At 41.6% G+C, this 72,089-nt stretch overlaps 1 protein-coding gene across 4 annotated transcripts; it reads left to right on the top strand.

Moving 5' to 3' along the window:
- The first annotated feature begins 9,388 nt into the window (after positions 1-9,388).
- On the top strand, positions 9,389-18,358 carry TLR4 (toll like receptor 4). 4 transcript variants are annotated; one of them, XM_010998333.3, is made up of 4 exons: positions 9,389-9,723; positions 12,018-12,184; positions 14,506-14,743; positions 15,887-18,358. In XM_010998333.3, exons 1-4 carry the CDS (start codon positions 9,631-9,633, stop codon positions 16,769-16,771), a joined length of 1,383 nt encoding a protein of 460 aa, XP_010996635.2. In that variant the 5' UTR covers positions 9,389-9,630; the 3' UTR covers positions 16,772-18,358. The 4 variants fall into 4 exon arrangements, with proteins under 4 accessions (XP_010996635.2, XP_010996611.2, XP_031306180.1 ...); XM_010998309.3 differs by having other exon boundaries at positions 14,506-18,358; XM_010998325.3 differs by lacking the exons at positions 9,389-9,723; positions 12,018-12,184 and adding exons at positions 12,203-12,624; positions 13,852-14,048 and having other exon boundaries at positions 14,506-18,358.
- Positions 18,359-72,089: the final 53,731 nt, after the last annotated feature.

Raw genomic sequence — 72,089 nt, forward strand, 5'->3', positions numbered from 1 at the left:
GGTGATGATCTTAAGAATCTCACTGTCTTGTATTTCAGAGTTCTAAAACACTTTCTCTCTCATGTTTCTTTCTTCCCCAGGGTATTCTGTGTTGGTTCTCCCTTTTTCCATATTAAAGGATTTTCCCATTGTCTACTTGTTTGTTGGTTTATTTGTTTGATAACATAGTGTAATTATGCAGCTAGAGTTAAAGAAAATCTGGTTTTGAATTCCAGCTCTGCCAGATTTAATGATATGAAAAAATGCAGTTGTATAATTAAGTTTTAGTTTTCACAAAGAAAAAAAAAATGTACTTACTCATGGAAACAAAAGCTTTCCTTCTTGAAAACTTGACTCCATAAAATTTTTGTTGGGGCACGGCCAAACCACTACCAGTTGGCTCAGTCAACTTTCTGGAATTTGACTCAATTATGATAGTATTCTTTGTCTTTGTAATAATGATGGTATTGGTTGTGAAGTGAGGTGAGGAAGACATGCTGTGGCCCAGCATTTTCAGAGACAGACCCTGAATTATTTACTTCCTTATGCATGCTTATTCTATCTCTTTAATTCCTAGAAGTTGACTCCCCACTTTTCTTTTGTACCTCCTTCTTATCAGGTCTTTCAGCTTGTTAAAAAAAAACAGCTTCCCAACTTGGGCCACAGAACTTCTCTCTCCACTTGTCAACTCACTGTGATAACCAGGTAGCATTATGCTCCCTGTTTCCATGGGACTTATTTGTCCCCGTCTACAGTTTATGTTGGCATGACCTAACTCTGCAGGGGAGACTTAGTTAAACTGGCTTAAAGTCACATTTCCAAGGGACAGACCATAGCTCAAGTTCACAGATTGCATCTCTACTCCTAACAGTTTATGTCTCATTGATCACAAGTTGGAATACAGACATTTTGCTTACTTTACCTCCAGCATGACCAAGAAACTAAAACAAATTTTACCATAGATGTTGTATTATGAATCTCATTTTCCCACCTGAAGAACAGAGCAATTCGAAGTACAGAACTCCAACCCTATCACTGCCTTCTGTGTAAAGAGAGACGGAAGGTGAGCTTAAAGATGCTATAGATCAGCACTGAGCAATCTGCCACCATATGCTGCCCCTCAGCTTTGCCATATGGCTCTGAGTCTAATTTCAAGCTCCTTTTCAGCACATTTAAAGGTGAAGGAGTTAACACAGGACTGAGGGACCTCCATGGAAACCACCTACCAAGAGTAGAAGAGAGATTTTAGAATGGTCCATCCTCTGGCATGTGCTGTCCAGCTGCACTGGGACAGAGGTAGAAGCAAAGGCTTGTGGTCAGTGGAAGCAAAGCGGATGTCTGTTGAGAGGCCCTGAGGCAGGTGGGCAGCCCTGACTGAGGAGTCCCAGAGCACCTTACTAGAGCTCCTCTGCCACAAAAGGAAGGAAATGGGGAGAAGATTCCCTTCAGTCCTTAGAAAATGAGAACAACGAGAACTCTTTTTTTTTTTTTTTTTTTTTTTTAGGTTTCTTACTTTTGAGCTTCACATTGTGCTTTATTTAGTGTCAAATAATTTTATTTAGTTTGGGGAGTCATGTTATAGAGAGTTTAACAATCTTTAGTTCTTACAATTTATTTTGTTATCAAGTTTATTTATTATTTGTCTCCCTTTCTTCCTCTTTCTCTTCCTTCTTTTGTTTCTTTCTTCCTTCCATTAGTTGATTTTTGCTACAGGGTAAAGTGCCATGCAAAATATATATATGTGCAAAGTATGTTTCTGGTTTTGAGATGGTATGAGCTAGAATAAAATGCCTTTCAAAACAGATTAAGTCTGCATAAGGGCCTGGGCAATATTTCTAAAAAGATTCAGAGGGAACTGAGGTCACTGTGACCGCAATGTATGAATGTGTAGGGCTGGGAGTAGAGGAAGCTGAAGAAGGAACCAGAAAACCACACGGACAACAGCTCTGAACTGAGTTCTAAAGCCTTAGAAAACACGTTTTTCCCCTCATGAACCCTGAGTCACTACTTCCCTTTCACACTCAATCCCAGTAGCTCTGGCAAAGGTGACATGTGCTCTTCTAGTGAAGGAAACACTATGGGAATTAAACCCCAGCATACAAAGTAACAGGGGCTCTGTCAGCCATTCACTTCCCACCTTCTCACCTGGTGGAAAACTCTTAACTCAAAGATGTAAGATATTTAGAAATCAACCTGGAGTAAGCTGTCTGTGATCCTAAAGGTGCGCTGGGTGCCCCTCTTCCACAAGCAGTGAGAAATCTCCATCAAGTACTAACATCAATAAAAATAATAAACCATCATTTGTCATGGTCTTAGCCTACATCATCTCATTGTCTCTTCACAGGAAACATTCTACAGGGAAGGAAACTAAGGCTTATCAAAGTTAAATAACCTGGTGGATGTCACACAGCTAAGAAGAGATGAAGTGTTAGAAGCAAAGACTCCCAATCAAATGCACAGTCCATGCATTTCAGTTATTATTCCATGCCAAGTCACTGAGACCTTTTTCCCTTTGTTGAGTCATTCAGGACACATTCGATGGGTATTTCCTCTGAGCAGGTCCCTGTGCTGAACTTTAGAGGAGTCAAAGATGAAAAAGGCATGATCTTTTTGGATCAAAAGGGCAGAGTCCAAATAGAAACATATTTATGTTTAGTACTCAAAGCATATTTGTATGCTACCCCAAGCACAATCCCTTTCCACAATGTCACATCAAACCTTTTACTTTCTCCTTTTCTCTTCATCTTCCTGCTCCCTAGATCCTCGACCTTCTAAGACCAAGGCACTAGGAAAGATTTTCCCTTTTTTTTTTTTTTTTTAATTTCCTGTTTTAACTCAAAGCAGGAAAAGAGGCAAGTACTTATATAAGCATAAAATATAAAATAATTGATTGAAAAGAGTTTTACTTTATCCATGTAACTATCCATCCTTTGGGTTTCTTTTTATTTTATTTTATTTTTCCTCCTACTTGGTGGTCAATCCACAAGGGCCTTAATGGCCCATGCTCTTCTCCTTAGGACCTGTAGATTTCCCCTTTTCCCTACTCAACAACAACACCAAACCAAACAGGGAAAACTAACAACTCATATTGAAGTCTGTAGCTAACGCAATGCTTGGACTTTGGAAGGAAGTGAAGCATCAGGGACCAAGAGTCTGCTGGGGTCTGGGAGCGCACATGAGGAATAGGGTTTGGGGATGATACTTTTTGCAGTGGGAGGGATAGTTTCTAAGCAGGATTTTCTCAAAGGCGAGGGATAAAGCTGAGGTAGTAGGAACACCCCTCTGAATCCTGCACCACACTTTCCACTCTGTATGGGTTGAACTATATCTCTTGAACCTCAGGGAAGGCATTTGCTGGATACTTTTTGGTGCTTCATATGTATTTGTTTGCCCAGGCTGCATATTTGTTCATCCTATTCCCATATGATCATCTCCAGATTCCTGAGTTCCTCTAGTGTGGGAGATAGGAGACAAGGGGAGCTACTTGTGGAATCAACCAGCTAGTTGACAAATAATATTTATTTATTCATGTCCTTACCCTTTTCCTTCCAAAGATACATAACCCACGCATAACCCTGGGTTATGCAAGCATGTGTTGTCTACAATGACGTGTTACAATGTGACCTGCATGCGTAGCACATCCTTGCATCAGCCACCAGCTCAGATTTGTCACAGGCTATCTTCTAGAAAAAAGGGCAGATATTCCTTTGCAATTTCTCCTTCCTCTTTTTTTTAAGAGAAGTTGCTGAGAAGAGAAATCTGCCTGACCAGAAATCAAGGAAAGTGCTAATCATATATAATCTACTCCTTCTTGTATTCCGTCAATGTTTATTGAGCACTTATTATGTACCTGGTACCGACTAGGCCTTAGGGTGACAGATATGAATGTCACAGACACATCTGCCTTCTCATGGATCTTATTAGCCTGTGTATGAAATGAAACTCAAATCAATCAAATAGAAAGTTATTATCATAATCATTGGTGCAAGTAACATGCACTGAACTCCTACTGGGTATTAAGCACTGGGACAGGCCCAGGGTATACCAGATGGGCCCGGTCTGACTGCCATCATCGAGGAGGTGAAAGCCTAGTGAGAGAGGCAGAAGATAAGAGAGTCACCAGGAGCATGACAGCTGGTTGCTGTGGGAGGACTGAGGAGAGTGACAGTGCCTGTCTGGGGCGGCTGAGGCAGGTATCAAGAAGATGCAAAGTCTTTACATGCCCTCTATGATCTAGGTGGTCACCTGTGCCTGTCTATACTGGCTTCCTTGTTGGTTCTGGCAATTTCCTGTCCCTAGACCTTGGCCCTGGCTTAGCCCTCTAATTTAAGGTTTCCTAACCTTGTCACTGTTGATATTTTGGATTAGGGGCCTGTCCTGTGCATTGTGTGATGTATAGCAGCATCTCTGTCCTTTACTTACTGGATGCCAGTAGCAACACTCACTGCTCCCAAGTTGTGACACCAGAAATGTCTCCAGACATGGTCAAATGTCCCCAGGGCCACTACTCTAACTGGAATGTTCTCCTAGATACCTGCATGGCTCGCAACTCCTTCAGGAATTTGCTCAAAATGTCATTTTCTCAGTGAGGCCCATACTGACTGCCCTATTTAAAACTTCAGAACCACCTACCATTCCCCCTTGAATTATACTACTTACTCTCTTTTAATTTTCCACTCATAGGCCTCAGCATCTTCTAACATACCATGTGATGTACCTATTTACAGCTGTCATTGGCTCTCTTCATATTGGTAGATGAGCTCCATGCAAGCAGAGCTGCCTGTTTTGTTCACTGCTGTATTCGTAGCCTGGCAGATGGTAAAGCACTTAGCACATATTTGGTGAATGATCGAATGAGTGAATGGCAGTCAACATTTTTGTGAAACTGTAACATTTACCAGTACAACCACATACATTATCTCATTTAACCCTCAAATAATATTAATTAGGTCACAGTGCTATTTTCATTATACAGTTAAGGAAACTCAGTGACATTAAAGATAAGTCACATGCCAGGAAATGATGATGCCAAAAAATAAGTATGATAATTAAGTATTCTTAAATACAGCCTTCTATGCCAACTTTCCCAGGATCTGAATAGACAAGCAGAGATTTGCTGAGCAATTTGGGGGAGTAGAGAGACAGAACAAAGAAGGAAGACCCTCTTGGCCATAATGAAATAGTCTCTGCCTCAGGTTCATGACCAACAGAGACAAAAGAGGATTTTCCCACCCTAGGACAAGGCATGGTGTTTACTGCAATAAGGACTTTTATCCCAGTCCACTTGCTGTGACTCTGTTATTCTCTGTGTTGCCTAAACTAGGGCACATGCACCCTCAGGAGGTAGAAAAGCATAACAATAATAAAGTATAAAGAACAAGTATTCAAAAGTATAAGAATAGAAAGAAAGAAAGCCCCAGAATAATCACTGAACATTATAAGAGAGTCACATTACTCAGTATGGAAAGGTGACAAATGCTCTAAAATACTAGCTACATATTGAAAACAAATTCAGATACATTGTTCCCTGATTCATTCATTAATTACTTTCTGAATATTGACCCATGCACTCAGTCTGTGAGTACACTGGACAAAACCTCTACCCTCGTGGAGTCTGCACTCTACTAGTAGAGACAAACCAAACAGAGTTAGGAAATTCAAAGCAATTTTTAAAATAACACAGGAAATGCCATAGACATTTCAGGCTGGGGAGGAGTAGGGAGTACTTGGGCTATTTGCCTTAATAAAGCCCCTGTGGACTGCACTTACCTGCCCCTGGTAGGAAGGGCATTTGAGAGAAAAATACGGAGACATATAGGGCAGTTCTTAATGTCAGGACCTAGCCCTAGAGGCAGGAATTGGGTTACTGGGTGCCCGGAGAATGTCCTTCACGCTTCTGCCTTAGAGCCACTTTTTCTGTGCTATAGATCACAGGAACATGCGTCCACAGCACTAATGGATACATGACATGTAATAGGTATCCAAGGATGAAAGAGAGTCACCATGAGTCAGAAAGGTTAGGAAACACAGAGTACTCTATTTTCCTTTGCAGATGCAAAATACTCAACAGTCTAGCACATGTTCTAAAAGTACTTAAGAAACAAGTCTGTTTATTCTCTAACCATTTGTTTTATTTGTTTACTTGGAAAGAGCCCTGTTTTTGTTTTGTTTGGTTTTGTTTTTGGTCTTCTTATTGACAAACTGGTCCTCACTGAATATGAGGTATTAGTGTTAGATGTACCATCACCTTATTTGCCACTAGGAAAAAAAAAAAGCTCTGCCAATAATAATTGTAATGTATCGTGAGACACATTCTGATTTGAAACACATTCTGATTGGAAACACATTCTGATTTGACAGGTGTTAACATATGAAAAAAATGTGAACCTTAGAATTGTTGGATGGAATCAGATTTGGTTCTTAGATTAGGCCAAACTGTGGGGGCTTTTTTCTCTGAGCCAGGCTATGTTGTGATGTTCACTCTTGTTACTTTCTTTTAATCATCATGAAATTACAGGATGCTAAGGTGTGGCACAGATAACCCACTGATCAACAGAAATGTGTGTTTCCTTTTCATAGTGCAGAACAGAATCAGTGCTGTGGAGCAGAAAACATCAGTGACTTTGTGTGTGGGGGTGTGAAGGAAAAACCGGGCTGGTCTAGCAAGATAACTCACAAATCTAAGTATTGGAATACTGATCTGAGTTCTGCTGGACTAACTTGTAAATCTAAGTTAATTAGTGTTGGTTTGCTGTTTATGTTTTTTTTTTTTTTTTGCTAGCCAGCTGGATTTTCAAAGATACATATCTGGCTTTGGAATGTTGGTTTGCTGCCTCCCCACCTCCACTTTTGTGATGATAATGCTGCTAAAGCTGTTCCATGCCTATTGGTGGAATACCCCAAGCTTGTACTTTACCCTATAAAACCTCATGCGCACGTCTTGGAGGTGCTCAGAGCTTCGGAGCAGAAGCCCTTCTGAGACCGCCAGCGTAATACATCTGAGTACTCCAACCCTCCGAGTGGTGCTTGTTTCTTGACTGGCCTGTCGTTTCCATAACGGGGGTGTGTAGGGGGCAGACCAAGAGGCTTGACGCCTAGGCAGTACATAGCATCAGAATACTATCGATGTGGAATGAGATAGTTTTATTTGCGTTTTAGGAAGATTGCTTTGGTTTTGGGATAAAGGATGGATTGGAAGCTTTGAGACTTCGGAAGAACTGAGTCTGGACCCCAGGGGGGAACATTTAACAGTGCATTGCAGTAACCTAGTTCAAGGGATGTGTTCAGTGGGCATTGCAAATAGAAATGAAGACTGACATTTTAGAATTATTTTATGGCTAAAACCTCTAGGACTTGGTAAAAGGTTTTGTTTTAAAATGTTGATTTTTAGTATTACTCAGGTATTGTGAGACCAAAAGATCAGAAGACAATTGCCTTTGAAAAGGTAGTTTGCTACTCACAGTTCCCAAGAGCAAGGGGCACAGGTCACGCTGCAGGGCCACTTGGGGAAGCACCAGGGTCTTTCGGGTGGCAGAAGGAGCCAGGAGAAGGCACGGACAGGGGCCCTTATTGTGGCTTCTGGGGGAAAGGAAAGAAAAGGCAGGGTTAACAAGCTTAAGATTTGCTAGTGTGAATAATTTCAGCAGTCTCTGGAGTACAGGGGCTTTCTCTAGTTGTCTGGTGCCTGGCCCTGTGATGATTAGGACAGAAGAGGATAAAAGCCAGTTAGAAGAGGTGGTGCAGAGTACACCTGGTTTGGTTAGTTTGCATATGAAAGGTGTGCTCCAGGCAAATCATTTGCTATCTCTAAGAACTGGTTAGCCCTGGGAGGGGCAGTCTAGTCCCCAACAGTAAAGCCCCCAATGCCAGAGCATCAAAGAATACAGAAAATAAGAAAATATAGTTAATACACATTTGATGAGAGAAATGAGGAACTCAAAGATACTTCCATCTTAGATGACTATGGAAGTGAAATGCTGTTAACTTTCAAGGGAACTAAACTTTACTGAGCCCCTCTTGTGTGCCAGGCACTGCTTTAAGACCTTTCCAGAGTCTCAATTAATCCTCAAAGCAAGGTTTTGACAGGGGGACTATTTTTAGCTTAATTTTACAGCAGTGTTGAAGAAGTCTGCAAGAGTTTGTTCTCGGTCCCCTATGACATGCTCCCTCACAGCTTGTTTGAGACGTGTTGGATTTGAGGTGCCTGGAGGATATTTTGGTAGAACTATTTAGGACACGATACCAGTAATATCCCCATTTTAAACTATATTTTTATTTAACAGACACTTATGTTGCACTTTCTATACTCTAGACACTGTCTGTCCTGAAAGCTTTACAGATTCCATCTTATTTAGTCCTAAAACAATACTTTCAGCTATGTATTATTATCTTCATTTTATTCATATTTTAATCATCTTAATAGCTACCAATTTATGGAATATCCTGATGAACCATTCACTGGACTAGGCATTTTATGGAAACTAACTTAATTCAATCACTCAAGACAAATGTGATTAGCATCATTTTAAACGCCATAAAACTAGGCTTAGTGGCTTGCATCATTTGACTACTATCACATCTTTATTTTCAAGAATTTCATAAATATGAGCTTCTGTTGCAACTAAAACTATTATCCCATTTTACAGACTAGAAATTAAGTCTCAGTAGCTTAAGTGACTTGACTAATACTACAAGGCCTTAAATCACCCAGCTTGGATTTGAATTTCAGTATATTTGATTTTTCATCCCAATCTTTTCCCAGTATTCCTGTACTTTTCAAACTGTGTTTCACTGGAGCTTTATTTTCAATGTTTCATAAATGTGGGTTTCTTCACAAGATTTCATAAAATTGGACAGTGCTATGGGCTGAATTGCATCCCCTGCCAAAGTTCAGATGTCAGAGTGTTTACCTCAGGACCTCAGGATGTGACTGTATTTTGCAGTTGGGTCTTTAAAAAGGTAGCTGAGGTAAAATGAGGTCATGAGGTCAGATGGGTGGGCCCTAATCCAGTATGACTGGTGTTCTTATAAGAAGAGGAAATTATGACACACACACACACAGAGGAAAGACCGGGAGACAGCAGCCATCTACAAGCCAAGGAGAGAGCCTGAACAGAAATCAACCCAGCTGACACCATGATCTCAGATTTCTAGCCTCCGGGCCTTCATGAGGAAATAACTGTCTGTTGTTCTGGTGTTCTGTTATGGCACCTGAGGAAACTAATGCAGTCAGTCTGCACTATAAACACAAAAGTGTAATGCCACTGTCCTATGTAGTTAGTCACACAGATTGTTTGACCAGTCTGATTACTTTCCTAAGCTCACCAACCCGGAGGTCAGATGACTGCCTGGGATAAAAGCCAGCTTCCTCTTGCTGTTACTTAAGCCACTGGTCTGCAGGCATTTTTTTCTTCTTCTAACTTCCCCTGCGGTGGCAGAGGAGATAAATATTAGCGAAACAAAAGTCCAGAATGCTAAGGTTTCCACTCTCACTTCCTCTCTCCCATTAACCCAGTACTACTTTGAATAGGGTAAGTGCCCTGGGGCACCGAGCTGGGGAGAGAAGACAACAGTGCCTTGGAGGCTGCCCTGACGGCAGACACAGAGGGCCATGCTTTCACAGGGCCACTTCTGGTCACAGAAAATGCCAGGATGATGCCTCACACCCACCTAGCTGTGGCTCTGATGACAGCCATGGCCTTTCTCTCCTGTCTGAGATCCGAGAGCTGGGAACCCTGTGTGCAGGTATGTGGTGGGAGTCAGCTCAACTTCTCTGAGCTTTGCTTTGCTTTTGAAAAACTGCTCTCTGCCCAGAGTTTCCCACAGTGGGCCCTGGTTAGTTTCATTAGCAAAAAGAAGTCAGATTACCTTAAAGATTTGAGAAACCACAGGGACCAAATAATTCATGGTTACAGGGCACTAACGGGTAGCCCCTGGGGCCATGTCCCGTTTAGAATTTAAAGTGCTACTAGCAGTTTAATAGGGACTTTGGGTCAGATAAACCTGCTTAAAATCACTGTTCTACTTCTGGGCTGTGCAACCTTGAATAAGTTAATAACCCTCTCTGAGACTAGTTTTTGCACTGATAAAAGAATTATAGACTTCTGTAGAGAGTTGTAAGAAGCCAGCGCCCTGTCATTCCTTTCCACTGGTGGTTTGTACACTTTGCTTCAAGCCCTTGCTTTGTCTCTTTCAGTCTCAGGAAGATGTTATTTTGTCTCTTAACAGAAGAAACTTTCTAAGGGGATTTCAGACTTCTGAATCTAGTCATAGTTCTGTCCAAGGGATGAAAAGAAAACAAGTTGGAAAAAAAAAAGAGAGAGAGAGACAGAGACAGAGAAATAGAAAACAAGATAGAGCAATAAAGAGAGAAGAAAGAAAAAAAGAGAGGGCAAGATGTAAACTATCAGGTGTGCCATACTTGCTTGCTTTGTGAAACACCAACCAGCGGGCTCATGACCTCATTCCTAATAGGTCTCTTGTTTTTCCCCTGTGTGGACTTCACAGTTGCTTTGGAAGCCCACAGCAGAACCAAACAGCAACATCCGGGATTTAGGATGTGGCAGGGTCAGAAACTCAAGAAAAGCCTAACTAGCCAGAGTCCTGACATTGAGGATGGGGAAATAGGGTACTTGAATAGGTAACAAAGACAAACTTGTTATCTCCAAGTCCTCTGCTCCCCCAGCTCCCTGCCCACACCCTGCTCACAGCACTTAGCATAAAATGCCTTCAACTGGGACTTGAATAAACCTCCACTTAATCAGTTATCCTTTATTTTATTCAACAAATACTTATTAAGCATTAACCATTTTCCAGGCACCATTCTGAGTGTTGGAGACACAGTAGAGAGTAAGACTCAGAGCTTACAATCTAGAAAGGAAAACAGACAGTACATATGGAACAACCACACAGAGGACATGTAAGATAGTGATATATCCTGTGAAGGATGATGAAGGAGGGTGAGGGAAGAGTGGCCGGCACCATCCCTTATTAGACAGGATGGTCTGTGAGGAACATATGAGGATCAGCATTGCAGGAGACATGGGGATGAAGCAAAGAGCTGCACTGTGAGGCCTTACACATATGATTTCATATCTCTGAATTCTTCTTTAAAAGGTTTATCTGAAGATTAAAGTATGGAACATATAAGAAATGAGCCTGCATATAGTGGGGAATTAATAACAGCCCATAATAATACATGTTAACCTTTATTGATCATTTATGCTGCAATAAGCTTTGAGATAATCTCTTTAAATGCCTTATCTCGTTAATCCTTTTAACAGATGCTATTGGTTTTCAACTGAAAACCAAAATTAGCTGGCTTAAGCAAGGATTTTTGTTGAAGAAATCAGAGAATTAGGAAATTAAATGGGAGGTCAGAGAACAGGACTTAACAAAGAATTTGGGGAACTATGACAGGAACGACCCCAGGAACCACGGCAGGTTCAAGCACTTGACCTTATTTACTAGGTTCCTTGACTGGCGTCCTTGCACTTGAAAGATTTGTCCCCATTTCTGTCTCATCTGCTCAAAGGTCAACGATCCAAGGGAGAGAATACAATCAGCAAAAATTGGGCTACGACTGAGGGAGCTCCGGATGCCCGACTGGCAGTCTCCACAAGCTTGTACACAGTGAAGGGTGTATTCAGAAAAACAACAAAATCCCTCACCTCCAATCACAGGGAAGAGCAAGGGTGACACCCAGAGCTTTCTAGACTCTAAAGCCTCAGTTCTTCACCACCTGACTCCATTGCTTCTTGCTAAATGCTGCCCTTGTGATAGCAGACGTTAAACATTGGGTACATAGTAGGAGCTCTTCCCTTCCTATCTACAGAAAGACATTTCATAAGAAAGAAGTGAGTGGATGGATGTGTGGATGGATGAATGGATGACTGGATGGACGGATGAATGAAGAAAGGTTGACTGGCCCATGTGCTTGTACCAGTGGCCTCCCAGGCTCTGGCTAGGAGAGGGCACTGCAGGGCAGTGTGTTAAGGTGCATGCAGGAAGACACTGCATCTAATGTCTGATCATTTCAGGTGGTTCCTAACATTAGTTACCAATGCATGGAGCTGAATCTCTACAAAGTCCCAGACAACATCCCCACATCGACCAAGATACTGGATCTCAGCTTTAACCACCTGAATCATTTAGGCAGCCATAGCTTCTCCAGCTTCCCAGAACTGCAGGTGCTGGATTTATCCAGGTAACGCACGAGCTTTCACCACTGCACAAGGTGAAATGTTCACTGTTCTTTGATCTCATGCTAACATTGGGGTTTCATTTTCATTCACCTATTCACTCATTCAACAGATGTCTCACTTGCTATATAACTTAGGGCAAGCCACTTGAAACTAGCAGTTAAATGAGACAGTTTCCGAGGACAACTCTATCTTTGGTTTTCTTTTACTTCAGGGAAGTAAATGGACTCTTTCATCAGCAGATATTTTTTGGCCACTTGCTGTGTGTTGTACACTCTGCTAGGAAACAAGAGTATGTGGATACAGAACATACAACCCCAGCTATTAAGAAGGGCCTATCCACTTGAAAGAATTAATGGGTTAAAATCCTGAGCATGGTGCTGGGCACACAGTAGAAATTCAAGAATGTTACTTGAGTCTGATTTTGGATTTTGAACCTCATGAGGTAAGGATAGTAATATATAATAGTTGTTGTTAAGCTATTTGCAAACTAGAGGCAATACATTATGTTATTCAGAAGAGGGACCTTTTATGCAGTGAATAATCAAGACAGATTTCATGAACTGAGTGGGAATCATATAATACCAAGAATATTGAAAGTGGGTTAGAGGATGGGAAATTAGGAAGATAGAAGTGACCCGAGGAGAAAGATGACAATATCAGAGGAAAGCATTTGCTGTGAGAAAGAACAGTGGCTAATATTTTCTTTTCTGATGCAGAGAAATATATTATTTATTAGGACAGGTAAAGTTATTATCATCATTTTAAGCGGAATTGAATCCTAAAATTATTTTCATCATCAGGGGCCCTATTTAGAAATGTACTAGATAATGGATGACAATCTCTATAAGAGTTTGTGAAAAATGGAGAAACTTCGTACTCATGACATTTTATCATAGAAACTCTTAATAAGGGCTAAGAGGATAGTAGGTATTTCTGTAGAAGAGTGAGCATTTGGTATTTTATGCTATATCTTGGGTATTGATAGAGTTTAACATAGGGGGAATAGAGCATTTTAAAGGCAGTGGCACAGAACCCTATGGAGGTCAAAAGACTTGAGCCAGGTCTTCCTCTAACACTTACTGCCATGTGACCTAAAGCATGTCACCTCATCTCCCTGAGTCTCCATTTTCATATCTATAAAACAGAAATTGTGAACCTTACCCCACAGGGTTACTGATGTTGAACGCTAACATGCTATATATATTAAAAACCTTATAAAGTAGACTTTATATAAAAATACTATTATAACATTTCATTAGTTTCTAAATTTCAGTTTTCTGAGTAAGAGTTTTGTCATGAGCTATACTGGATTGAGGTAGACAGATCAGCACCCCCCACCATTTTTTTTTTAACAAGATGTGGTTTCTCATCAAACAATGTCCCTTATTATTCATTTTTGATCTACCACATACTCAAGGAACTACCCTCAGAGGCTTCAAACATGTGCTCAGAGAGAGGCCAGCTTCCCCTCTGGTTAGCCAGGAGGAATTTCTGGATTAGGGCAAGGAAAGATAATAGTGCGATAGACAAACTCTACCTTTGCATGTTGCTTCATTGTGTTCACGTACAGTAAAAACATTTGTCCTCTAAGGATGCTTTTTGATAGACCAGGCAGCCTTTTTTTTTTCCCTATGGAAATCTATTGATATATATTTTTTTCTTTTTGTAGATGAGGAAACAGGTGTGGAGAGTTTAAGGGATTCATACACATTCATATGACTTGCTGACAGCAGACTGGAGATGCATGTTCACATCTCCTGCTTCCAAGTTAAATGTTCTTTTCATCTTAATACTCTGCTTCTCTAAAGATGCGCCCCCTTATGTGGACAAGTTTTCATAAACATTAAGGATATCTGTGACACTTAGGTATAATTTTTTTATATCTTTGAAATTGACATTCACCAGTCATTTCTCATGCCTAACAACTAACAACTATCAGTATCATCTGTACCAATTGGATATACAATCACAATTGTGTGTGGCGGAGAATGGCTAAAGTTGATCCAAGGTTGTTACATACTCTCTCAGCCATTTGGCCTTCATGTGCCCTAATTATTGATCTTTAACTGACTTCCCTCTGATGGATGGGCTGCCTTTGCTTAGCATGTGTGCCTAGTGTGATAAAAAGAGATTATCATGGTGGCCAGTGGAATACCAAATCTGTGGGGCTTCTTTACTTCATCTGCCTTGCCTGATATTCTTGCCTATGCACAATCACATGGCATGACCAATCTGTGTGAAGACCTAGATGACTGGCTGGCATTTCATTTGGGGTTTTTATTCAGCAGAAATATTATGTAATCTGTATCTCTTTTCCCTGTAGATGTGAAATTCAGATGATTGACGATAATGCGTATCAGGGGCTAAACCACCTTGCCACCTTGATATTGACGGGAAACCCTATCCAGAGTTTAGCCCTGAGAGCCTTTTCTGGAATACCGAGTTTACAGAAGCTGGTTGCTGTGGAGACAAACCTAGCATCTCTAGAGGACTTCCCCATTGGACATCTCAAAACTTTGAAGGAGCTTAATGTGGCTCACAATCTTATCCATTCCTTTAAGGTACCTAAATATTTCTCTAACCTGCCTAACCTGGAGTATTTGGATCTTTCTAATAACAAAATCCAAAATATTTATCATGGAGACTTGCAGGTTCTACATCAAATGCCCCTACTCAACCTCTCTTTGGACTTGTCCCTGAACCCTTTAGACTTCATCGAACCAGGTGCCTTTAAAGAAATTAAGCTCAATAAACTGACTATGAGAAGTAATTTTAATAGTATAGATGCAATGAAAACTTGTATTCAAGGTCTGGCTGGTTTAAAAATCAATAGGTTGGTTTTGGGAGAATTTAAAAATGAAAGGAACTTGGAAAGTTTTGACAAATCTGTCATGGAAGGACTGTGCAATTTGACCATTGAACAATTCCGGATAGCAAACATCAGAGAATTCCCAGAGGATGTTACTGACTCATTTAACTGCTTGGCAAATGTTTCTATGATTTCTCTGTTGAGTCTGTATTTAGATAATCTAGAAGCCATTCCTGAAGATTTCAGATGGCAACACTTAGAATTAGTTAACTGTAAATTCAAACGATTTCCCACACTGAAGCTCAACTCTCTCAAAAAGTTTGTTTTCATACACAACACAGGCATGAGCACTTTTGTTGAAACTGAGCTACCGAACCTTCAGTTTCTAGCTCTCAAGGGAAATGATTTGAGTTTCAAGGGTTGCTGTTCTCACACTGATTTTGGGACAACCAAACTGAAGTATTTAGATCTGAGCTTCAATGGTATCATTACCATGAATTCAAACTTCATGGGCTTAGAGCAACTAGAACATCTGGATCTCCAGCATTCCGCTTTGAAACAGGCCAATGATTTTTCTATCTTCCTATCACTCAGAAACCTTCATTACCTTGATATTTCTTATACCCAGACCCGAATTGTCTTCCATGGCATCTTTCATGGCCTGGTCAGTCTCCAAACCTTAAAAATGGCTGGCAATTCTTTTCAGAACAACTTGCTGCCTGATATTTTCACAGAGGTGACTAACTTAACCGTCCTGGACCTCTCTAAGTGCCAACTGGAACGGCTATCCCAGCGGGCATTTGACCCCCTCACTAAACTGCAGGTGCTAAATATGAGTCACAACAAACTCTTGTCATTGGATGTACTTCCTTATGAACCTCTCCGCTCCCTCCAGATTCTAGACTGCAGTTTCAACCGTATTGTGGCCTCCAAGGAGCAAGAACTACAGCATTTGCCAAGGAGCCTTGCTTTTTTAAACCTTACTCAGAATGACTTTGCTTGTGTTTGTGAACACCAGCATTTCCTGCAGTGGCTCAAGGACCAGAGGCAGCTTCTGGTAGAAGCTGAACAAATGGTGTGTACACAACCTTTAGACATGCAGGACATGCCCGTGCTGAGTTTCAGGAATGCCACCTGTCAGATAAGCAAGATGACCATTAGTGTGTCGGTCCTCACTGTACTTCTGGTATCTGTGGCAGGAGTCCTGGTCTACAAGTTCTATTTCCACCTGATGCTTCTTGCTGGCTGCAAAAAGTATGGCAAAGGTGAAAACACCTATGATGCCTTTGTTATCTACTCCAGCCAGGACGAAGACTGGGTGAGGAATGAACTTGTAAAAAACTTGGAAGAGGGGGTGCCGCCCTTTCAGCTCTGCCTTCACTACAGAGACTTTATTCCTGGTGTGGCCATTGCTGCCAACATCATCCAGGAAGGTTTCCATAAAAGCCGGAAGGTTATTGTCGTGGTGTCCCAGCACTTCATCCAGAGCCGCTGGTGTATCTTTGAGTATGAGATTGCCCAGACCTGGCAGTTTTTGAGCAGTCGTGCCGGCATCATCTTTATCGTCCTGCAGAAGTTGGAGAAGTCCCTGCTGCGGCAGCAGGTGGAGCTGTATCGTCTTCTCAGCAGGAACACCTACCTGGAGTGGGAGGACACTGTCCTGGGGCGGCACATCTTCTGGAGACGGCTCAGAAAAGCCTTGCTGGAGGGTAAAGCATGGAGTCCAGAAGGAACAGAGGATGCGGAGAGCAGCCAGCATGAAGCGACAACCTCCACCTGAGGAGGAGAAACTCCTGACGTGCTTCTTGCCCAGCTAGACCCAGAGCTTGTTCAGCTAACAAGTATTAAATGCTGCAACATAGCAGGCCTTGTGCTAAGGGCCAGTGGTTCAGTGTGCACAAGATATACAGGACTGCTAATTCCATGGAGTTTACAATGTAGAGGGAGTAAACACTGTACTGAAATACAGAACTTCCAGGAGGCTGTTGAAACCAATTCAACTAAGTGGTCCAGGACAGGGAAAGTCAACTCAACTCTTACCCAACAACACCGAATTAGAACTCAGTGAGATCAGAACAGAACAGAGTTCTCCAGAGTCTTTTCAGCGGAAATCACCTCATGTTATAGGTTTCAGCCTTGTTAAAAGACAATCGTTTTTGTAGTTTCAACTGAACTGGGTCTTTGCTTGCTTTTCCCTTTTCTATTGAATACAGTGTAAATTCTACTTGCTGACTCAGAAGGTTCCTGATTCAGATACCCCCTCCACTTTAAGTCAGTTCACAAACATGCCAGTCATTCCTTAGCATGTTCTATTTATTAACTAATAGTCCCTGATATATTTTTGCTTTTATAAATCCAGTTCTCATTTTTCATGTCTTCTCTATAAACCCGTATCACAAATAAGGCTGTTAGAGACATGCTGGAAATATCCATATTTAACCACTATCTTTTGAGCAAATACATAAAATACACTGTCACTTTGTCACTTGATGTCATTCTGAAGTTAATACCTACTAAGTTATGACTGTCATGAAGGTAGAATTAAAATAATTTGGTTAAAAGTGGCACTTATTGTAATAGAGGGAGACAAGTCCAACTTCCTGGTCTCATAATGAGCAATTTGGCCTAGAGGTGGGGCAAGAGGTGGGATGCCCTCAGGAGGTCAGCTCTTCTGGATGACGCCAGGAACATGTGGGCTGATATAGCTGGGGTGACCACACGATGAGAGTTGCAGCAAAGGTTTCTTCTGCAGCAAATGAATTTTGTTGGATGGACCATCGAATCCTTCAGGGGACTGTGAAATGGTTTCAGGTAGGGAGCACACATTGTTCCCTCCTGTTGGGTGTCACTCCATGACCACATTTAGGAAAGAGTAAATGTTATCATTGTGAAAATAGTATCTCTGAGGTTACTTTGGGCCATGTTAAGGGGGATTCTTAGAAAAGCACACTTACCCAGCTTCCCCAGAATCATGCATTCAAAGAAAGAGCAATGAGGACATTTAGAAAATACAGTTGTCAAAAACTGGAACTATGGCCACACTCAGGAGTGTGTTTGTGACTGAGTGTTCCAGAGTGTGTTTTGGTTGGAGCATAGCTGGAGTTGCTGAGCACGCCCAGGTGTGTTTGTAGGTCTTACATGGTAGAGAAAGGGGATGCATGTATGTGTGCATGTGCCTCTATGTGTTCCTATTCATGTTTGTGTGATCCTGGCTGCACAGAAGAAAATGTGATTATATTACAAGGGGAATATGTGCATGTGATGTAAAGATCTCCAGCTGTTTGAGACAGGTCCTCACTCTTGTGTTTGTATGTGATTGCTTATATACAAATGTCTACACTGAATTTCAAGTATACTTGAAGGCATGTGTTTTTGTGTGAGTGTGTTTGTGTTCATATTTAAGTATGCATTCTGCACCTGTGTGTTAGTTAGTACAAGCAAATATACAAGACTCCAAGAGGGAACATCAAAATACAACTAGAATATTTCATGTTCCCAGGTATGCAAGGCTGTCACCAGCCTACTTCCCATCAGTCCCCTCTCCTAGCTGGGAATTCTACAGGTGAGGTGGACAAGAAAGGAAAGAAATGATATGGCAGAAACATAAGGGGGAGAAGAGGACAGTTAGGCCTGGGACAGGTTCTCTGCAGCTATTTAAAGTCTCTGGATTTAAAGAGAGATGAAGTGTGGAATAAAGAGATATGAAAAATTAATACTAATTAGAATGCCTTAAGTTTGTGTAATACCCTACAAGTTGGAACATATTCACACAATTATAAACACATCTGAATCTCTCATTTTCCAGGTAGGGTAGCAGATTAAGAATTAGTTTCACTATTTTACTGGCATAAAACCTGAAGTTCAAGGAAGTAAATTTATTAGGCCACAGAACAAAGTGGCAGGGCCAGAACTCAAGTCTCCAGCGTACACCGGGCATCTCACTTTCCACTGCACCCCGTTGCTTCATGCTTCAAGATCACAAAATGGGAAGTGAAATTCCTGAGCTTCTCTGTGTGGTTCACAGCAGTCAAGGGCTTTTCACTGAAACCATGAATCATTAGGCAAATACATGTGCATATATATATATATTATATATACTGAGTGATTCATTTATAAAACATTTCTTTCCATAAAAGACATGAGGGAGATTTAAACAAACTATACACAGACAAGTTTTGTTAATTAGGATTGGAAAATCTGGAGAAAGAACCTAAAAGAGGAAAAGAAGACACTAAGAAGAAGATTTAGCATAGTATTTTCCTGTCCTAACTTCAGAGAAATACCCTGGCATTTTGGATAGTGTGGCTTTTGGAGAAAGCCAAAACTCATATCCACCTCTCACCATGTGTTCCCCGGCTTCCCTCCTCTGAGAGTCTAGTCAACTCAAATGTAAAAGGAGGGTAGATTATTACTTTGCAAAACTGTTGTAAGCATTAAAAATAATACATGTTCAATATAAGGGACATTGTTTTCATAGGAAAGTAATCCTCTAGGAATTTATGAGGGGGCCACAGGTAGAAATACTGAGTGGTCTTCTCAATAATACCATTTTAGCAATTGCTGTTGTCCAACCTGGGAGACCACAGGGGGACTGTGGGTGTGATGCAGTTTCTTTCTGACTCAGCCTCTGCCCACAAGATCGTCATAACCCCAGCTTCCTTCTGGACTCTCTCACCTGTCTAGAAAACACCAGCAGGTTCCTGGAAGGCCTTCTGTGAACTCACAGGAGTCCTCACAAGAATGACTGAGAGGTCCACGAGAGCAGAGAGTACATCTGTTCACCCTTTGCTTCCCCAGCCCTGAGCTCCATGGAGTGCACACAGCAGACAAAACACACCTAGTTATTTGAAGAATTGATGGGGCGAGTGAAGAACCATCTCCACAGGGGATGCTGTTCTCCATTTTTCCCAGTCAAGGCCCTCAAGTCCCAGACCACAGTTCTTTGTTGCCCACGGAGTTTCCGAGGTCTAGACTTTCACATCGGCCCCCTGTTTCTCTTTTGCCTGCATGGATATTCTCAGCCACTTCCTCTACTTGGTTCCTTAACTCCAAGTGTTCCCAAAGACTTTGCAGAAGGGGAGAAGAGGACTTCTCTAATAATAATTATTCTTAATGGCTACTTTAAGGTCCCATTCTACTGCTTTAGGTGTGATATCTAATTTAAATTCCCACACCATGCCTATGAGATGGGCACTAGTAATATCAGCATTATTACCCATTGGAAAATGAAGGCTCTGAGACCATAGGTAACCTATCCCAAGTCCCACAGGTAGAAAATGGCAGAGCTTGGCTTTAAACGCAGTCTCTTCAAAAAGACTTCTCACTCATTCTTACAAGGACTCTTGTGAGTTCATATAAGACCCTCCAGGAACCTGCTAGTGATTTACAGATAAGTTATAGAGTCCAGAAGGAAGGTGGTGTTCTGACAATCCCGTGGGTGGAGAGGCAGAGTCAGAAAGAAACTCCCTAATTACTATCAGGACTCCTGTGGTTCCCCTGGTTGACCAGGGCCCAACCCCAGAATCCAGATATGAAAATCAAACCAAAAGATGTGTGTTTGGCTGAAAGATGAGCTGTGTAAGAGACACAAGGCAGTACTCGAAATCAACCATTTCCTCCAACAATGATGCACTAAGCCTCTCTCACTTTAACTCTTTTCTGATGGAGTAAATTCTTTTCCATGAGGCTCCCAGGACTTCCATGCAAATACGTCTATTCAAATGGCCTTCCAGATAGGCTCAGCTGCTTCTGTATTTATAGCGATTACCCACCAACCTGCACTCAGAGATCCTTTCTGCCAAATGATTTTAAATAAGGCTGCTCTTTTCAATGCCTTTATTAAATGGCAGGGATGCGTCATTGGAAATCAACACAATAAGGAGGTTAGGTGATAGTCTGTGTACATCAACTTTAGCAATGCACCTTGATACAGGATTTAAGTCGCACTGTCTGGAGAATGAGCACCAAAGCATGCCCCTTGGACTGGATTTCCCACTGGCACCATTGTTCTCACTTCTTTTAGCTGGGCAAAATGAGAGGACCCAAATAACTGAGATTTGGACTTCGAATTTTAGCCTTGTACTTAGAATGCTAATCATCTATTTTGCTAATTGAAGAAGAATACAAATGCTTTGAAAATCAGGAGTGGCTGGAAAATTTGACTTTCGTTTTCTTCCCATGGAATATTCTAGCCATTGTTGCTAAATATAGGGAAAACAGGTTCTTAAAAATCCTATATGGACTTGTTTACGTGGGTACTAGTCTAGCAGATGCACATAGTGGACTTGGGTTTGACTACTAGTCCTGCCACACCTTCACAATATAATTTTGGACACGTTTCTTAATCTCTCTAATTTCACTTTGTTTTCTTGAATAGGAAGAGTAAGTCTCTCCTATACTACAGGTCTAATGTAAAGCTAAAATAGAGAATGGGAGAAAGAGCATAGTTCTAGATTTATCTGCTTTATGGGGCTGCCTTAAAAGTGAGAAAGATCCCAAGTTGAGGTATGAAGTTGACACAGAAACCTGGAATCCTGAAAGCCTCAAAGGCAGGAGGGCTCACACCCATAGTCAAACTTAGGGATTCAATTCTCCAGGAGGGAGAACAGAAAGAGGGTCCCAGCTCTGAAATACACACTGAATTACCAGACGCTGCTGCTAGGATTTAAAAAGAGGCAAAAGCCAGACCCTGTTCATTTATAATGGAGCATAATCCCGATGCTGTGGACAGTGAACTGCCTGGGAGGGTAGAAACCGGGAGTGGTCCAGACTCTCTATTTACTTGGCTCATGGGCAAGTCATTCAAGTGCTCTGAGGCTCAGATTTCAACACATAAAACAGGAATAATACTACCTTCTTGGCAGACCTCATGGGGCTATAATAATAATGCTGTAATAATAACAAAAGAGTGATCTTCAATTGAACAATCACTCTGTGCAAGGGCCTTATATTTACTATCATGTTTACTTTGTCATGTCAATGAGTTAGGAAAATACTAATTATTCCCAAGTAACTTATAACAAAAAGAGATGAGGAGACTGACCTTTGGAGTCAGTCTATAATGTGTCCCTGGTCACATGTTAATGAATGGCAGCTCTGAGGTTAGGATGTAAGTCCACTTCACTCCATAGCCAGGACTTTTAAACCCCGTTAAGAGCACCCTCTTCCTGCAAAAAATGCATAAAACCTCCTATCTCACCATCATAATTTTGATTGATATGGAACAAAGAGAATTAGTATTATTATTTTTACCTATTGATATTACTATTATGGCCATAAGAGCCTGGGGAAAAATAAATCAAAGATACACAAGTGGAAAGATTTTTAACAATGAACAAATCAGGCCGACCAGATGATGCTCTTCCTGTAAATAACATGTGCAGGCTGCTACGTCATGTCTCTTGTCAGTCTGATTTCCTGATGGAAATCACAGACCTGCGACTGAACACAGAAGTTATGGGGGAAATTCCAAGAGCTGAGGACTTTTCAGTGGCTGGAGTAAGATCGCACACTCTGGGTTCTGTTATGGAGCTCAATAAGTTTTTCAACTCATAGTGAAGCCTGTGGAATCAGTGGATGGTCAAAAGGAGCCAAACATACTGAGCATCATGTGCACTTATCTGATTGTTGCCACTACCCTGTGAGTTAGGTACCAGTCTCCTCATTTTAACAAAGAGGAAATGGATGCCCAGAGAGAATGAGTAACTTGTTCAAAGTCACACAGCTTCTATGTATTAATCACAACTATAACTAATATTTACTAAGCTTTTGGTACATGCCTGGGGCTATTCTAATCTGTATCTGAATCAATTTCATTTAATTGTTAAAATTAAATGGGCAAGTATTAGTAGCTCTGTCATTCCTCAGATGAAGAAACTGAGGTGCAAAAGTGAATTGTTCAATTGGAAGGAGAACTAGGATGTGAACCCAAGTTAGCCTGATTCCCAGGGCTGCATTTTTTCTATCGTGTAACAACTATTCTTTCAGGGGTATTCAGAGGACGGGCTGGAGAATAATTTAGACAAGGTCAGTACCTCCCACACCATCTAGAAATGGTAAGTTTATAAGACAGTGTCTGCTACTCTCCTTGATTTCTACAGAAATAGAGATGATACCCCCTTGCGACAGTGCTAAGTGACAATTCTGACTGTAAATGTGCTTTTTGGCACAAATTGTCCTGTCCTAATAGTCTTGATTATAATTATAAAATAATGGGTTTCTGAAAGGCTGCAAGCAGTTCTGGGAATGGCAATAAGGGTTTAGAAATGACATGTTGTTTATGTGAGGAGTGTTTTGTTGAAAATTAAACCCATGTTTAGGAGAAAAGATTGTGTTGTATGCTCTTAAGAAACTATCTCGCTATGTAATTAAATCAAAACCAGTCAGTCGCCAATTTGAGCTCCTGTCTCACACTAACAACACCCAGGAGCCATGCAAGACAGGACTGGACAAAAATAACCCAGCCTGGTGTTTAATCCACTGCTCCCCAGAATCGTGTCCCTCCATCTTCCCAAAGCCCCCATGTGAGATGTGGCTGTGCGGCCCATCTTCTTTCTGGGGCAGATCTTATGTTTCTCTTTGGACTCTTTCTTGGTGGTCTTCCCACCTCCACAGAAAGGAAGGAACACTCTTCCTGTTTAACGAATTCCCTGGGAGGCATTAAATAGAAATAGGAAGTTAAAAAAAAAAAAAGATTATGTGAAAATAATCTGAGGTTCTAAACTTCTCACAAAGATCCCCAATGTCTTTGACTTGATTTCTTAGGTGGGTAACTGAAGTCTTTCTCCAAAGGTTAGAGACACCTTCTCTGTTCCAAGATACTAAATTGAGAGTAAGTTACTTCCCCAGCATGTTTTCTCTTCTCTCTCTCTCTCTCCTGTTCTGTCTTCTTCTAGCCTCTTTCCTCACCCTTAACTGCACTCAGCCTATTTTCCCCAAGGACTTCAGGCAGCTGACAACTGAGATGGTTTCAACAGAACTATTAAAAATGGAAATAATGCATCAAGGTGATAAAGCTTACCGGCTCAAGTCTGACTTTTTAAAAAAGTGCCTGGCTTAAGAATCACTTGAGGTCTTTAATTATATATTTCTATCTATTTTTCTAGATTTGTTTATCATCCTAATTGCTGGAAATTCTGATTTAGTGTCAGAGGTTGAGCCTAAGGAATCTGTATTTTTAAATATTCACCAAGTGATTTTAATGCACAGACAGATCTGAGAATAACAGTCATAACAGAAAATGGAGGATAATACCCCACATTTAATATGATTACTGTTTTTTTTCCTTGAGATTTATCGCAAAGGTTCATAACAGGCAAGACAAGGTCAACAGAATGAAATATATGGCCCTTCTTGTTAAAGAAAGAAAACAAAACACCCCCTATTGGTCAGAAAAAATTTCTTCTTTCACAGGAGACAGCTGCTGCTTCTCAATCCCACTAGATCAGACTCACTGGGACACTAGCCTGGCCTGTTTGATTCTGAGCTTACAATAACCATTTAGACATTGTGACCTCGATAAGTGTTTAGTTCTCCTGGTTCCTCCCAATGTGTTGCCAATCTCCCTTCTTCATGTTCCAGGTTAGCTGAGATCTAGCATGAACTTATATCAGAAAAATGTCACAGTCTGCCGTGAACTCTCTGAAGCATCTGCTGCCAATTTTATTTTCTGGATTTTCCATTGCAGAATAAATCAAAACAAAACATGTCAGCTCCACTTCTGCAAACTGACTATTCGGCTTGCTATTGACTATCAAGATTCCAAAAATGGTTTCTCTGGGAAACACCAGGATTTCCTGTGCAAGAACTTGCTGGAGCCTTATCAGTCTTCCCAGGAACCTCTTTTTGGTATTGTTGGGGGCAGGTGGCACAGTGGGCATTGAACACTGATATTCAGTTGCGTTGGCCTTTCAACTTGAGACCCTGAATCCTGTGGGGGCGCCTACTCCTCCCCAGTGGGGAATTCTTGCTGTGAAAACTCCCTCCTTGCAAGGAGCAGTTTTGAAACTAATGGTAGGAGGTAAATCTCTGGCCATTCAACTCACTGCTGGATCCTGCTGAGTCCTTTCTACACATCAGCTTTAGTTGGACTGGCTATGGTCTCAGTGTCTCATCCAGGGCTGAGAACTGAGCACCACAAGGAGCAGGAACATTTTTGCTAGTTACTGGAATAGTAGCTACTGAGATCAGATAAGTGAGAAGAGGCTTTGGATGCATGGTTCAAAACTCCTCTCTGGACTCAAGTTTCTTGCCTATAAAATGGGACACTTGGGCAGGATCATGAATACGGATACATACTAATGAGTGTATTACCTTTAATAATTATGTATATATTTTCATGGTTATTTTCTATTTATAAAAGGTTTTGTGAGTAATAAGAAATATGATCTTTTAAAAACATATATTTAAGTTTGCAACATAGGCCTTTGTATTAAAAAAAAAATCAGAGAACAAAATGAACAATACAAGAGGTATGCAGATGTAGGAAAAAATTTTCAAAGTGCCGTGGGTAAGACTGCCTTTTGGAAAGCAATGAACCAAATGGCCGCTGAGGGCCAGGCCAGCTCTCTGATATTCCAGCATGTTCACCTCTCCAGGACTATTTCCTTATCTGTGAAATGCAGGGGTTGGAGTAAATGCCCATTTCAGCAATTCTATTCTATGATTAGAGGTGTAACTCTATCATGCAGATGTTCCAGCATCCTTAACATGTGATTCTTGCATTTTAAAACTCCTGATACTATATGAAAATGGGACACTCACTAATTAAGCAGTGGTTTATTCATGCATTTATAATTTTCCCCACGCTCTCTCCCTCATTCAGGGAGAAAATTCAGTTATCAATCGACTTGAGGGTTAGATGAAAGACTGTGGAAGCAGGGGTTAAGACAATGGGATGGTGAATTGCTTCCACCGCTATCTTTAACAAATGGTCCCTGGTCTCTTTGTCCCTTCATCTCTACCTCTTTGTCCAGGGAGTGGATGGTTTCTGGAGTCACTTCAATGACAGCTATGAGAATGAAACAGAGGATTCAAGAAATTTGGGGGCAGTGTTGTATAAATGGGAGAAGTCAGTATCATATTGGATGGAAAACTCCTTGAAAGAAGGTTTCCTCTTCTGCCCAATTATATGGTATTCAAAATACTTCCCAATTCGCCTACACATTTAAAAAGCTTTTAGATTAATCCATATGTCATCTTTATAAGGTTCTTCCATATTTCAGTAATGTGTATACTTGGCTATTTTGAATGATCTTAAGGAGAAAACTATAGTTTGTCCAAATCCAAGCACTTTCCTACACTGTGAAACTTGAAATGATCCTTTCCTTTTCCATACTTGACATTTAAAGTGATATCTTACAGGCTCCTAAACAGCTAGCTATGGAGGCACTGTCCGACCCCTGGTGCCTCTCACCATCTGTGAATTCTTGCCAGTTAAGAGTAAACACTCTGCAGAAATTTCACAATTGGCGACTGGTAATTGCAGAGACCTCTTGTTCCTCATTCTTTCCCGCTCTCTTTCTTAAAATGCCATCCTTGATTATCCCTTCTATGACTGCAGGGCTGCTATTATCCCTCGGCCATATGCCACTGCAAACAGCCACCAAAGATGTACTCAGTGGCCAGGCTGCCAGACCTCCCAGGCACTTCCTTTCTCAGGCAGTGAGGTCAAGTCGTCCCCTTCCTGAGCTGTGACATCTGCCTTTAAATCACTCTTTTTCCTTTGCCTGACACAGGCCCCTGTCTTTGCCCTTCACTCTTTTCTGGCTCCTGAAACAGTTTTGAAGAAAACTTGTCCAATTATCTGGGGTTCAATTCTGGTGCCATTCTAACGTGTCTAAATGTCACCACAATCTTCCTTCCTTGGCACTTTCTTATTGGGTGCTAAGCTGGTTCTCACCTGGGAGACTGTGTCTCTCTCTCTGCCTTGAACTGTCAATATTCCTCCTTCCTTATTTTTTGATATTCTTTCTCCCTTTACTCTTTTCCTTCCCTTCTTTCTGTGATCTTCATTAACTGCATCTGCACATGACAATGCCAACTGCATTTCCCAAAGAATGTGCCTTTTCCTCTTCTAATGTAACAGAGAGAACACCAGCTTGGGAACCAGACAGATTTGTGTTCCGATGCTTAGTCCCAGAGTCTCTGTCTTGTTTGCATTAGCAGTAAAATGAGGATATGAATACCTGCCTCTCAGCTTTGTTGGAAGTTTAATTAGCTGAAATAAGCTCTCACTCTCCTTTTTCTCCTTGAAAGTTTCCTTTATTTTACTCATCCTCCCATCTAACATTTATGGAGAGATTGCTTTGTTGCTAGCACATGGCAAGACACACGAGGTTGCAGGAATAAATAACAAAGACATGCTCCCAAAGTCGAGGAGTTCAGATTCAGTTTGGTGAGGGAGATCTGTCAATAAGTAATGCACACACACACACACACACACACAGTTATGCCAACTTGGGAGACAGGGTTGTTTTGCCTAGAAGCAGGCGGGGAAGGCTTTAGAGAAGAGGTGCTATTTGAGCTGGAAATTTTAAAAGGCTGGCTCTGCAAGTGGAGCATAGTGCAAGATGAGGAAGGGGATTCTTAGACAAAATAATAATAATAATAATAATAATAATAATAATAATAATAATAATAATAATAATAATAACATGAATGAAAAGCTTAAATCTGGGAAACAGCAGGGAGAAGAGCACAACTATAGCACAGAGTGGTGGAAAGAACATTGTACAAATAGTTAATTATGTAGATGGCAATAATTTAATGGCATCAGTAGACCCTGGCAAAGTCATTTATCAGTCTCAGTTTGTTCATCTTTCAGGTGAGGAATATGTATTAAATGAGCTAATATGAGCAAAGAGCAAGGCACTTAGCAATCACTCAAAAATACTAATTTTTGGTGTGTGCTTTGGTTAAATGATGGGGAGGATACAATCACATTGAAAGCCCTGGTAATTTCCTAGCATTAAGTCCACTGGATTGTGATGTCTGGGACTTAGGAGGCCCAAGTTCTCATCCTCTTGTTGCTACAAACTTGCTCTGTGACGCTGGTGAAGTTAGAACTCTGACTTGAGGCATTGTGACTTGTTCTTTGGTTTGTTCTTTGTGACTTGTTCTTTGGAAAGTATTTAAAGCAATACTTTCCGGGAATTGGGGTGACCCCACCCTCTCTTTCAAGAAACAAGAAGACATTCTGGAGTGTTAAGACATCTGGGCTAGAGAATCACCATTGTAATGGAAATGTGTCACTAGCTGTAAAGTTGTCAGTTGTATAACAGGGTTATGCAATTTCTTGTTCCCCTATTTTTATGACAAAGAGTCAAAAATTCATGACATAGCAGTTTTGCTTCACTAGAGGAGACACTCCAGTTGAAAAGAGTCCACCACCTAGAAATTAGCAGATACAGAGCCAGCTACCAGAGAACCTTCATGAGTGCCAAGTTGTATACCAGCTGGTGTAAAGGTACAAAGAGAAGAGACAGTTGCTTCCTGCCCTCAATGAGATGCCAGTTGAGCAGTAGAGATAGAACATGAAACAGCAGAAAAAGAAATTTTCCGCAGAACTCTGTAGGGCAAGGCGCATTAGTACAGCAGTCTCAGGCCTGGGTTCCCCTGTCTCTCTCTGCTAGCCTCCTGTTCTGCCTAATGTCCCAGGGACACTGAGAGGCATAGTCTGGATCTGAGCCAGATCTGCCTGATTTCACTGCATGATGCTGACCATGTATGAAGGAGACACCGCTGGAGTAGTGGGGGTGGTAGCAGTAGTAAAATGATATGATGCTACCACCACTGATAATAATACAAAAGGGCAGAGGTGGAGGGAAAGGGGAGAGGAAACATGTGACAGATTAACTGGAGCGGTTCTACACCATAAAACAAAGAATCTGTTCTATGTTTGGGACTCCAGTTAAGGGTTTTAGCCTTACTTTCTTCTTTATTTCTTTTTTCCTTCCTTTCTATTTTTTCTTTTTCTTTCTTTCTTCTTTTTTTTTTTTTGATGGTTATTTTAGAAGCTTTTGCTCAACATTCTAAAATTCCTTCCACTACCATAAAACAATAACAATAAAAACACTAATGAAAAAATTATTAATTCCACTAATACTAAATAAAGCACTCTGAGCAGGTGCCATGGGCCAGGCACTACACTGGGTGTTTTACAGGCATGACCCCATTCAACGTTGCCAACAACATTGTGACAAAGGTGACCTCATCATCGCCATTGGGAGGAGGGGGAAGCTGAAGCTAAGGGAGGTTGAGCTGATTCTTCCAAATCTCTAAGCTAGTAAATTAGAGTTAGTAAGAGGTAAGGAACCCATTTGTGCCTGATCACTGAGGCTGGGTTCTCAAATCCTGTCCTCAGATATCTGTTATTCATGGTTGTTCAAATTATGCTCAGAACTCCAGTGATGGGGCTGATTATTCCCCTACGTGTCTCATTTGATTGTTTGACAACTCTGTTGACAGCTATATAAATAGAAATATTTAAATTGAGCCCAAATCCACCTTCTTATGCATAAGAGTAGGTCCATCATTTTCCCCTGTGATACAGAGACAGCTCTGAGAATTGTTGCTTTACAGGAACTGGGATGTGAAATGAAGTCTTGTCCAGAGGGCAGCTGGAGCCAGACCTTGCCCTTTGCTCAGCAGGAGCTCCTGGCCCACCGCCCCTGGCCTGGAGCAGAAAGCCTGTGACCTGGGGCAGGGACTCCACTCTGGGAGAAGCTTCCTGCAGAGTTCATTTCCTTTTGTAGCTTGGCTGCTTGACCTTCTACGGGACACTGAGTGAGGTCTCTGAGAGTCAGGAAGTGCTGAAAGATAGCACAGAGAGGTTTCCTCTTCCACCACCTCCATGAGGAATGTGGTTTGTCTGTGTTGTTCACCAGTTTCTCTCCAGTACACTTGGGTAACTTAAAGCCACGTGTTCACATGAATTGGGGTGACGCATGTAAGACATCCAGCATAGTACCCGGCAAGCACATTGTTCCTGCACAGACACCCATGTGGTCAGCTTCAGTAACTAGCTCCTTAGCAAATGTTGAATGAGACATCGGGAAGCATTCAAATGTAGTTCTTACAGGTGTGGAAACTGGAGGAGGCAACTGAGAATCCCTTTCTGGTAGCCCTCTTGTCCTCCATAAGCTGGATGGCAGAAGAGACATCATTCCAGAATCCTGTGCCTCCTCATTTAAAAACCTTGACTGAGCTCCTGCAACCTGCCAGACCCTGAAGGGGAGTGGTGTAAAAACCCAAAGCATGACCTCCACACTCAGGAGGGTCAAAGTCTAGCAGAGCAGAGGGAGAAGAGTAGAGTGATGGGCACATTCCTCCTAAATGTGTATGCAAAGTGCTGTGAGTCCTCAGGCAGCCAACTGGCCAACTGATAACTAGGGCTTCCTTTTGTGGAGAACTTCCTCCATGCCTGACATTTTTCAGGTGCTTGATGTGAATTTACTCATTTACTCCTCATTCAACCCCCGTCATACAGGGAGAAAACTAAGGCACAGAATAGCTAACAATTCAGCCCTAGATCATTGCAAATCCAGAGGTCACAGAAATGTGATTTGAATTAATCTGGAGCTAGAGTGTAGTTCTTACCATGCCTCTATCTATCACCGGGAGATCGAATATAATATAATACAATTTAGAAAACATTTTCTGAATGTCTGCCCTGGCTCTGTTCCAGCTCGGGGTGACAACAAACCAAAGCACCATTCTTAATCTGTTGGAGTTGCTGATTTAGTCGAGAGAGAGTCAGACATGAATTTGTGGGTTAAATTGTAATGTGATAGATATGAGGCAAAAATTAGTGATTGAGAGTGGATGGGTTTGGTGACAGACAGACCTAAATCTACCACATAAAAGCTGTGTGACCCGGGGCAGTTTACTTAACTTCTCTGTTCTTAAGTTTCATCATCAGAGATTACAGTAGGATAAAATAAGTGGGTATAATAAAAGTGTAATCCCTCAATAAATGATACCTATTATTATTTTTAATGATAAAATATGGGTGGGATAAAGAAGAGAAAAGTCGGTAAAGGTAGCAGGGGACTAGATATGGAAAGAACTGAAATCTCTCAAGGTTTTGGGAAATGATGAAGCTCTTTACTTCAGTAAGGGATAAGAATGAGATTTAGCTCTGTCTTTCAGGGAATGGTGTGGTGGGTGGATTGAAAGGAAAGAGACTGGAGCCAGAAGGCCAGTCAATAGAACATGAAGGCCATCACCTCAATTGCTTTGATGAATGTCAAAGAGATTCCTGATCTTGTTAAAGAAGAAACTAAAAGTTCAGGAACCCTGGAATCCTTGGCCCCTTTGAGCTCCATTCCACAAAGGATGGAGTGGGAACTTCAGGGCCAGAAACACAATCTGTTCCTTTGTGGATAAGGTAGCAGCAGTGATGTCTCTTGTGGTCTGACCTAACAGTGTGGGCTCCACTCATTCATTTCAATAGCTGAGCACTAGGTATATATAGAATCATGGTGACAACAGGCAGAAGGTAATTTAATTTGAGCAAAGACCCCAAGTGGAGAGACAGGAGGCTCTTCTGAATGTAAATGCCTAACATGCCCAACTTTGTTTTTTATTATTTTTATATCTCCTCGCAAAGGCTCAGCCTTGTCATGTCTCCAGTTGCATTTGGCCAAACACCAGAAGGAAAAGACACACAATCTAGGCCAGTGGTTATGAAAGGAAAGAAACCTTCCTGAAAAAGTGGAAGTAAAAATTCACAGGCCTTTTAGTCCCTTTGAGGGTTGAAAGAGGGGAGTGGGATTATCAGTAATCCCTGTACTATCATTTATGTCCTGTGAGCTGACATGTCATTCTCTCCTAAACCCCTGAAGCTTGTCCCAGAATAAAATAGCCAGAGGACAGTTGGAGAAGCCTGCTTAGATTGTGATAAGTACTGACACATGTTCTCTGTGTGTGTGTGTGTGTGTGTGTGTGTGTTTCCTTCTTCCTCCTTTCTACCTACATATTCTTGCTCTGCAAATGACTGGTTTGTCACCCTTCCCTTTGTTGTCTGGAGTTTAATTAAATGCCTTAAGGTTCCTGAGATTTAGGGATCGGCTAGCCTGGGTCTGAGAATTCTGATTTGTACATTTCCTGCATGGGTGGCCTTGAGACAGTCATGTCCCCTTCTTTATGCTCAATTTGTTTCCACGTAAGGTGAGGATAAGAATGCTTACTTTCTCAGGGTAGGGTGGGGATGGAGTTAGATAAGAGAGGTAGAATGAGTACCTGGAATAGGGGTTCTATAAATACTGGATTCCCACTCAGTGACTGCATGACCCCCATTGCTCTTGCTGCCTGAAAATCTTTCCACCATCCTGTGCCACAGGCTTCTCCTTGTTTGTGTGGTCCATACATGGGAGAATTCTTGCCTCAGTACACTCCCCTTTGATGCATCTACTACATCATCCCATGACTGACAAATCTAAAGCTCATTTCTGATCTTGTCCTTTCCTACAATAAGGAGCCTCACTATTTCCCAACATCTAATTTCCATCTCCTCAAAACCTTTCTATCTTTCAAGATCCAGCTAAAATTCCATCTCTTCTAGGATGTTTTGTCTGATCAGAACATCTCCCAATGTTTGTAGATACACTGAACTCCAGGAAGATTTCTGGGCTATAAAGCTTCCTTTGATATTTCCCAAGTACTCCCAAGATGCCAGGCTGTGTGCTGACTTAACTCTACATAAACTCTGCTTGACTCTGAGATAAAGCTAAGGCGATGGATGGATGAGATAGGGGGACATACAGATATGGATTCAGCAGAGGCCAGCGTTCTCATGGGAACCAGGTCTAACCAAACTTGGAATGAGCATCCCTGCGAGCAGTGACTTCCCAAATAGTGCTCAGCCTTGATTGTCAGCAGCCCCAAATGTTGGTGCAGGGGCTGGTGCAGGAGAAACAGCACTGATAGGACCCACCTATCCATCTTACAAGAGAAAGGAAACTGAGAACTTCATAGTTCATTTTCAGTCCTCTCCTGCTCTATGAGGAGTTGAGGCATCTCCTATATGTTGGGGTCAAATATTCCAGCATTTGAAGGATTAATTTTAGCTATTAGCCTAGAATGATCAGAAAAAAAAATAGTATTATTTCTTCTAACTCTTATCATGTCTATTCTTGCTCGCACATACATCGAACCAATTTTCCAGGCCCTGTTTCTGGTTCAGTATCGTCCTGGAAGCCAGCATTTAGTGAGTGATTCCCGTGTCTCAAGCACTGGGCAAATTGCTTCATATAGTCCTTTTGACTTCCTCTGAGGAGAATTGTTATTATCCTCATTTCACAGATGAAATTGCAACAGAGATGTTAATTAACTGGCCTAAGACCCCATGGCTAGTAAGTGCCCAAGCCAGAATTTAAACCCTGAGGCATTTATTCCAGAAGCTGCTCTCATAAATACTATTACTATGCTTCAAAATTTTAATATTTGCCTGAATAGCAGTTGTCCGATTCCAATTTCAAACGTGTAACTTCATAGGTCCTACTTAGTCCTTCCCAATGCCTCCCTTTTCCCTAAGACAGTCAAAATCTTCTTCTGAATAAATCTGTTGCACTGTTTCAAGAAAACCATCTTGTTTCTACAAGTATATCTGTGTGTGTGTTTGTGTTTTGGGGAAAGGAAAATTCATTAAAAAAAAGTTATGTCTGTCCATTCCTATTATATAACTGAGATCACACCTCTTCCTACCCAGGTGGCGAAGTTTCACTGGGGTGCTGATGAATGTTTTACAACCTACTCTCTGGGGATAGGGAAAGGGAGTAGAAAGCCTCAGTACTGTCTGCCAATTTCGGTGGTGCAAATATTTCCACCATGGCTAACTTCAAGATACCAACATAAAATCACTAAGCATGCAATCGGGAAGAGATGCTTATGATCAGCTCTCAGTAGCCAAATGATCAGAAATTGTAGCATTTTTCCCTCTAACTTTTAAAATACTGATCTATTCTTGCTCAGACATAAATCATGCCAATTCCCCAGGTCCAATTCTGACTAAGTAACATCAGAGAAACCAATATTTATGGAGTGATCTCTGTGTTCCAGAGGCTATGCAGTTCACTTGATATAGTTTAGCATTACCGTTGGCTGTATTTTAACATCAAAGAGTATGTGAAATAGAATTTCCAAGCTCTTCTGTACTGACCAGTGTATATCCCACCAATTCCGAGAGATGCAGGTTGGAATGTGGGGAGAGGGGTGTATCCGGACATAGGCACATCTCAATTCTAGTCCTAGCTCTAGCACTCCCAGAGGTGTGATCTTATTCAAGACACGTAAGCTCTACTGGATCTGGAATATATGGCTAAACATGCTGACAACACAGGGCTACTGGGAGAATTAAATAATAGACCATATGTAAAATACTGGGCACATTACAAGTGATCAATAAATGTTTGCTACCGACACTTGCTCCTTTCATGAATCATTTATATTTTTTCAATCCACATTGCCTCCTTTATTATACTCAATTTATCTCCACTGTTCTTCACTCAGAGCCCACATGCTTTGTTTCCTATTTGTATTATATGTTCCCCACCCTGAGTTGTGATTTCTCTGTATCTGTGTGATTCTATTTTCATCCTTCAAGGTTTCCTTTGTAAGCCTCTCAGCTGTTCCCCTTTGTGTTACTCTTTTTCTTTTTTCTTTTCCTCGGGCTGTAACTTCCTCAGTCATGCATTTCTCCTTCTACTGGGATGTGCGCTCCATCACCAGTGGGACCCTGAGTCTCAACTCTTTGCTCCTTCCTCATTAATTTCTCACAATACCCCTCCCCATTTCTCTTCTGTGGGTTTTGTACAAAGCTGTCTTTACTGATGTGCATTCTGTTTGCTTCTCTGCACAAGAGCAGCCTTTGCTGTCCTCTTTATTTCTTGCATCCTGTACATCCCTTGCTCCTGTCTACATTTTTTTGTCAACTCTCAAGTGCTTCCACTGCTCAACTTGAAATCCATTGTTGTTATTTTTCCCATTTCTTCCCTGAAGACCTTCGAATTCTTGTTCCATCAGCCCATTATTTGTTTTTCCCTTTCACTTTTCCTGAAACTCCTTTAGCTGGATAGATTTCCTCTTCATAATGCAAAGGATTCAGGGGTAGTTTGCACTGATACATCTGTTCACATCATAAGGGTTAGAACACTCATTTGGGGGGCTGAGTAACTGTGTTTTTGCCACTAACTTGTGGAGGGAAATGTTCTTGTAATTACACTGAAATCTGTTTAATAAATCCCTGCACAGAAGGGCAGTTTAGGTAGTAAAAAGAACATAAACATGCACCTAGTTGTAGATTCAACTTGTCACAGCTGTGTGATCCTGAGAAAAGGCATTCACCTCCCTGGGGCCCATTCTGCCCATCAGTAAAATGAGAGAGCAGCACAGTAGAGGGTCTAAGAATGAGGCTTTGGAGACTGACACATTAGTGCCCAATTACTGGTTCATCTTACTAGCTCTGCAGTCTTAGGTCACCCACTTCCTCCTGTCAGCAAGCTATTCATCTGTGAAATAGGTAGATCTCAGAACTGAAGGAAGGATTCAATAAGATTATGTGTGTAAAATACTTAACCCATTGCCTAGGCCATCAAGAGCACTCAGTCCTGGGATTTATTGTTACTGGAATACTTCCACCTTTCTCAGAAGTGACATGACCCCTCATGCATGTCTGACTTTGCTCTTGCTGTTCCCTTCACCTGGAATGTTCCTCCACTTCATCCCTAAAGTGTCTTCCATGACTCTCTCTCTCTCTCTTTTTTTTTTTTTTTTTTTGCATCTTTTGCAAAACCTTCTCCAGTCACCCCAATGCTCTAGGTAGAACTAGTCATTCTCCATTGTCCTCAGAGGACTTTTTTGTGCCCCTTGTAAATCTAATTACCTTATTCTGTAGCTGTTAGTTTACTTACAGGTGTACTCCTTACACATTTTTCTAGACTATGAGTTTCTAGAAATCTAGACTGTTTTTTTTTCTTGGTTTCTCAGCACTAGACACAATGTCTAACAAATAGTGGGTGCTTACTATATGTTTATAAATATTTGAGAGAATGCATGTGGACAAATGGTAGGCATTCACTATAAATTTGTGATGAATGAATGAATAAAGACCCAGTGTCTATAATAGGCCATAAGGCCAGGGGCACACACACAGGATATCCAGGTTTCAACTCCACTGTGTGTTACCAGGTTAGAACTGGCCCAACAGGTTGACTGTTTTGCTGCTGAGGCCCTGAGCTGCTTATGTGGACCTTTTATATGTATAGGCAAGCAGAAGGCATGTTCTCAAGTGTGTAGCAGGTTGGAGTGTGGGGATAGGGTTAAATGGCCCCAGCCTAGATGATAAGAACATTCAGAGGAGGGAGACAAGCAAGTCAGCAGAGTAATCTGGTTTATTTGGCTCTCTCAAGGAGTAATTCCCAGACAATTTGGAGTTCTGACACCTTATCATCTTTCATTTCCTTATACGTGTACTTATTTTCTCATGCTTACACTTAAGAAAATGACACAGGGTGAAAAACTAAAGTATAATGGGTTTTTTTAAAACAAAAGTGAACTAAAATTACAATGCCTCTCCATCTCCCATTCTATGCTGACACTTCTGTGAATAAGACCAACATCTTTCTGACTATTTTGTATCAGACATTTACCATGTGGGCTGTTGTTTCTAGGAGCATGGTTTAATCTATGGAACAGAACAGTTCAGCTATTCATTTAATAAGCATTTACTGAATACAAGGTGTGATGTAGGCACCATGTGATGTATTAATATTAATATTAATATTAATAATAATAATAATAATAATAATAATAATAATAATAATAATAATAATAATAATAATAATGTGATGGCTTGGAAGACAGTCCTGAAAGAGAAGTCAAGAAGTTTGGGTTTAAGTCTGTGACTACTTTCCTTATGAGCTTTGTAATCCAGGATAAGTCACGTGGATTCCTGAGTCTCAATAACTGCATCTCAGAAATAGGCGTGATAAGAGTTGTCTTTTCTCAGACATATATAGACATCTCTCCAAAGAAGACAAACAAATGCCCAACTGGCACATGAAAAGATGCTCAATATCGCTAGTTATCAGAGAAATGCAAATCAAAACTATAAGGAGGTGTCACCTCACATTGGTCAGAATGGCCATCACTAAAAAGTTTACAAACAATAAATGCTGGAGAGGATGTGGAGAAATGAAACCTTCCTACATTATCGATGGGAGTGTAATTTGATACAGCCACTATGGAAAACAGCATGGAGATTCCTTAAAAAAACTAAACATAGAGTTACCATCTGATCCAGCAATTCCACTCCTGGGCATATATCTGGAGAAAACTCTAATTCATAAAGACACCTGCATCCCAATGTCCACAACAGCACTACTCACAATAGCCAAGACACGGAAGCAACCTAGATGTCCACCAACAGATGATTAGATAAAAAAGATATGGAAATATATATATATATATATATACACACACACAATGGGATGTTACCCAGCCATAACAAAGAATGAAACAATGCCATTTGAAGCAACAGGGAGGGACCTAGAGATTATTATACTAAGTGAAGTAAGTCGGACAGAGAGAGACAAATATCACATGATATCACTTATACGTGGAATCTAAAAAAATAAGACAAATGAACTTATTTACAAAACAGAAACAGACTCACAAACATAGAAAACAAATTTATGGTTACCAAAGGGGAAAGATGGAGGGAGGAATAAATTAGGAGTTTGGGATTAGCAGATACAAATTACTGTATATAAAATAAACTACAGCGTTCTAATGTATAGCACAGGGAACTGTATTCAATATCTTGCAATAACCTATAGTAGAAAGAACATATATATGTACAACTGAATCACTACGTTGCACACCAGAAACTAACACAACATTGTAAATCAACTATATTTCAATTAAAAAAAAGAGAATTATCTTCTGACTGCCTCTCATAGAGTTACTGTAAAGATCAAATGAAACAGCATTTTAAAGAGCTTTGAAAACTGAAAAGTGTTAGGAAACGACAAAGAATGGCATTAAGGGTTTGGGATTTGTTTTTTCCCCTAGTGAATAACGGGAGCTTCATTCGGAGGAAACTGGTATAAACCAAATGTGGGACTTGAAAATAGAAGCTGATATTATGAACTCTAAGGTGATCTTCCAGGTTCCAACTCTGGTACAAATTACCCGTGTGATTGAAGTCAGTTCATCTCCCCTGTCTGGGCCCCAATTTCCTTATCTTGTAAATGAAGTGGCCAGACCACATGAGCTCTAACACCCTTCTAGCTCTGAAAGTGTTCTGCAATTTCATGACAATGACTGTCATCTGCCTGAGCTTGGTGGTAAGTTATGCTTATAACTCTACTCACCTGGGCAGGAAAGATGCCAGGACAAGATTGGATTCTTTAGGGTTAGGAACACAGCTGGTGGACAGAAGACTCAAGAAGGCGAAGAGGTCCCAAAGCTGATGTCAGGGGAGGCCACATGATGTTTGGGGCCCTAAGCATATTTGCTTTCATAGGTTCCTTTCTTCACTAAAAAACAAACAAACAAACAAAAAGTATATTTTATGACTTTATTGGTATAAAGATGAATATAATCCAAGATAAATAATACATACATATATGTTTTTCTTTCTATGTAAAATAAATAAAACTTTTAGTAGCCCTATAAACTTGTCATGGACCTTAAGCACTATTCCTACTGTGTCTAGTGGATAACTTGGCCCTGAAAGTACGTGGAGCCTACCAGCCAACTAAAGCTTGCCTCTCTTCTAGAGCAGGATTTCTCAACTTTGCACTCCTGGCATTTGTACTATGGAACTCTTTGCTGCGGGGGGCTGTCCATGCATTGCACGATGTTTAAAGAGCATCCACCGCCTCTATTCACTAGCTGCTAGGACAACTGAAAATGTCCCCAGACATTGCCAAGTGTCCCCTTGGAGGCAAAAACCATTTCTGGTTGCTTCTAGAGCACTGTTTTAGAATATTCTTTCTAGACGACGTTCTGCCTTCTGCTGAGAGCTCATGATTACTCTTGGGCAACTGCTTTCTGTCACTCTTGGTGAAAGGTAAAGTCCTTACATGGACCTGTAAGGCTGTCTCTGATCTTGCCTCCAGAACCTCTCTGACTTCGTTTCCTACTGTTCTTCCTGTCACCCACATGGATGGCTCCAGCCTGTGTCCTCCTCGCTGTGTCTGCCAGACACACTGCCCTTAGGGCCTTTGAAGTGGTTCTTCTCTCTGTGTGGACAATGCTCCCCTGCCCCACCCAAAGAGTCTACTCGGTTAACTCTCTTACCCTCTTCACTGCTTTATTTAAATATTACCTTCTCAATGACACTTAAAGTGTTATTTTAAAAGTCACCCTCTTAAAAGTTACAACGTTATTCCCTGGCATTCCTTTTCCCCCTTCTCTGTCTTTGTATCTCTCTGTCTCTGTCTCTATATATGTATATATATATTTTTTTCTATAGCTCATACCTCCTAACATACTATTTAATTTATATGATTTTATTATTTACTATATTTATCATTTATTGTCCTTCTCCCCTTGCTAGCATACAAACTCCATGAGGACTGGAGTCTTTGTTTTGTCTGTTTTGTTCATCCCATAGCTCCTATGTAATATGTATTTGATAAATACACACTGGATTGCATTGAAAAAAATTAAGTCAGCTCTTCTGTCTCTGAACAGACCCAGCAGGAACTTCCTCCTTCTTATGACCCCAAATCCACATCTCTGAGTCCCCCGTGCTATGTGACCATTCCTTCCACAGTGGAGTTTTTTGTCTCTTCCTGAAGTGCTCTCATTCTTCTCCACCACATTTCTGTTTGTTTGTGCCTCTGTCCCCTTTTATCCCTTAGCTGCCTGGAGCAGCACAGGGGAAACGTGCATGCCTGGGTTTTGAAACAGCAGATTCTTCACTTGTAATAGCCATTCTATCCGTGAAAAGGAATGATTCAAAAGAGACTTGAAAAAAGCAAGGCCTTGCCATCCCTGTGAGCACAAACAATGAGCGACAGAACAGAGGAGCCCCTTCAATCTTCATGTTGGGAATTATTTACCTCAGGAGCTGCTGAATAGAAGGGCCACGCTGTGGGGTTATTATGTTCTCCTCTCAAAGCCAGCTGGGGAGAGGAAGCCAAGGAGCCACTGCAACCAGGGCTGGCATGTGGGGACACCAGGAGCCCACGTCTTGCCAGAGAGACAGCCCTCGCTGACCCAGTTTCAGCACAACATCGCCTGACACAGCACTGCAATCCGCAACTTTAATAACTTGGTGACATACAAAGCAGTTTTGATGCAAAGTGGAGCTGACAGAGCAGCGGAGGGAAGGCTCTGCTTCTTGCTGAGCTGCGTGGGGAATCCACTCAAGGTGACTGCAACCTTTGCAGCCCAGCCCAACAGTCTGAGCTTGCTCTTACAAACAAGGAAGGCTGGTTTCTTTTCCAGGATGGCAGACGCAGGGGTAGCAGAGAGTGAGTGGAACCAACTTAGAAGGACAGGTTGATACAGCCTGTCTCTTCTGCTTTGATATATGTCCTTCGTGTTCCTGCTCCTCATCATCCCCGCTGCCCCTGCCTTCATCCAGGCCTCCATCACCTGGGCTATTGTGACAGCTACATAATATTCTTAAAGCTTGCCCCCTCCGTTCATCTTGTTCACAACCGATAGAACGATCTCCAAAAATCATATCGCTGATCACATCACTTCCACATCAAACCATTCCGTGGCTCCCCATTCATATAGAAAAATGCATGCAAAACATAATTCTTTGTGCTTGACCTGTGAGCTACAATTTCAGCTTCTTCTGCTCAGTTCTGAATATTTCTCATCATTTCTTGCCACCAACAACTCCATCACCTTAAACTCTAGCTTTCTCTCTGTAATTTATTGAGCATAAACCATACTTTTCATTCCCTAATGTCCTGATACATAAGGTCATTCGTGTCCACTTGGATGCTTCCTGTGCTGGGGACTCACTACCTTGGCAGCCTTTTCTAATATTGAACAGCTGTAAAACTTCATCTTTCCTTGTGAAACACAAACTCTGTTTCATAACTTTCATTTGTTGCCTCTTTTTCTGGTCTCTGGAGTCCCACAGAATATGTTGTCTCAAGACTCCCTTCTGGGAACTGAACTCAGTGAACTGTATCTTTTGAGCTTCTTATCTGTGCTCAAGTTCCAGAGTCCTTTAACCACTTTTGATATGCTAAGGTTTCTCCCACCTCTAACCCCCTCCATTTCACCTTTATGCATCTTCCTTATATATTCAATATTCCCCTTAGAATCAACAGGAGGAAATGGTACATTGTGCATTTAAAGACAGTAACAATTAGCAACAATAATAATAACAATTGAAACTGTTCTTGGCATATGGAAATGGATGTTTTGACTTAGGTTGTGCAGTGTGAGTTATTTACTCTAATATTCATTCATTCATTCATTCATTCATTCATTCACTACATATATTTCTACTGAACAATAACGATCGGCAAAGTAAAACACAGTCCCTGTCTTCCAGTGTTTCACTGCCTGGAGAGCAGGGGTGGGATGGGGGCAGTTATCGCGTGAGCAGCGATTACAACTGAGTGTCATTAGAGCTATATGATGGGGGCTATGCCAGCAATGAAAAGAGGCCCCTAGCCCAGCATGTGGGGACCAAAAGAAGAAAAGGGGATCAAGAAAAGCAGTGTAGAGAAACTGCTGTCTACACTGAGACTGGGAGGATAAGTGTTAGTTGGATGAAAGGAGTGGGCAAGAACATTCCAGGTGGTTTGAACAGCAAAAGCAAAGGCACAGAGATAAGACAGCACAGTCTTCAGTGACCTCAAAGGTTCTTATGATTCCTCACGAGAGCTGTGTATATTAAGAGGTTGATTCCTGCGTCCAGACTATAGTTCAAATGTAGTTCCAGAAGAGAGAGATTACTGGGGCTTGAAATTGTCAGGCCAGTCTCCCTGGAGGTAGAGGATCCTGAGGTGGGCCCGGAAGGAAAAACACATTTTGGATAGCAGAGAGGAGGGGAGATGGATATCTGTATGCAAATATGTCCGCACACATACATCTGCTTCATATGCATTTAAACCTTAAATTGACTTTCACTTGCCTTCCACTTTGGTTTCCATGGTAACCCTGGCCACTTATTTTTCTTTTAACCTCCTTTTTCATTGTTTCAGGATGAGGTGAGCTGCGTGAGGAGTTAACCAGTCAAGGGAAGGCAGGAGATTTTAAAGCAATTATTATTATTTTTTTTTGTAAGAAAACTGCCAACTTTGCAATTTAATGCAAACTGTCTCTGGTATATTTGCCCTGAAGGATGCTGTAGGGAGAAACAGAAGCCAGAATCCTTTTCGTCCCCTCCTCCCTGACTTCTATTATTACCGTGCACTTACTGCTAATACAGCATCTAAACTTGCAATCTTGGTAACTATGGCAATAAAATGGGTGAGATTCCCTTCCATTATGACTTGAATTGTTAGGACTTTACAAAGAGCATGTGCGATGCACAGGGGAGGGGGAAGATGCTCTCTGGGGAAAATAGTTATTTCAACTCCCTGTGGGGAGTTGGAGGCTGTCCTATGTCAGCCCACATTCACGTGGAGAATTATCACCATGCCTGTGTCAGAGGACGCAGACGTGGTACCTGGGAGTCACAGTGTGTATCCAGAGCTTGCAACACCCGCTCTACACACAGCCTGTAGAGCCAGGAGGCCAGGGCTGTTCCGGGTTTAAAAGACATGCAGGCAAAAGGCAAGGGAGGAGGATCTAATCCAGGGACCACTAAACTTTCTTTGTAAAGGAACAGACAGTAAATATTTTAGGCCTTGAGAGCCTTAGCATCTTGGTTGCAATTATGCAGCTCTGCAACTCAAAAGGAGCCACAGACAAAATGCAAATGAACAAATATAGTGTATTCCAATACAATTTTAGTTATGGACACTGAAATCTGAATTTTGAATACTTCTGAAGTGTCATGAAATAGTATTCTTCTTTTGATTTTTTTATTCAACCAATTAAAAATGTAAAAATCATTCTTAGTTCCAGGCTCCTCAAAAACAGATGGTGAGCTGGATTTGTCCCGTAGGCCATAGTTTACAATTCCTCATTTAACCTATGCCACAAAGCAATGCATTTCACACTGATGGCTTTCATTATTCTTACCTGTTTTAGTTTATTGCTATTACTATGTGTCATATTAAATACTATTAATGTTATTGGCTATGACTTTTATCACTATGTGTCAAGCATTATATTAAGTACTGCAAATATATTATCTCATTTAATTATCACTAAAAAGCACTTTATAGATAGGAAAAACAAGGCTCAGAGATTGAATTCCTCAAGGTCATGTAGGTTATGGGAACAGCCGACATTCAAATTCAGCATGTGTCTGACTCTTAGAGACACAGGATGGCCTTTCTTTCCATTGACAAACCAGCCTTCCAGTCTGGGAGAGTTTCTGCATCCACAGGGTTCCTTCATATCCTATCCTCAGAGAGCTGGGGAATCGAGTCTAACAAAAGCACATCTGTGGGAACAGGGCCCAGGACTTTCAAGAGCCATCCTACTGCAGTGATCTAATTTCTGCCAAGAAGGAAAGCAGCCTTGTGCCCCTCAGCTCCTCAGCCTCCTGATAAATCCTGATGGTCCTCATCTCTGATGTGCCCTTGGCCTTGACTACTTAATGCCATATTTACATTCACCGTTTGCTGGCTCTGGCTGTGCTCCAGGAGCAGCCCTGGGCACTCTGGGCACCCTCCACCCACTTTTCCAGTCTCTGCTTCCTCCCTGCCTTCACTGGCCTGTCTTAGTGCTGACAGCTTAGTCTCATAGCCCAAAGACTTCCTTCATTAGCCGGCTACTCTCAACTCACAACCCCATCCCCTCCAGAACCTTCGAGGAGAGGTTCTGGGAATGTGGGGTGTTCAGCAGGGAGAGAAGACTGCTCCAGCACTCCTTGCTGAGAGTCATTGTCTTCTAATCTCCAAGGAGGCAGGAGATTTTAACTATTAAGGATAGTTCTGGAAGGAAAAAGTAGGATCAGGGAGCAGAATTTATATCAGTGGACAATTTCTCTCTTATGGATCTCATTCTCAGGCTCTAAATACACTGTCTGACATGGGCAACTGTGACATGGTAGAGATGACTGGACCAGGGTCTAGAGTATTGGATTCAGGACTTTACTTCCCTCAATTGTGATGTCAGGCCCAAGGGTCTTCTCCTCTTTCCAGCTGTAACAAAGTGACTCAATAACTTCTGGGAAATGTAAAGTTTGGCAACAGCTGACCTTGCTTCTCTTGGCAGGTTGTGTGAGCTTCGGAAAACCAGGTCCCCTTCTCTGGGCCTAATTCTCCCATCTGTGCAATGTAAGTAGTAATCTCCAGCTCCAGAGACCTCCAATTATAGCCCTTTCTGCTCTGCTCCTGAGGAACTGGCACATCTGTTCTTTGGATCCATTACTTTGCAAACTTTTAAGGGATTTTCTTCCTTCTTGGTCCCTAGGAAATTGCTGTAGTTCTTTCTTTGGAAAGAACATTAGCCAGGCCCTGTACTAAGCAAATGCATTCAGCTTCTCCCTATCTGATTTCTCTTTTTCTCATTCGTCAGCAAAGGAGAAACCTCCCAGCTATTAATCAAACTCCTGGCTATGGATGGCTTTAATTGCAGAAACCACTGCTGGATGAAGGATGCTCAACTTTTCCAAAGAAAGCCGGCTGCCTAGTGCAGAAGAGAAACAATTAATTACCTGCTCCTCCTGTCCCCAACAGAGATGCAGATGAACTAACAATATTGCTGCTGGCACCAAATCCTCCCTTCCCAAGGTGGAGGAACGCTAATGCAAACTCAGACAGCATTTGTAAAAGTAGAAAGCTCAAACTGAAGGTTAGCTATAAGGCTCTGGTGGGACCTAGGTTCGTCTCTCTCTAGCATCTTTACTTTAAGGTGAATACTGACATGTTCTAGACCTTATTGAGGAGAATGATTGGGGATGTTGACATGCCCAAAAAGCATATTCTCTGAGGAAGGATCTAGTGTCATAGAGATGTTGAATTCAGAGAAAAAAAATTAAGGTACAAGGAAGGGAGTGGCTCAAGGGAAAAAAAAAGTCAGGATAAAAGTGATAAGACTTATTTTGTATAATCCAATAGACAGACCAGAATGTGGGTGGAATTTACACTTTCAAAGAAGAAATTCCTGGGACTTGGAACTGTGCGCCTATGGAAAGAGATGTCTCCCAAATGTAGTCAGTTTCTTGTCTCTGGAGGTTTTCCCGAACCACTGAGGATGTTGTAAGGCAATCTTTGTATTGGATGGGAGGTTAATTAAAGTCATCTTGGGCAGGTAAGTGCCCCTCCTTAGAGTCTTGTTTTACTAATACCTTTGTCTTACTTCAAAGTTTTCAGTCTTAGAGACAATGTAGCAGGGGTAAGTGGGGAGAGGAAGAACTAAGCCCAAGATAGGCACCTGCTAGAAGTAAAGCCTTGCATTGGAGAGCTGAGGGAGCTAATGTTAGAATACTTTTTTTTTTTTTAACTCAATTGCTACAGGGATATGATAGATATAATGCTCCCTTTGGAACCTGGAACTAGGAACTAGATTGGTTTTCTCTACATCCACAATACCTAGCAGATGCTTCACACAGAGAAAGTATTTGAGACATGTTTCAAAGTTTTGATTGAGTCAAATTTAAACTTGCACTTCTAGTATGAGTTCTGGGAGGCAATACTGAACAGTTTTGAAGAGAATGAAATCAAGTTAGACTGACATGAGTCTACACCCTATTCCCTTATTTCCCAGGTGAATGAACCTGGGGTAGGTGTCAAAAAATCTCAGTGCCTCAGTTTCCTCATCTATAGAACATGGATACATTCATATACCTCATGGCACTGCCATGAACTTAATGAAATTATAAATGCAAAATACTTAAAACAGAGCTTGATAAAAAGTAGCAGATACTTATTCAGCACTTAAAACATGTCAAGCACTAGATGGTCTATGCATTTTACATATAGTATGTGTTTTGAGATTTATAATAACTCTATTGTTGAATATGATACTAAGGAACAGAGAGGTTAAGTGATGTGCCTAAGATCACACAGTGAGGAGACAGCAGTACCACAATTCTGAGCCAGTGCTCTTGATCCCTGTAAGCCTCTGCTTCATAAGCATTAACCATCATTTGTGTGCTACTATCACTCCAACTTTTCTCCCAGTAAAGGCTAGTTTCCATTTTTTCCTCTCCTTTCTACTTCTGCTACACGTATGGGTACATACTACTCTACTACACAATGAATTCCCAGAGCACTGAGATTCTGATTTCTTATTTCTTCTTCCATAGAATCTTGCATAACATTTGCACTTGATAGACGCTGTTTACATGTTAGGTATTTACACTGAGGCTCCAATCTCTTTAAAGTACCAGACTGGAATCCTATATCAGCCAACCTGTTCCCTTTTCTTCCTTTATTTTATTTGTTTATTTGTTAATTAATTAATTAATTTGCAGTCAGAATGTTGAAAAACACAGGGCCTGTGTTTGAATCTAAGCTTCTGGCACTACAGGCTGTGTTAACTTGGGTATGTTACCTAACTTCTCTTGTGCTTTGGTCTCCAGTCTGCGATGGAAGCAAAGTAAAACCTAAGTTCGAAGATACAGTGATATTGTAGATAGTGAAGATATGGTAGATATTGAAGACTTAGTGATATATAGCCAGCGACATTGGGAATGTGATTAACAGGGGAGCCTTCTGTGGGGGTAGAAAATTTTCACAATTACTTGCTAATCTGCAAAACTACCAAAGAGGAAATACATGGTTTTAGCTTTTTAAGCCACTGCAACTCTTGTCCGTCTTGACTGTCCCTCTTAATTCCCCTGGATTGGGTTTACCTCAATTCCTGGTGAACCCAAAGCTTCTGTCTCTCACTGAAGTCTCTCACTGTAGCTAGAACATAGTGAACCAGTTATGGGGTAGGTTGTGGCAGCTCTTAATGCCTTTATGATTTTCTTTTCTCTTTATGGTGGTTTAAGCTATTAATTTTTTCCCCTTTACTTGAAGTATTTTTCAGTTCTTTAAAAAAAAAACAACATTTATTTATTTATTTTTAACGTGCTGTTCTTTCTTCTCTTGCGTCTATAAGGCTTTCTCAACAGCTTCAAACGGAAAACTTTGAAGTAAGTGAGCTTTAAAAGAACTGAAAACTCAGCCCATGCCCCGGAGTCCCGTAAGCTACCTTGCTACAGTAACCACTCTGGACGGAACTCATTAGTACGGACTGTGCTCGCCGCCGCCACGCAGGCCGGCCACGCCAGGGCTCCCTGGCTTTGAGCCCGCCCGGCACCCGGGCGGGGATGCACGGGGCTGCAGGGACCCGCATGCTCGCAGGGTCGGGGCGGCCCCCAGGGCTGGGCTGTCGCGGAGCCTATGGTGCAGCCGGCGCCAATGAGTAAATTACATCTGAGCCGCCTTTCAAGTCGCCGGCCGCTTTCAAAATGGGGCTTTGAAAGGCTGGGCTCCCCTGGCTCTGTGCTGGAGAATGGAACTCGGCTTTGCAGGGAGGCCTGCCCGGCGCCCACGTGCCTGCCTTAGAGGCGCTCGCCTGCGTTTATAGCGAGAATAAAAGGAAGAAGACTTTGTCTGGTGGGTGTTCCTGTGCACGGTTTCCATCCCTTTATTTATGGAGGAAACGTTCAGACTCCTGTAGTTCTCACTGGCCGTCGGGGGATGAATGGGCTGTTTAAAGTGAGAGCATTGGAAGTTTTCCTTTGGGATCGATCGATCGATCGATCGATCTTCCTCAATACTCAGCGATACCAGTATTTTTGTTGTTGTTGTTTTGTTTTGTTTTTGTTTTTGTTTCTGTTTTTACTTCGAGGTCTGATTGAGGAGAGGGGAAAACATACAGACATATGCAGTTAGGATGGTTCAAATACTGTTTGAGGTTTGCGAATCCAATGTCTCTTACTCAGAGAAGGGAGAGCCACAGCCACACAACCCCTTGTGTTTTCTTGCTTTTGCCCCAGGCCTCGTGGTTCCTGGCTGAACAAGCAGTGTTTCCACACAATGAGAGAAAGGGTAGGGAATACAGTGATGAGAAGGCAGGCTTTGCCACCAGACGCATGGGTCTGAATTTTTTTGCAACTGCTTAAATGAGAAAGTACCTGACATCAGTCTTCACCCTCACACCAGAAAGTGGCCCTTCTTTGCCATTTGTATCTTGGACTTCTGCTCACTGCTGTTTGTGCAGGTTCTTCCTTGCAGGAAGGTTGAGCTTTTAACATGCACAAAGTCTCCAGTGCTATCCCTCACACCAGCACTTATTGTGGTGCCCTTCCTTAGTATAACTGCCTTAATATTACTGCCTTAATATTCTTTTAGGTACTTTTATAAACCCTATTTGTTTCAAGTCATCCCTGTTTATAGGGCACCCAATTCTTGGTTTTAGGAGCGTGATTCTACCCCAAGGATGTCCAAAGCCATTCAGCCGATCATAATGAGTTAAAAAGGAAATGTAAGTACTCTGCTCCTGGACACTCTTCGGTCTGGAAGAACAAATACTTATTCAGTGTTTCCTAGGAAGTCTATCAGAGAATTGGTATGAGCTTGGGAAAGCACATTGATATAAACTTCCTCGGGAAAGGAATACAGGTTCAACACAATGGTCCTTGAGGGCAATCCTGTTATCCCCTTCTCACAAGAAAGTGGAATTTAAGAATCTCTATGAACTCCCAAGGCAACACAGAAAGTGGTGAAGCCAGAACACCACACATGTAGGTTTTCTGACTCTGAGTGGATGTTCTTTCCACACACGATGAATTGTCATCCTCCTCGCTCCCGCCCCTCTCCCTCTCTCTTCCTGGGGAGAATACTATCTCTTAATTCCTTGCCTCCAACTTTTTGTGCCCAGAAGCCTTATCAGGCTGTGACAGGCAGTCCTGGGCAGAGAGCCCACTCAGTGTCCTGTGAATAGTAGTTTCCGTTCTCGCACACAAGCTACGTTGTGTACCAAAGCCCTATTCCCTTTAGTAGGGAGAAACTGTTAATTATAGAGGCTCCTGGGCTCTGTGTTCCAAAAAGACCCAGCACATGTCTTTGTGTCTGGCCCAGCCCAGCAGAGAAAGGCTACATTGTGTTTGAAAACCTTACAAGGGGATCGTTAATTGAGACATAAAAGCGTGTGTCTTTGATCTTCCCAGGACCTGTGGTTCTCCTATTACCTGAGTCCTGTTCCTGAAGACACAGGTTGGAGCGAAGCCTGCAGAGAGACTTGTGCCAAAGGCACCAAGCACAATGTCATAGTTGCTTCCCTCTCCCTTCTTTCCACCTCTGTTGAAAGCTTGCCTGTGTGTATTTATCCCTTACTTGCATTTGAAGCAGCCCCAGCCCGGATCTCTGTGGTCATCTCCCTGTTCTGTAATACAAGGTCTGTGTTCTCAGCTTTCAAATATTTCTATGAGAATTTCTGTGCTTCCCTTTCAGAACTGCTCCCTCCCACTCCCTGCGTAATTCCCTCCTATCTGTCCTAAATCTCAGCTTCGTGTATCTGACCTCTGTCTTTTAACAGCTGGATTGCAGTGTTTTGCAGGATGCCTCCTTCCTTCATTCACTCACTCATTCATTCACTTCATTGCCCCTTCACTCACTCACCCATGCATTTCTTCAAGCATTCAATCAGTTTCTTCTCCTATTTTCAGTCTATAATTGATTGAGCCAAAGGAGCCTGCATGTGTAATAAGTTGACTAGAATCATTGTAGAAATGTAAGGGCTCTTGCATGCATGTGCCTGTCTGAGTTAGTGAAAATGGCTAGAAGGGGCCAAGGCAGTGGCCTAAAATATGTGTAACACTGCATTTCCCAGAGAGGTATTCATCCAGGGTTGTTTGAAGGTCTAAGTCTGCATTTAAGGAGCAGGTCAGCTTAGTGTAATATAAAAAGTTAGTTTTTGGAGAGAAAGAAAAACTTGAATTCAAATGTCAGAAGTGCTACTTAGTGATATGACTCTGGGCAAAATACTTAACTGCTCTGAGCCCCACTGTTCTCATTTATAAAAGAGAAGGGCTAGTATCTATCTTGCAGAGCCATCATGGGAAAAGAGAAAACACTTTTATGTACTAAGAACAGGTCCCAACATACCACTGTTGTATGAAGGTGGGCTTGGACCCACTGGAGAGCATTGCTGGTGAGTCCCTGTGTCCTCTGGAAATTATAGATACTCTGATGCCTCACAACAGAGAATCTGAAAAATGGGCCTTCCTTCAGCATAAAATGGAACTGCCGGTTCTTTAGATTTCCCTTCCATCACCTTTGGTGGGGGAGCTGGAAGCCTATGTGTGCAGGACAGCAGTAGTGACATCTGGAAGAGCCAGAGAAACAGGTGAAGAGTATGCATAATGGCAGCGACACATGATCAGCTCAGTAATGTGTGAGCTTCCCAGCCTCCATCTTGGGATGCGCGCCCTGTTTAAAACATGCACTCATCCATCTATCTATTTGCAACATATTTATGTTTGATATGCTAAGCTCTGGACAAATTTCCAGAGAGGCTTTCCCCTACTGCCATTGCATTCCTACGGTCATTTTCAAATATTGTTATTCCTGTTTTTTTCCCCCTTGCAGCATCTTTGCTCTATTTAAAACACATCTTGCCAGGAAATCCCATATATAAAACTTTACAGGGCCTGTTCTAATTGAAGTGGGGATTGGGTTCATGGAGTCTGCCCATTCAGTTTCCCCAGTCCTGTCCTCTTATAGCCTGCAGGGATTCTGGAGAACCTCCTTTAGTTTAGGCACCAAAGTATCAAGACAACACAAGGCTGCTGACAGTGTGAAACCCTGCTTCATCAGAAGGGTGAAACATTAACCATTTGCACCAACATACTCAAGAGCCAGGATTGGCAGATATATCAATCACACCAAAAGGTCAGCTTTGATGGAAGGAGTGGGATATAGTTCAGGGGTATGAGATGATGGTGGTATAGGGAAGCACAGGAAAGATGCTTTCATGCCTCTTCCATCACGGTACTGTCAGACCAACCTGTGAGGTTGGGAAAGTAACATCACCACCAGCAGTGCACCCATTTTGTCGACTAGGAGACTGAAACTCAGAGAAGTCACCCAGATGGGACGTAGCCAGGCTGAGATTTGACTTCAGGTCTTCTAACTCTTCCCCGTAAGTACTGTAGCACTTCCCTGGCTCTTCCCTCCACCTCCATGAACGGCACATCAGCTGTCCCTCTCCTCCAAGCATGGAGAGGATGCATGACCCCAAGGTGGTTCTCCCTGACCATCAAAATGGCCATTCCCCATTCCCATTCTGCTCATTATCCCTTTATCTTCATCTGTGGCTGAAAGATTAGTGGGAGTTTCAGGAAGATCAGATCTCATGACAGAGATGACTCGTCCTGGGAGAAAAGTTTGCAGTAGCCCTCCTAGATCCAACCAAACAGGAGAATCCAGAGGCTGTGCCCTCCCCTCTCCCTCAGCCTTCAAAGGGGAGGCTAAAATAAGCCTGAGGGAAGAGCTTCCAGAGCCAAGGACAAGCCTGTCTTCTTAGCCATCTACAACTCTGGTGAGTCAGGAGGGAGGGGGATTTACCACCTGAGGCCACTTTCCTTCTCTCTCCTTTGAAACTCACTTTTCAAGTGAGAAAAGAGACTGTACTGGGATGAAAGAACAATTATGGCTTCCCTGTAGTCAACAAAAAGGCAAGCCAGTCCCTCCAATTTATGTGAACATACACTGTGCAGCATGAGGCTTCTCATCTGGGCTTGGAAGTACATGGAAACCCCCAAAGAAAAGGAGCCACTGATGAGGAAACGGCTTCTTGTTATTTGGGCAGCACTTTGCCATTAGGGAAAAAAAGAAAAACAAACAAACAAACAAAACCCCAAAACACTTTCTTTTGCATTATCTCATTTGATCCTTACAATAATCCTCTCAGGGAAGACAGAGATAATCACCCCCATTTCACAGAGGGACAACTGAGGTTCAATGTGGCTATGGGACTTGCCTAAAATCATGCAATTGTGAAATGGCAGAGCCAAAATTTACAAGCGGATCTTCCAACTCAAATGCAAGAATACTGCTATAACCATCAATGCTTAATTTTATAAGAGTATCTAACTCCGTGGTGATGCCATCTAAGTTAGCCAAGGATGGAGCTGTGAGGTCAAGTTGCTTACACGTTATTTCAGTGAAGTTATAATAGGACATTCCTTATAACAGTTTTCTCATCAAATTAATATTACCTCCAACACCTTGTCTCAGTTTAAGAAAGAAAAATAAATAACAGAAAAAAATGTTAAATGCATTTTGGAAAAGAGCATGGTCATATTTAGATAGAATAAAATTTAAAATTTTGAGGAAAACTATGAAACGGTCAGCTTTCCTAGGGCATTAGTTTCTTATATAACAATCTCCTAATTGAGAAAAAGAGTAGGTTGATGGGTAGGTTGGGACAGAGGAAGGATACTTGAGAAGAGCAAAAGGGCTTAAAATGGTGAGGAATGGTGCTCACCAAGCTCAAATGCCATTTCCTTTACCACTTTTTAGGAGTGTGTTCTGTTAGTGTGGTGCTGCTTGAGTTCTGTAGGAATACAAGGTTCTGGCTTCCCTTCCATCCAATCCCACATACATGTACTAGATTAGTCTCAAGATGTGGCTCTGGGCACACCACTGATGGCCTTGCTTGGACACAGTCATTGCCCCCCTCCCCCACTGCCTGCTGGATAAAGTCAAAGCATCTTAGCCAAGTATTTAAGGCACTTAACATCTTGACCCTAATTAACCTTTCCAACTTGACCCACTAGAACTGCCATTCTTCTTTAGGAGAAACTGCTTATTTTCCCTGCCCTTCCCTGCTTTTGCCACTTTGTTCACCCAGTCATCCTAATGCTCACATCACCAAATCTTACTCTATTCCTGCTTTGCCTCCTCTATCCACACACCTGAGGCACCTGGAGGCTCACCTTCAAACTCAGCCCCAACCTACGTGATATGTCACAAAGTACGCAGACACAAAAAACAGAGATTCAGGCATTCTGCATCCAACTAGGTTATACTGTCCCCTTATGACCTAGCTTTTGGGCTCCTGCATTTTCCTAAGAGGGAGATACATACACTGGGCTTCAGATATCATCCCTGGATTCCTGTCTAAATTACCCACACAGCTTGACATTACTGTAGGACTGATTCTTGCTTGGTGTTTCACGGTCCTACTTCTCTTTTCATGGGACCATATTTCTTTTCTGGAACACTGGACTGCTGACTAGTTGGTAATAATTGCCTACTAGGTCTCCCCAAACTGACTTGTCTTTGAATACCCTCATACTTAAGCAGGATACTATATCTCTGCACATTGCCTCTCTCTAAGGTTGATCATGTGTGCTTTCCTACCACCTGCTGGGTGCTGACTAACTCTCTGAATTCAGTATTTCAACCTGTTGGATTGGGTTTTTGTCCACTGTTATCATTAGCCAAAATGCCTGCTCTCTCTTCCAAGAAGACTGCTCCCATCCCTTCAGTTTCAGCTGATTCTTCCTCCAAGGTACATTCTTGGCAGGACTACCATCTTGAAATATGATTATATGCAGTGGTGAGCTGGTAAATGCTTATGAAGGAAATACAGAGTCCTACATGTATAGTATTTGACAGTTTCCATGGTATACATACTCCCATTGTGGCTGATTTCAAGCTACCAACCTAGTATAGATGTGTGCATTGGGCTCATGCCCTCTGGTATGAGCTGACCCCAAGATGCTGATTATATGTGTCCTAGCCTCATCTTTCATTTTCTCTCTCTCATTCTGTTACTAAAGCCACTGGACTTCTCTGACTCTTGAACATGACATGCTCTCCCACACCTCTGGGCATTTGCAAATACCATTCCTCTACCTATCACATTCCCCTTGTCCAATGCCCCAAGCCCTTACCTTGTATCAGCCTAAATAACATTCATTCTTCCATCTCTGCTTAAGTATCATTTCTGCCTCTAGTTAAACATCACTTCCACCAGGAAATCTCTTATGTTCCTCCTAGACTGAATTAGATAATCCTGTTATCCCAACACTACATGAATAGTTGAAATTTTTTATTATATTTGTTTTAGGGCTATCTACCAACTAGACCAAAGGTTCTAAGGGGCAGGTATTATGCTTGTTTAATTCCTCAGTATATCCCTAGCCCTTACCTCTGTGACTGACATATAGTAAACTCTCAGTGCATGCCGGTTGACTATCCTATCATCTTTTACTGGATGAATTGAATCTAAAGAATTGGTATGCTTTTCCTTTATAAATATTAGACATCAAACAAACAACTGTGTTTTCCTCTTTGCTTCAACAGACAGGATGCTCAAGCTGAATTTACTACTTAAATTTAATATCCTTTATATGCTAGACACTGCATATCTAGTTCCAGGTTTTTTTTACATTGGTTTGGTCCTTCTATTTTGCTTATGTTTGTGCTTTTCAATTTTATTTCAGTTATTTTTGAAAGCTGTCTCAAATTCGCTGGGTTACAAAGTAGGATATAGACAAACATATAATTCCTCACTGTCTGTTTGTTTTATCATTGAGCAAACACCTTCACTCTGCCCTAAAATGAGATCTCACATCAATCCTTGCAATGAAAGGGAGTAGAGTGAAAGGGTTAGGACTCAGGCTTTAGAATCATGAGGACCCATGTTAGAATCCTAGTTTGTCACCTCTTTGCAATGTGAGACCAGGCAAGTTAATTGGCCTCTCTGATTTAAAGTTACTTTATCTGTTACCTGGAGTTGATAATATATTCCTCACAGCGTAGTTATGGAGATTAAATTAAATAACGTGCATAAAGTGCTTAGTGCAGTTCCTAGCACTTGGCGAGTGTTCCATAAATGACAGGTATAATTACAAAATGCTATTGAAGAAGACATGAGTCAGAGCAGAATCACAGCAGGGGTTTGGCAAATGCCAGCTTAGTTGCTGCAACCCCTTCTATCTTCTCTCATCCTTCCAATGCAGCCTCCCACTCCCCAACCTCTCTCCAAGCATCACGAAAAATACCAGTGTTCAGTCTCTGATTTGCTGAGAGTGCATCACTAATTCCCCCAGGGATAAAACTTAGTTGAAATCTCCGTAGTTCCATTTGCTGGGAGAGAAACTTTAATTCAGCACATGAAAGAAAAGCCGATTTGGTTCACTTCATCAATTTATTGCCACCTCAATTGCTCAGTTTGTGCAGAGAAAGGGAGGTAAAGACATGGAGAGCCAGCTATCGCATGTTTAAGATTGTACGTGGCCCAAATGCACACTTAGTCTCGCCAACTGCAGCAGCAACCACTGCCCCTCTATTTGTCCCAACATTGCCTAGCACGTATGGCTTCCACTTACTTACCTGGAGCATTGTGTCAGCCTCTTGGGGTGCTAGGAGAGGACACAAAGTGGACCTATTTTGTGGCTTCCCAACCAGGTATTCTGGGTGAATTCTACAATGTTGCTGTGGTCACCTTAGATTCTCTCATCAGTTTAATGTATGTTTATTCTCAGCATCATTTATTAAATATGTATTGAGGACCTGCTCTGTCTGGGATGTGTTGTAGAAACAGCTCACTCATGAGTGATGTGTATCTTCTATTTCAAATGCATTTATTCTCTTACAATCCCTTAAAAGGCCTTGGCTCCCCACACTCACTTGCCTTTAATTGTAAACTTTCCTTAGCTTGAAATGCCTTCCATCCTTCTCCAAGACCAAAGTCAAGATATCATTTTAGTTCAGACTGAGCTAACAATTAGAAACAATCATTTGTTTATTCTTCCATTCATTCTTTCTTTTAGTGGATGTTTACTAAACAATTACTATGTGCCAGGCACAGTGTTCAATGCTGAACATACATAAGTCCATTAAACAATGTGGTCCTTGGCCTTGGGAGCTTATGTTCCACTAGGTGAGACAGACACTAATAAATAAAGTTAAAATAAAATATTAAAATGTGTACTATTTATGGAGCATCCACTGTGCATTGGATCCATTAAATTTCCTTGTGTTACTTAGTCCTCAAAAGAGTTTGAAAAGTAAATATGATCACTCTCTTTTTGCACAAATAAACTGAATTTTACAGAAGCTCTGTAATTTTCCCAGTGTCCATCAGTTGTAATGGCAAAACTAGAATTAGAGACCAGGTCTACATATTTTTAAAGCTCATGGCTTTCTCACTGTGCTACCTTACTCACTGTAGAGCTGTCATCTATCTCTTGATAGATCGAATGATCAATCTAAGTCTATTCTTATGACAACCACTTGACTTAGAGGATCATTGTGAGGAGTCAGAGCATGGATATACACAAAGAATTCAAAACATGGCTTGGAGTTCTGGTATATATAGGAGGCATGAATAAAACGTCATCAGCCAATGGTCGGGGAGAACCAGCATCATGGATGGATGGCCTGGGGTCAGATGCAGAAATCAGGGCCAGGTAGGGGCAGTCACCAGATGCAGAGGATGGGCCCAATGCCTGGCTCAACCTTACAAAGAGGGAAATGGATGCAAATTAGGGAGGATGCTTAGCAGTTTTGGGAGAGTGTGTAGATAGTGTTCTCTAAGAGCTCTTTTGAAGTTCTACCCCCTCCCTCTCTCTGCCCTTGCCACACCCTTCTCTTAGCTCTTTGCTTGTTTCCAAAGGGCAGTGCTCTTGAGCCTGCATCTGCCAGCATTAAGACTGCTGGATCCATCTCTTGAGCCAGGAAAAACCATTAGAATTTTCTTGGGAAAAAGCTTGGGAGTATGGGAACCACAGTAGTCTCCATTATAGTCATCTTACCTCTGTGACTTTGGGCACAAAGTTTTGTTTTTCCCTGAATTCCACTTTCTTCATTTTAAAATGTGTGCATATGAATATAAAATGTTCAGAGGGAACACAAGTAACTGCTACCAGCAGTTGACTCTGGGGTGAGCACCTTGAGGGCTGGGGAATGAAGAATTATTTCCTTCTTTATTGCATTTTAAATGGTTTGCATTTTATCATATTCTCATATTTATGTATTATATATGTAATACATACACATACTATATGTGTGTATACATATTTTTAAAGATCAAATTACAGTTACCACCTATTATGTTCCAGACACTTACTATAGTGTGTTGACTTGTCAAAGGATTTGCTTCCCCAGTGAACAGTGGCTCTTAGAGGGCAAGGATGGAGTCTTGGTCACCTGTGTTTCCTCAAGGAAGTAAAAATAGAACTACCATATGATCCAGCAATTCTACTCCTGAGTATATATCCGGAAAAAAATGAAAATACTAATTCAAAAGGATACATGCATGATAATGTTCATAGCAGCATTATTCACCATAGCCAAGATATGGAAGCAACCCAAGTGTCCATTTACAGAGGAATGGATAAAGAAGATATGGTATCTATAGATATGGTAACTATCTATCTATCTATATCTATGTATATATGATAGAATATTACTCAGCCATAAAAATGAAATTCTGCCATTTGCAGTAATGTGGATGGACCTAGACAATATCATGCTTAGTGAAATAAGTCAGACAGAGAAAGAAAAACACTGTATAATATCACTTATATGTGGAATCTAAAAAATAAAACAAATGAATGTATAAAGCAAAACAGAAACAGACTCAGGAGATATAGAAAAAAAATCGTGGGTGCCAGTGAGGGAGAGGGAAGGGGCAAGACAGGGATATGGGATTAAGAGATAAACCACTATGTATTAAATAGATCAGCAACAAGGATATATTGTATTGCACAGGAATTTATAGCCATGTCTTGTAATAACTTCTAATGGAGTATAACCTGTAAATATACTGAATCGCTATGCTACACTCTTGAAACTAATGTAATATTGTAAATCAACTATACTTCAATTTAAAAATTAAAAATAAAATAAAATCATGAAAACATATATAAATCCACAGAATAAAATATTGGACTAGACAAAAATCTTCTGAGGTGGGCCTCCAGAGCTTGGGAATCTGTATATATTAAACACATACCCCAAGGGGCTTCTCATTATTAGACAAAAGTATGTGGCTCTAACCATCTTGCTCTCTAGTGTAGGATGTCAGGGGCTGTGGTCTGGGAGGTCAGAGCCAGCACTGGGGACCAAGGGCAGAAACAGTCAATTTGGATCCTGGATAGAGACAATTTTCTCTATGTCTTCTAACCTTTGCCATGGGTCAGGGCTTCCAGGTGTTTGCAGCTGAAGGTCAAGGCAAAACTCAGGGGTGTATCTTGTTCCTGAAGAATGCAAGCAGCAGAGTTGGAAGATGAAGACTTTAGGGCAGTTATTACACACCAAGCCTTCCTTTCGTGTGCAGTGCAGGAGTCAGTGCTGCGGGGGGCGACTTCCTCCTAGGAGCCAGGCTGTCGGCTTCCAGGCCCTTTTGCTTGTGACATCTGCTCTAGCAGCCAGGAGCTGGGTCACAAGCTTCCTTCCTCTCTCGCTTCTGTGCAGCGTGAACTGGAGGCAGTGAGGAAGAGGAACGAGGGTGGGAGAATGTTGTGTACGCAGAGCTTAAGTGATGTCTTCAGGGCTTGTGAAAATGTAATTCTGTTTGAGCAGTTTTCTGGCAGTTTTGCAACTCATCCCCCTAAATTAGGGACCGAATGAAGTCATTAGGCCCTAATCAAAAGTAGCTAATCAGGAGTCAGTGGGAGATCTACCAATTAATCGCGGCTGGAATCCAATGAGCCGAAGTACCCAAGGCTGGATAAATAAAAGTAATGAAATTAAATATCACTGTCGTGCGATGTTGCACAACTTTAAGAATGGGTTAAGGGCTGCTCAGCCGTTCCTGCCCTATGAGAAATACAGATTCAATGCCAAAATATGGATGAATTGGGAAGACGCTTTGGAGCTTGCTTTGAGCTTTTCAGAGGCTGAGATGTGTGTGAGCAAAAAATGGGAGAATATGAAAAAGAAAGTGGAGGTGGACTTTTGTAGATTTGGTAAGAAGGTAATAACAGGGTGTAATATAATACAACAATATGGTTTGATAATTATATGTGATAATACCTATTTCATAGCATTTAAATAATTTATACCTAGGTTTCACCCTCTCCATCTAAACTGTGAAGACAGAGGTTGTTTCAGATGAGTCTCTTGTCCCATACCCAGAACAGCACCTAACACATGGTAGCTGTTAAGGAAACAATTATAGATTCATTTAATAATTTTAGAGCAAGGCAAAGATTTGAACTGAGGTTTTTCAGTTCCAAATTTTGCATGCCTTTTCCTATACTACTCAAGCAGAGGGATTCAGTGCCCAAGAGTTGTTACCTGCTAGCAGTTTCTGGCTCAGAAACATTCACATACTTCAAATCATAGCTTTAGGGACCTTATAAAGTAGACTGTCAAGTTCAGACCTCTAATTTCACAAGTAGAGAGACCAGGGCCTGAGAGTGACAGGAACTTGCTCCAGGTCCCCCAGCAAATTTATGGCAGAGGTAAACCTAGAACTGAGGTCCTGACTCTGGGTTCAGTGGTTTCCCTTAGCACCTGGTTCTTTGCTTTTGTTATTCATGGTCATCCTTCCTACATGGAATTTCCTTGTCCTCCGAGATTAACAGAGCTATCAGTCTGTCTAGACTGGAACCAATTAAAGGTTTTCATAAGTGTTTCTGGATTCTATGCTGGTGGCCAGGCCAGTGAGTCTGGGCCACGAGGCAGCTAGGAGCCATCTCCAGCAAAGGGATTATCTGCATTAGGAGGTCTGTTTTAGAAAGAAAAGAGGGCTTGTTTGTGTTGGGGAGATCTCTGTGATGATGTTCATCTGAGTGAAGTCTGGGCTTTAAGATGAAGTAGGGGGAGAGTCAGTGAGAGGAGAGAACTGCCGTCACAATGTATGTGTGTTTGTGTGTGTCTGTGTAACTATACATGGGTGTGTTTCATATTCTGCATCCTGCAAGTGGTTTTATATTTAAATGTAGATACTTGATTCTCCCATAATTATTTTCAAAAGCACATGCTTGGATTTGTAGCCTGTGTCTGTGTGAGGGTTATTTTTAAGCATGGCCATTTATGCGTGTCCATGAGGCGTCTACAGACTCCTGGACAGTGCCTCTTGTATAGGCAACATTGAGGGATAGCTTAGTATCCATGTCTACACATATTCTATTTTCATTTTCTCTGCGCATTGTTTTCCTAGATTTCTGTCTTGCATGCTTGTGGGTCTGAGAGTCTGTTAGTGTCTGTGTGAATGACCGTGTGTTCTTAATGTGGAAAGGATGATTTAGATAAGGATTTGAAAGTGCGAGATTAGAATTTAAGAGCATCTATGCATTCTGGTGAGTGTGCGTGTATGTGTGTGCGTGTGTTTTCGAATGGTTGAATATCTTTGTGTGTGTTTGTGGAGAGAAGGGGAATCCAGTGTGTCAGTATGTGTTTGTATGTTTGTATGTTTTGCTGGGGAGTGTACCATGTATGTCAGAAAGTTAAGGCGGCACTGTAACTTATAATCCATATGGGGTATATCTGAGAATGAAATGTGTGATGTGTGTGTGTGTTTGATTGATAATTACACCTGGAAAACAGGGTAGAGCCATGACTGGCCCAGGATATTTTGACACTGGGATATGTGTGTATGTTTGTGGTGTATGAAAGTATGCCTCTGAATGGACATCTGTGTGTATTTAATTTTGTGTGTGTTACTGGTGTCAGGAATTCATAAGAATAACAACAGTAAAAGTCATTAAATTATTCCAGTCTTTCTCATGTTGTAGACTTCTAACAGAGGTATTAGTAACATTAACAGGTAAGAGCAGGTCAGCCACAAAGAGACGGGTTATTTTTTCAAAAACCAGATCAGTGAACTGAGAAAAGAGGCCATACATGTCTTGTGGTGACAAAAACACATGTGGTTTAAAAAAAAAAATGAGCACAGTCAGTAAGGAGAAGAAATGTGAACTATGTTGTGCTAGAAAGTGTCTTTCATGTACAACATCCACTTTGCTGTGTGCTCTTTATGCCTCCTGCCTTGTTCCCCATGAGTAACTCCAGCTTGTGATGGCCAAGATAGCTGAGACCTTTTATTCTCTTACCCCAACAGTTTGGAAAAATAGCTCAGCGTGACCTCCACCATGTAAGAGACAGAGGATGGACAGAGTCAGCTGCTTCATTTCAGGTGATTCAGAAAAGAAATCCCAGGGATGCTCTTGGCACTCTCCTTTTCAGAGAGCGGGGCCCCTGAGTCCCTGGTTTATACATGCACCCCTGGGGCTGGGAAATCCACTCGCTTAGTTCTTCCTGGCTTTGCTGGGTATAGCAGAGAGGTTGGAATAGCGTTCTTCCTCCTACTCTACCACATTGGTGCAGCAGTTTCTCAGAAGCTCCATGCACCCCAGTCATCCCTTTTTCACGCATACTCTGTACGTTCTTAGCAGTGGGGAATCTGCGACTGCTTCTAGATGTTATGATGCTACCATACTAGTTATATGGCAGATTAAAGACAGCTGCAGATGATTTGTCATCCTCCCATTGAAAGGTGGAGTTTAATTGCCTCTCTTTGAATCTGGACTGGCCTTGGTGACTTAATTGAACAAGAGAATGTGTCAGAAGTGACTTTCTGCAACTTCTGAGGCTCTCTTAAGGGTCTTGTGACTTTTGCTCAGATCTCTTTCCTCTCTGGGAAACACTGCGACACTGTGAGAAGCCCATGACCCTGGAGAGACCACTCTGGTCTGACTGGTCTTTGTAGGCACTCTGGTCAACATCCTGAGCCAAGCAACTGGCTGACCACTAGCCTCATTTTCCTATACAAATGCCATCCCAGCCCAGGTGCCAGACAAATGACTGAAGAGGCCATCCTAGAAGTGGATGTTCTGGTCAATGTCACATAGACGATCGCCCAGGTGAGCTCTTCCTAAAATTCTGATGCTCAAAGTAAAATGGTTGACAGTACTAAGTTCTGGAGTAGTTTCTTTCACAATAGACAATCGGAATAACAGTGCTAGGAAAAGCTACGATAGATTGAGCAGTTGCTGTTTGTCAGAGAATGTTCTTAGGAATTTGTATACATTATTTCATTGTATCTTCACAATAATCTAAGGACTTTGGAGACTTATACATGGAGGTTCCCATTATACATATGAGGAAGTTGAGGTGAGGAAACTGGCCAGATCACAAAGCTAGCAATTAGCAGAGATGTATTCAGACTAGGACTTTTTCTTAACCACCTCCCTCCTTTATAATCCTGAGACTATATTAATGTCAACATATAGGGAAACTTTTTTTGTTTTCCTTGGAATAAACTTCCCAATCACTCCATTTCAACTGAATAACTCCTCCTGATCCCTTATGGTCTGGCTCTATAACCATCTCTGTTTGGTATTCAAATCCATGTGGATTCCCCACAGAAGGTACACAGGCATTGCACTACCTGGTTCTAATGGAATGAAAACAAATAAGTTACTAAACCTCCCCGAGGCTCATTTCCTCTTCTGTAAAACTGGTTAAAATGACTTCCTCAAAGGTTCATTGTGAAGATTAAACGGGGTGAGAGATGCTGGAAAGCATCATGAATGGAGGACCAGGATGCACACACTACCCATTATTAAAGGTGAGCTGCAGGTGGAAAGGATGCACACTCCAGTCAGTCACCTTTCACTGTGTGACTCCCTGGGTATACAAAGCTGCCTAAGGCACTACTTGTATCCTCAAGGAGTTCACAGTCCAGTGGAATGGAAAACAAGCAAAAGAACCATTACATTAATGAGATTCATGGCAGAATAGAGGAGGGGCACAGAGTTTTTGAAACTCAGAAGGGGGCCCCTAATCCCTTTGGGTTGACATGTCATGAAGGATTTCTTGAATGTGAAATGAGCCCTGCAGGATGAGAAGGTGTTAGTGAGGTTAAGAAAGCAGAATACCAGGTATTCCAGATAAGAATGAGCTTGAGCAAAGATGGGAAGGAATCCAAGAGTAGCATGTATGGGAAGACCTCCAAGTAACTCGGTCCTAACCTTAGGGGCATAACAGGATTCAGGTGAAGGTGGCCTGGGGTAGACAGGCATGGGGGGGAGAGTTAGAACCTTGAATTCCAAGCTGAAGACCTGACAGCAAGGTCAGTGAGAAGCTATCAAAGGTTGAGAACAATGAATCAGATGAACTGATCTACATTTTAGAACAATTACTTTGAGGACTGTTTTGGAAGGCGCAGGGCTGGAGGCAGAGAAACGACATGGAGGATTTTGTAACATTCTAGAAAAAGGTGATGATAGCATGATCCAGGGGCTTGGCAGTGGGCATCAGAGAGATTCCAAAGCAAAATAAAGAAGGAAGATTGGTGGCTGATTGGCTAAGAGGAAAAAAGGTGGAGAAGGACTCTGAGTTCGTACCTTGGTTTCTGACTTGGTTGACTTATTTCAAAGTGGCACCCCACAATCAAATAAAACTAAGAGAATGAAGAAGGAAGGTCAGTCTCTTCTCACTCCCATAGGGAGCGGCTGTATGATGGGGGAACAATGGGTCCCATGGCCTCCGCTGTACGAGTCACAGGCCCACAGGAGCATCAATCCAAGCATTACAGCATACCCACATCCGTGATTAAAACAGAACTCTTAATTGTGCCAGACCCACTCTGGCATAATAAGTGTGGTTTTTAACATAATGCACTGCTGGAGTGAAGTTGTCAGAAAAGCAGGGGGCGGAGGAGATAATCTGTAAGACTTCAAAGAAGAGAAGATTGAAGCCATTTTATGTGGCTGGAAATGAGTCATTTGTCAGCAATGCCAACGTGCTGTCAGCTCCACAGGGAGAGATGACTGGGCACCCTGGGGGGAGGGCTGGTGAAGGTGTCAACCTCCACTCACCAGAGGCCATCTGTGGGGTACGAAGTGTCAGTCACATCACGTCCCTGTCCTGACCTGGGTCAGAAGGAAACCAAGGTCACGTCAGAGCATTTAGCATCGTAACCAAGGAACCTTGTAACCTGCCTCTGTCAGGGAGGAACTGATGTGCTCAGCACTATCAAAGACAGTTCAGAGCTTTAATTCCCCAGGAGATTTGCACTTTAGAAGAACAGTGCGAGGGCAACACTTTTAGGAAAAAAGAAACTGAGAGGTGAGAGTGAAGTGGCCGCACAAGGGAGTGGAGACTTCTGAGCAAGGACTTGCCTAAGGTCAGTGCAAGAGTACTGTCAAGGCTTGGGGCCAGGAGGAGGTGGGGTGTCTGAGTCCAAACAGCCTGGAAGCCATTCCAGTGAGTGGGTGACCTGCTCTAGGTGTAGGAATCCTGCTTTTTAAGCTATTGCATTACCTGTTATTCCCCCCTCCCCATATAATGCCATTTATCTATCACTTGGGCACTTGAGAAGTAGGCTCCTCTGAGGTGGTCTTCCTGCTTACCTTGCTCTGATCTAATCCATCTTCCTCCCTGCATCCACAGTGATCACTTTAAACTGAAATTGAATTTTGTCTTCTTCCTGTTCACAGTGTCTTCCCAGGCTGTATGCTCTGTCTCTAACAACCTGTACTGGTTTAGTCTCAAGCCAGACACCTTCCTTGTTCTATGCACTTGCCCTTTTCAGGTCCTTGAACACACTGAGGTTTTGCCTCCCTCGAGATCTTTGTACAGGCTCATCTCTCTTCTTGGGTAATGTCTATTCATCCTTCAGTTTAGTTTAAATATAGCTTCTTCAAAGAGGTACCTCCTGACTCTCAAATTAAGTTGTCCCCCAACTCCAACACATGCAGAGCATTCTGTTCCATGATGTCTTTGTTTCTTTTGTGATGTTTGTGATCACTTTGCTGTTGCGGCTGTTTGTACTGTGCGGTCTCATTTTGACTCTGAACTCCAGGAGAGCAGGGATACCGCTTATCTTCTTTGCTGCTGCATCAACATGCCTGGAATGATGCCTGATATAAATGTCCCACAGGTTTTGGAGGATGAATAAATGAATGGGTAAATGAACAAACAGCTCTTCCGTAATTCCGGTGAGCAGAAAAGTTCAGGACTCCATGTATCAGACAACGTCACAGAAGTACCAAATGACTTGTGTAGACAAAGAGGCAAACAAGAAACAAAGAAAACAAAGAAAACTTACTGGGAACTTTCCTTTCACTTTACTCTCTGCTTCCCATCCCCACTTTCTATAGCAGGATAGCTCCGACGGAGCGAAGCTACAGAACACTTCCCTCTAGACCAGTGGTTCTCACAGTCTCCAGAAGAGCTTATTAAAACTCAGGTCACTGGGCCCCACCCTCGATGTTTCTGATTCAGTGGTCTTGGGTGGGATTTGAGAATTTGCATTTCTAAAAAGTTCCCAGGTGATACTGATACTGCTGGTCCAGGAACTATACTTTCCTGGAAAGAGTCCATTAGACCATAAACTCCAAAGGGCAAAGAGTCTGCTTTTCACATTTACTATTGTTATCTGCAGATTTTGTTACATAAACATAAATATATATATATATATATATATTTTTTTTTTACATAGGATATTCTCTAAAAATATTTGTTGAATAGATGAAAGAACCTTGGTGGGTGCCTGTGCCCATCATCTGGTTCTATCCCCAGGGCCATCTCCTCTCCTCCTATTCATTTCTACCCCATGCCAGATGATCAACACAATTCCAACCACCTACTCTAGCCAACCACTTGACTTTCTCTAGGTAGCTTTTATGTTCCACCCATCCTCCCAGAGAAACATGATCTATTCTTATTCTTTTAGTTTCTGCTAAGGCCCTGACAATACTTGATAAACCTGTTTAAATTGCAGTGTTAACAAGTAATAACAGAGCAACACGTTACTTCCCTAAAGAGAGATTTTATTCTAATATCCGATTGATTATTTGTATCCAAACAAGACTGATTAATACTGGTGGTCAATCTACACAGTCATAGCTTGCAGGCTGAAATAAGCCTTCAAACATACTATTAAAAGTGTTTTATTTAGCAAGTCTTTTTAATAGAGCATTTAAAAGATTGTGGGGTAGGAAATGATAAGACAGCTTAATAGTAGAAATTACTTCTCTGGACTTTAGAAACATCCACATGGATGGTATTAATTATAATTAATTATAATAGTATCTTATCCATTCACAAGGCTCTTTATTAAGAAAATGTTTTGATATAGTAGGTAGATTTGCCATTTATACCTGAAAAAATTATTGCACATATACATACATAGTTATGGATATAAGCAAAGTGCATATGTAAATTTTTTTTAGTCACAATATCCTACAATGTCAGTTTTTCTTACCTTACCACATTGACTTCAATATGAACTAAGTTTTGTTCTGTGAAATGGAGCCTATTACAACATGCATTATCTGTTGTCATACATATCATACAGTGTCACTCATATTCATAAGTATTTAGTAACATTCCTAAAGAATGATTTCTGCTAGATCAAGCTGGAGACTACTGGGACTTAGAGCGATTTTTTTTTTTTTTTAAATGGCAAAGCGTCACAATCCTCGAACAATTCACCAGGTTGATTTCATTTAGTCACTTTCAGGCTTTCCTGTGGATCTACCCTAAGTCTCTAGCTGAATGGTGCTCGAAATCGATGAAATGTTCTACTCTATGTCACATATACACACAAAGTTCAATTTCAGCACTGATACTCTCATCTACAGGCTTAGTTGTACTTAGGGAAAATCAAATATTTTCTTCCCTCTTGAGCTAGATAGGTACTTCTGACAGTGATAAACGAAGAGGGAAACTAATGAACTGAACACATGCTATATGCCAGGTGCTCACTGTATATCAGCAATAATCCTCACATCAACACCAGGAGATAGATATCATTATTCCTTTCAGGCAGATTAAGCAAAAAACAGAGGGAAAAAAGGAAAAAAGAAAAGCATAAAATCACACATTTGAGGTCACCTATGTAGCAAATGGCAAAGAATAAAATCAGAAACAGATTTGTCACTAAAAACCATGCATACGTTTGAGCAGGGTCGTGGTCTAGAGTGGGACTTCGTATGGCGGCTGCATGAGAGTTCTGAAAACAACCACCAAGAAATAAGACTAGCTGGAAATAGTCCTTCATTTATTTCATGACAAGGAGAGTGTGGTATCTTTTTCTCTATTAATTTCAAGACAATGATTGTATACCACTTTTCTGAAACTCTCTGAGATGTCTTCCATTTAACTCTCCTCCTTTTTGTTTTATCTAATTTTGAGAATCATATTCAGCCCCTCTAATCCACGAATTCTTCTCTGATTTCACCACTGGGATAACTTTCTTCATTCTATGCCCCTCATCTAGAGTTTAACTTTTTGCAGCTTGGCTTACACTCGTTTATTGTCCACGGATGTTAGGATTGATGGGAGGGCTGTAGGAGGCTGAAATTTTGGAACAAATCAGTGACATTAATTTTTTCAATCTCTGATTTCCTTAGAGAGAGAGATAATTATTTAATTGGTACTTTCAACCAATTCCCTCTGAAGCTCATTCCTCCTCTGCTAAATGGGAATAAAACTATGTTTAATGCCTCTTTCACAGAACTAATGTGAGGATCAAGTGAAATAAAATAAGGGAGAGTGCTTTTTAAAAAATCCAAATCCTATAGTTGGAATAACTGTTAGGGCAACAACAAAAATTGCAACAAAAATCTATGAATCCATGAACTACCTGAAAAAATTTCTCTTTAAGTTAAAACTCTAAGCATACTGTCCACAGATATAATATATGTATTTCTTGTTATGCTTATTTCTAAATTCCTAGTAAAGTCTAACTTATTTGTATATCTTAGTATTTGAGACTCAGTAATTTTGACAAATAGCAGACTATTTTTAATAGGTTTTCTAGGCAGTAAAGATATAGAAAACAACAGTTACCAGTGGGGGCAGGGAAAAGATGGTTTAAATTATTCAAGAAATCAGACATTATTCAAGAGTTCATAAAATCTATTTAGCTGTATCCAACTGCTTGCCAAGAATACACAAATCTTTCTTATTTATATTCAGTTTTTGATATTGCGGTAAATTCGCATTACTAAAATGGCATTTAAAAATGAACATACTCTAAACTCCTCTTTTCCCAACATAGGGAATTTGAAAATATCAGCAGACTAGTAGGACTTAGTTTTTCCATCTGTATAATTAGGAAGTTGAACTAGATCAGGAGGAGAAAGAACAAGGCAAACTGGTCCAATATGGCTCAACTCCTTGCCTGAGGCAGACATCACTAATGGAACAGAGCACTTTCCCACTGAACTAGAGGTAACCTCAGAATCATTCTTTCCTCACTGCTCCCAGCAGCTGCTCTCAATCAACTGGAGTAGTGATTTCTAAAATTTCCTTGTTTAACTCTGACATTTTGAGGGCACATAGATGCAATGAGTTTGTCTAATGATTAAAATTCATTTTGCTCAAAAACAGTCTGTTCCTATTCTCTGGAAGGTGTTGACAAATTTCAGCTGGTATTTCTCGTGCGGTTGTCTGTCTTCTCCATTGCCATTCTGTGAATGGTACCAGTGTCTCTCAGCAGGAGATGCCGAGTAAATAAAACCACCCAGCAGGAAACCCTGTTTGGCAATTCTAACTAGGCTTGAAGAATTGGTTTCCTCATTAGAAACAACAAAAGTTTCCTATCTGGTGAATATGCAAGTTCTGGGCATTGAACTGATGCGTGGCCCTACCTGAACAAAATACTGAAGCAGAAGGAATACAAATGAAAAGCAAATACTTGGTAATGATGGGATCCATCATTCAGCTTGACTACAGGAGATAAAAATTCCATTACCTGGTCATGCTTTATCTGGGTTAGCCGACTTTAGTCCTAGGAGTGGAGAGACTTCACCTGCTGAATGGAGATTACCGCTTGATGAGCTGCTACTATGTGCCTTCCTGTGCATCATTTTATTTAAATCACAGTAATACTAGTTAACATGTATGAAACCTTTCCCATGCGTCAGGGACTGATTTAAGCACTTTACTTGAATTAGTCCATTTAATCTCCACAAGAGTTCTATGCAGTAGCTGCTGCTCGTGTCTTTAACAAATGAGGAAATTGAGGTGAAGAAAGTTAAGTAACTTGCCCAAAGTCATACAATTGTAAGTGGCATAGCTTCTAATTGAGTCCATGAGGTCTGGCTTCAGAGTCTGAGCTTATCACTGTATTATACGACTACACGATGTTCCAAAGACTTGGTTGTTATGTTTATTTTTCTTATTAATGAAGCCTATATTGCCTCCTAGCCAGAAAGTAGCATAGCAGGGCCAGCCCTTTTCATCAGTTGTCTCATTTTATCCTTGCCACAACCTTATGCTGTAGATGGTAGTATTTCCCCTAGCTAACAGATGAAAAAACAGAGGTTCTCAGGGGCTTGTAACTTGTCTAAAATCACACAGCCAAATGGCAAATAGTAGAACGAGGCTTTGAATAAGGCAAACTAACTCAAGGGTAAACATGGTTCCAGTTCTCAAGGAGCTAAAAATTAGATCTTAAAGAAGGAACAGTACAAAGATGAAAAGTCTTCCAGGTCTGATGGGCCAGAGACATCACGGGGCAGTGGAAACAGAGGGCAAGGGGCTCAGGGAAAGATCAGAGTGGTGGGGGCAGTTTCAGGAATGAGGTGAAACAGCTATTTAAGAATAAGTGGAGGGCTGGTTAAGGGGTCTTCAGAAAAGGTGACTGTCAACATCTGCTTGCGACGGAGTCTAGTGTTTATATGTATGTGAGTCATAATTAAGGATGGGTAGTAAGGAAACGGGCACCTAGTAGTCACTTTCCTAGGAGGCACTAATAATTGATTAATAAAGGAAAGGAAAATTTGTTGAAGATGTTCATTCAGTATCTGCTTAATAACTGCTTCATGAAATGCAATGAAAATGTTTCTGAGCCTTACTTTAGAGCTCAGACAGAAAGATCCTAGAATTTACTTTTCCCTAACTCCTGCTCATTTTCTTTTTTCTCTTTTCTCTATGTCTCTACCTCACTTCACTCCCTTACAGTGTTCTTTAGCCTTTAACAGAGTTCTGTTCTTTAAGCAGGGCTTTTAGAAATTGTGACCCTTAGTTTATTTTCATTCTAATTTAGGCTTTTGACATCTTAGCAGTAAATTGCTTTTAAGTCTCTTCCTGCCAAATCCCCCACCCCCATTTTGCCATTTTATGCTTTTCCTCTGCTTTCTGCTTTTCTGATATATATATATCATTTTGGGGAAAAAAAATATATATCTCCACAAATAAAATGTATACATATATAGGTTACAAACACACACATTCATTGCTCGCTCACAGTTTTGGGGTTTGGGAGTTGTTGGGTTTTGTTTCCCAATCATAAACAATGTTTCTATTCTACTGCCATCCCCTAGAGAAGACCGATAAAATTTGACTCATGAAGAGAGAGAGAGGGGAAAAAAAATCCAGGAGACGAAAGTAATATGGGGAGAAAATGAAAGAGATTTAGTGCAGCTATCAACCGACCGTTGTGCTGTCTTTAAGAGTCTGTTGAAACAACATAATAAAAGGTAATAAAGGTTGGATTTATACCCTACCTGGTGGAAATGGCTGCCTGTTTGTGTCTTGCCCACTCACAGCCCACTGTGGGCTTGCCTTGGGAGTGGGATCTCTTCCCCTGGACTCATCTCCCCACCTTGGATTTAAGAGGCATCAGGTAACCCTGAGAGCATCCAAATCAGATTGCCAGGTAAGTTAAACATTCTTCTGGCTCTTCCCCCCTCCCCCGGGATTTAATAACCTCAATTTGTTTCTTTTAAAAGATGTTATTTGGTTCAGTTTGCCTAGGAAAGCCTTCAGTGGTTCACAAAAATGGGCAAAGGGAACTTTGAACTTTGAAAATGGTCATGTCAGCTTCCAGGGGATCAAGGTCTTACTGCTTCCCCTTTAAGTTCAAATAAATCTCCATAAACTTCTAAATCAGTACTAATCAGTCTCTCAGGAGTAATTTGGTACAAATACCCAGGTAGTTTGGGAAAATCAAGAATCAGGAGGACAAGAGAAAGGGTGATGTCTTCCCACAAAACCATTCCAGGAGGCAGCTGGGATAGAGATTGACATCCTGAATCTACAGGGTATTCTGACACTTGGTAGGTGATCAGAAGATTGATGTTCATTCATTCATTCATTCATTCATTCATACATTCATCAAACATTTACCCATCACCTAGTTTGTGCCAGGCCTTGTACCAGTGGCAGGGCTACACAATTGAATAAGATCAGAGCTCCATCCTGAAGATTCCAGTCTGAGGGAGGAGATGCTCCCTCAGACACAAGTTCTAAATGCAGGATTGAAGTCCATAATGTTGGTATATGTATTTAGGGTTCGGGAGGTGCAAAGGGGAGGTAGAACCAAGCCAACCTAATTGTCTTGGAAGGCTTCAGAGCAAAGCTGGTCCTTGATCCTTGATTCAAGCATTTGCTTAAATAGATAAATAATAATAAACTGAATTAATAAACTGAAAGAATAGGGAGAAAAGAGGAGCCAGAAGTTACAAGGTCAAGACTAACTACCACTCCCTGTGAGATCTTGGGCAAGTCATCTCCCTACTCTGAACCTTAGTTTCCCGATCTGTGCACTGACAGGTTTGTCTGTCTCTAAGTTCTACTTCTCCTTTGACATTCTAAATTACATCAAGCAGGGTAAAGGGGTATACACGTTTTTCCAGATCTGGATTTTTCATAGCAAATCCAAAAGCTCCCTCCTGTCTCCCTAGAAAAAAAGCCTCAAATCTTCATACTGTGTGTTTTCTTACTGCTTGTTTCTAGACTTGGTCTAGCCAGGGGGCTCTCTGAGGCTCTGATTCTTTGCAAGAGAGAAGTTACAGAAACCAGTCTCTGTTTTCCACCCTTGAATGGTGGTTGAGACCAGGAGGGAAGCTAGGAAATTCTCTGGGGGAAAGATGGAAATGGAGTCACTGTGGGAAGGAAGAGGGAGGGACGCCGGTAGCAAAGCACTGAGCCCCTGGAACAGAGGCCTCATTACTAAAGTATGAGTCATAGTAATAGTCTGAATAAATCCCCATAAAGTCAGGGCTAATGGTGTCTGCTGGAGCCCACATCATGCCCTCCACAGGAAGCCAAGGCTGTGCTAATTGTCAGGGCCAATCAGCGGGGCTGGGGAGCATGGAATGAAGGGCTAGTTCTGACGGGTGAGCCTCTAGCCCCTCT

The sequence above is a fragment of the Camelus dromedarius genome, chromosome 10, assembly GCF_036321535.1.
Source record: "Camelus dromedarius isolate mCamDro1 chromosome 10, mCamDro1.pat, whole genome shotgun sequence".
Classification (NCBI taxonomy): Eukaryota; Metazoa; Chordata; class Mammalia; order Artiodactyla; family Camelidae; genus Camelus; species Camelus dromedarius.

Coding starts and splice junctions, on each gene's coding strand:
- TLR4 (XM_010998309.3), top strand. CDS start 9,631: ATGATGCCTCACACCCACCTAGCTGTGGCTCTGATGACAGCCATGGCC. Junction 9,724..12,017: donor GCTGGGAACCCTGTGTGCAG/GTATGTGGTGGG, acceptor TGATCATTTCAG/GTGGTTCCTAACATTAGTTA. Junction 12,185..14,505: donor CAGGTGCTGGATTTATCCAG/GTAACGCACGAG, acceptor TTTTCCCTGTAG/ATGTGAAATTCAGATGATTG.